Here is a 69,344-nt window from a genome sequence, read left to right as displayed (position 1 = left end):
GTGATGTGAGGCATTGCTTGAGAATGAGGAGTGCAGGACAAGTTAGTTTTTATTCCACCTTCTCCAGTGCTACTTCTTCAAGTGATCTTCCACTTGATAAAAATTGAAAGAGTGGTGTAAAAGATGATTGAGGGTGAATGGCAGAAGCACTGGTGCTTTTCCGCTTTCTGTGCCCTTTTCTGCATAAGGTTAGACATGGATGGGCAGTGCTGGATTTCAGAGCCTTTCTCCCTCTGTGGGTGGTTTGTGACTCAGTCGCCTTGGTTAAATCAGAAATGAGATCCTTGATGCTCCAAGACTCCAATAATGCCTCTTGTTTGCAGATCCCGTGGTGGTGGGCTGGTATAGACAGCTACCCTGTACCAAAACATATTCCAGGAATTTTCTCTACTGTTTTCAGACCTCACACTTTCCAAAAGTAATAGGAACATGCATCAGTGATGGGGACATATTTTACTCTAAATGAGCAAAACACCCACATTTCCACGTTTGCCCTTTATTAACTTTAACCACAAATCTTCAGCACAGACTGTAAATAAAATGTCAGCAATATTAACTTTGGAAGATCAAGATCTTTAAGTGTTACTTAACAACACCTGCTAATTAATTACAGCCAGAATCTTAGCAAGGCTCTAAATGAGAGGAGTTCTCACCTCCCAAGCAGTATTTCATCGGAGGCAGGTAGCGTGCCGAGCTCATGGATACTTCGCTCTGTTTGTTTGTCTTGTAGGTGTTGCAGTGGGATGTAAATTCTTGTTATTATTAAGAAAAAATCCCCTTTTCTGAAAATGATTCATCAAACATCTCATCCTCGTTGCATGTAACATCTTGTTGGGCCTGGAATTGCTCTCTGCCGAGCGCTTGCACCGCAGGGAAGGCGCTGGGCTCCGCAGGAGCCGGGGCGCTCGCGAGAGGAGCCTTTGCTCAGTCTGTGCTTGCCTCCCATGGCTGCATGGTGGAGAAGCCTCTGGACGGGTGGAGGCCAACAGGGGTTGGTTTCAACTTGTTCTAAAGAGGTGAAACCCCCTTTTCCTCTGAATCTCACCAATGATACTCGATTTTCCATTTTCCCTGCAAACATTGTCCCTGCTTGGGAAGTCCATTGAAACTGAGGAACCCAGGGTGGACTAGGAGGTCCTCTTTCCAAGAGGGAGGAAAATTATTTGGAATTAGTGGTGAGGCCACCTAATCCTATAAGAGCTTCTCCTGGAAGGCAAAATCTCAATGAATAAATCTGCAGAAATCTCAAATATTAATGATGAAGCTGAAGGGAGAAGGGAAGAGGGTGGCAGCAGCAATTAGGGCTGGATTGCGTGATTTGGTGGGATGCACTTTCCATCCCTTCTGGGGGAATTCCAAGCTTTCCTGTGCACTCTCTGTGCCTTCTACCACACTGTTGAAATTGTCTCTCTAGGTGGAAGGGCTGAAGGTGGTGAGAGTGCTGCAGATGCACAGCATCCAAAAATGCAAACCTATGGCACAGGGAAAATCTGTCTGAAACTCACCCAAGATTAGGATGGCCCTGAGCATTTGTGCAGGAGGTGTTGGTGTTGCTGCTCCTCCAGGCACAGGGACCCCACAAATTCCCAAACCTCATTGACAACGCAAGAGCTTTTGGAGCTGGAGTTGTTTCCAGTGCAGCACCTGGGGCTGCACTTGGTTGTTGTGTGGGGTAATCGCAGGCAGCAGAGGTGGTGCCATCTGCCTGCTCTGCATGGTGAATGCCTTATCCAGGGTGGGAAAATCCCCCAATCCCAAGAAGGTGGATTTAAGGCTGGGCTTGGTTTCACAGATTGATGGAGTGCCTCCCTTTGTAGTAGGATGAGGTTATCTGGGTCCCTTCTCCAGTGACAGCTGAGGGTCTGACCCACACTGAGGGCTGAGTGCTGGCTTTGCCATCATGTCATCAGGGAGGTTGAGAGACTTTCCTGGTGGTTTCATCTGCCCTTCCCAGAAGCAGTGCTGTTCTTGTCCTTCATGTTGGTAGTGCTGCGGGGCAGGGGCTGCTTTCTGCATCCCAAAATCCCTTTGCACCAATAGGGCTAGTGCAAAAGCTGCCTGGAGCAGCTCAGCAAAATACCTCACCTTTTCCTTCACTCCCTACCAAGACAGAGCTCAGTCTTGAGGTAGGAGCCAGGCTGCATCCTCACTCCCAAATCCCTGTGGATTAAATTCCATAACACCTGGACACACCTTTCTGCCAGCAACCCCAACAGCTCTTCCTGCAAGAGGGCTTTTTCCCCAGCCTTCCCCTTGGTTGCAGCCACTCTCCCTGCAGAAACCCTGGCTCTCCACTTCCAGGCTGAACTTTCGAACCTTCCTCCTCCAGCCTCAGCCAGGTCATTATTTTTGACACCCTTTCCCTGAGTTATTGCACAGCTGAAAAAGAGAGAGCCAGCCTGGCCATGGCTCCTGGCTTTTCCCAGCGTCTGATGCTCCCTGCTAGCCCCTGGCACCCGTTCAGGTGAGCTCGGGGCAGCCCAGGACATGTGACAGCACAGTGGACAAGTGCCACCAGGAGAAGAGCTGCCTGCCTGCTGGTCTTCCCACTTGTATGATTTAGGGAGCATATTTTTCTTGATCTGGATCCTGCATTAATTGTTTCCCAGAATATTTTGCTATATGAATGTTGCGCTTCTGTCTGCTTGGCTTGCCCTGGGTTGAGCAGAGGTATTTATGAGTGGTTTATTGCACATATTTTTCACCTTTTTGAAATGCTTGGCACTGTTTTGGATGCTGGAACAGATCCTTCCTGTTGAAAATATTGAAGTCAGTCTGGTTGGGGACTGAGGGGAAAAACAGTGGTTTAGCTGCTCAGCTCTGGCTCTGCTGATGCTGAGTGATGGTGAGCCTGCACTCCTGCAGAGCTGGAGATGGCCAGGGCAGGGGTCAGTCTCTTTGCCCATGCTGGTGTAATTCAGAAGTCAGAAAAAGCCTCTTCTTCCCCAAAAGAGCATCAAGGAAATCTGTCCTCCCCAGGGCTGGGTGCCAGGGCAGGGTGAGGCTCCTTTGGCTGCAGATCTTCCCTGCACACAGACTTACTGCAGTGTTTTGTTTGTTGTGTGGCAGTCCCTGAACCAGGTTCATGTCCATGATCAAGTTACCAGGGCTCAGCTGCTCTGCATTAACCAGCCAGGGGGGTATTCCCATCCTAGGACAAATAAAAGGTAAAACCTGTTCATTTAAACATCTTTCACAGAGGTTCAAACAAAAGGTCATTTGCTTTTTGTACCTGTGTGCAATTAATGAGGCAGTAACTTGATTTGAGCCCCTGGTTTTCCAACTCTGGTGGTCACTTTGGTTTGGACCAAAAGAGAAGCATCCCAAATGTATTTGTTTATTCACATGCTGTGGCACTGACAGACAAATGGAGGAATTAAAGCTTTGCTCATGGGAGTGGAGCTGGGCATTGCCACAGATATCTCACAACCATTCCTTGGAGGCCAGGGATTCATGTCCCCTTGGAAAGGAGGGGGTTTCAGACCCCACCAAACTCTCCCTTCAGCTCCAGCAGGAATTAGGAGGTTGATGGTGAGCACCAGACTGTAAACCTTATTGGGGAGATGAAAGCATCTTTAGGGATCCAATGCTTCCCCAAAAGATGTCCCCTCATTTTCACCTTGGAGTGAAAGGATGCTGTGCTGGAGGTAGGAACACAGTGTAGAGCTGGTGGAGGTGTGCATTTTAAGGCTCAAAAATGAGCCAAGAAATAAGAAAAGTGGTTCCCAAGAGGTGTGAGGTGTTTGTAATTTAACAGCCCTCCTTCAGGGAATGTTCCCAGCCCCAAATGCCCCAATCCTGGCACGCCAAGGGCACGGCTCTGCCCCGCTCTGGGACAACTGTCTTTAAGCCCTGTTGCAACTCTTCAGCTAAACAGGAGCTTAACTGTGTCCTCCTGCAGGCCAAGAGCTTTGGAGCTGGCATAGCAGAGCATGGTTTGAAGATGATGAAGCATCTGCCTACGCTGTCTATTATTGGAACTGCATGGGAGCTCAGGCTGGGGAACCATTTTCTGAGCAGCCTTCCCAGCTTCCTGAAATCGATGGTGAAAGCAAAACATGTTTACATTCCCCTGTGCTGACAGCTGAGCAGGTTTTCAGGTGCCAACTCATCATTTATCTTTCTTTTCTATTTTCCTGCATCCCCCACGTTCCTGAAGAAACCCCAAGGTGATTGTTCTCACTCTTGTTCAGGTGTTCCTTGAGCTTTGCAGAATTTCAGAGCTGGTGGCAGACAAACAAAGAAAACTGCCTCTCTTGCAAACATGTGTGTCATTTTTGACTTGGATCCTTGCTTATTCCTGTTACTTTGGTGAGTGGTGGCTTTGTTTCTTCTAGGTCTATTATTCTGCTTTTTTTGTTGTACAGAAAGACAAATTCCAATTGATAGTCAAGACAAAATTCTAGTTTGGTGTTTGGAAATGTAGTACCCAAGCTAAAATCCTGCATTTTCTGCCTATTTTAACTCTTGGGAATTGTCAGGCTTCATCTCTGGGCCATCTCTGAATTCAGAGACTGAATTCAGACCAGGAGCTATTTACTACTTCAGGGAAAGCAAAGTTAAATATAAGTACAGGGATAAAACTTCACAGGCTTTACAACTGTCAGACTTCCTTGCTCAGGAGCATTTCTGCAGTGGGTTCATGAGCACTTTGTCCTTTTATGCTTTTCTTGTTTGTATTTGCATCATCATATTTTTGAAGCCCTGCTGTTCATTCTCTCCATCCACTTGAATCCATGAGCTCATCTGATAGAAGGAGCTGCAGCAAAGCTCTGCTCAGCTCCATTATTTTTACTGGAGCACCAGTAAAGGAAGAAGTACAGCACAGCATCTCACGGACCAACCCTCAGCTCTCACTAGTGCCATAAATCAGAAATAAGAAGCTCACCTAAAGCCAAGGAAAAAAGCCATTTCTGTAAATGGAAACGGCTGCAAGTCCCATATGGATGTCGTGGCAGAGGTTCCCTGCCCCAGAAGGAGGTGGCCCCATCACCCCCACGCTGGGTTTTCCCCGTGGAAATGGAAATCATTATTTAGCTTTTTCTGAGCCATAACAGAATGTTTTGCAGAGCAGCTGAACAGGACTGCAACGCTCAGCCGACAGAAATGCCACGGCCTCTAGAGTAAATCAGAATTTCCTCTTGGATTTGAAGGGGGGAAAGCTGATTTTTACAAAGAAATTCAAAGGTGATCAAAAAGCTGCCCTCTTCTCCCTGTTCCCCAGTGATATTCCCCAGCAAGCAATACTGGAAATACAGATGTTGGGTTTGCCTTTCATGTTTTCTTGGTAAATATCTGAATAAATATTTATCAGTAAACAGAGCAGATTTATTTCTGAACTAGAGTTGGCTGGGTTTGTGCATAGTTTTCAGTGAGGGGTTTTTAGGAGTGCTGGAGGGATGCTCAGTCTCAGGGACTGAGCTCTGCAGAGAGAAGAAGTGAAGCAGAATTGGGATTTGAATCAGCAAATGCTGTTTAGTGGTTTCTCCCTCATAAAATATGCTGATGGAAAAATGTTATGTAATAAAAGAAAAACAACACCTCTTCCCCCCTCAAAAAAAAAAAAAAAAAAAAGAATAGGGAGTTTCCTTGCAAAATGTATTATTGGATGTTTTCAGACTGAACAAACTTTATTTCATTTCTGAACTGATTTCAGGGGAAAATCCATAGAGAAATAATTGAACAGAGACTCCAAACCCAGATAAAAGAACTTGCCCTGACTGAAACAAAACATTTTGTTGAGCTTGAAAGTATTTGTGTGCTTGGAAAGCAACTCACTGTGTGTGTAGGGGGGTTGTTTTGGTGATCCATGAAATATTTTTAAGATTTATGGGACTTGGTGGTGACTTTGAAGACAGAAAGTTCCTTTTTCAGCACAGCTGCAGCCGCTCATGTCCGTGTGCTGTGTGGGCACTGAGGAGATATGAAAGCAGTAAATATATTTTGTGAGATGTATTATTCACAAAGATAATAGACGTATTTTATATAAATATATGTGTATAAAATCTATATGCAGGTTTTGGTGGGAAGGGAGCATGTGTGGGTGCATCCCACAGCCAGGTGAAGAGGGATTTAACCACAGAGCAGTGGGGAAGTTGATGGTATTAACTCTTCCCATCACCTACATTACTCTGTTTGGAGGGAGATGTCCTGACTCCCTAATCCCATCTGAATCTCCCTAACTGGAATATCATCCTGACCAGTACAAAACCAGTTTGCTTCTGGTAGGCAGCAGGACTCTGCTGGGCTGCTGCCAGCATTCCCTGGGTTTGGAGGCTCCCCCTCTTCTAGAATAGCTGTGTTCTCCTGGGAATGCAGGGCAAGCAAGCAAAATTCAGGCTCCTCACTCCTTGCATCTTTACCTTTTGGGAAAAACTTCTTCAAATGAGATGCCAAGCGAAAGATTCATGTCCCCTGTCCCAGGAGCAGGTTTTAGAGCTGGGAGAGTCTTTGCTGGGCTCTCCAGAACGTGATAACCCTCAGCTCATGTTCTGGGGGAAGGGAGGGCACCAGGGAAGTGCAGGGCAGGGTGTTTCCAGCCTGATGTGTCCCAGGAGCACGGTAGGATTCAGCCCCAGTGGTTAAACCAGAGTGAGTGATGGATCTGGAAGGTGGAGGGAGCCTCCTGTGCCCTCCTGCTCTCCAGACCTCGGGGCCCTCACTGAGCCTGTAGCAGGCAGGGCTGGAAAAGGGGTGGCAGGATCGTGTGAGGGAGGAGTATGGAGGAAATACCTGCTTTTACAGGAGTGTTTCCATCACAGCACCCGTGTGTGGTGCTTGTTTAAAAGACACATTTCTCTCTGCACAGATTTCTCCCTTCAGACTAAAGAGGCTGAATGGATAAATCCTGAGATTCAGGGGCTGGCTTTCATTTGTGTGAGGCAAAGGGGTTTCCACCTCCTTAGAGCTGAAGTTCTTGAAGAAATCCAGTATTCCCACATCTTTTAGCACTTCAGAACATGGCAAAGAAAAAACTGTTTGGGGGAAAGGCAGAGCTTTGGACTGAACCTTGAATTAGACAGTGAAATAAGCTCAGGAATAGAAGGAAATGCATCCAAATGATTTTTGTGATGACAGGTACGAGGTTGTGTCCCTTCCCTCTCTCTGTGCCACAATCCTTAGGGAGCAGCAGGTCCCAGGGTGCCTGGAAGGAAAAGGAACTGGTGGAAAATGAGTGACCTGGGATTCACATCCCTTCTGTGCTGCTCAGAGGAACTCCCTGACCCTGGCAGACGGGGCTTTCGCTCAGGGCCCGTCCAACACAAACAGGAGAATTCAAAGCTACTGGATTAGGAGCTGGTGTGGCTTCCATTAACCCGGGGCTTTGCTGAGCTGACTGCTGGAAGAGCCGTGCAGCAAACGCCATGAATCAGAGGGAGCCCCCAGATCAGAGGAGCCCGCTGACCTCTGCAGTGAGACAGCATTCCCCAGGCAGCATCTTGGGAAGGGGGGCTGGCAAAAGCAGGCTGGCCTCCTATTTATTCATTTCTTTAATGTCTTGATAGGCTTTCAGGCCCAAACTCATTGATTTTGCCCATGTAAAGGCAAAAGGAAAGGTTTGGGGTTTTAGCATACAGATTTTCGTCAGCGGGGATGGCTGGGGGCTGAGCCTCTGCAGGTATTGAAGTAAAAAAGCAGCCAGGGGAGAAACACTGCCTTGTAAGCAGGGAAGGCTTTACTGCAAGACAGCCAAAAAAATGCTGAACCCTTCCAGGGAATTTGCCTGCTCTTTGTTTTCTCTTTGCATGCTGCAGATCTATGAAAATATTGATGCATTCCTCAAGCATCCATCTGAGGCTGGAAGTGCATTAGGGAGCCCAGAAGCAATGCACACCCACGTGCAAGTGTGTAAATAGATATTGTTACTCTGAGACCGTGGGGCTGCAGCTTTCCTCACTGGGACCAGATTCATTTCATGCACTGTTCATTCCCTGGCCAAGCAGCATTTCAACTACTGGAAGCAGTTCTTTTTTTAACCTTAAAAGTAAAAACAAAACAAAACAAAACAAAACAAAACAAAACAAAACAAAACAAAAAAAAAAAAAAAAGAAAATGCCTGAACTAACTCCAGTAATGGTTAGGTGAGCCCCTTGCCAGCTAAGATGTTCCTGCACATATGGACACACAATAACTTTGTCCATTGCTGTCATAAAACTAAAGGCACTTAGATGAGGGTGAGAGGTCAGGGGAGACCTTGATTTAATAACAGGGGAAACATTATTTTTCTGTTATTAATTACACATTATCCATAGTACATTTGCTGCACTTAGCTTCGATAAAGTTACATCTATATTTTTGTTAAGGAAACTTCTCAGGTCACTTAGGGGAATGTGGCTGGAAGGCAGGGAAAAGAAATCTACTTTGGAGAGATGGGGAAATGCTGCATTTCTCTGTGACCTCCCCCTTCTCAATCTGCTCTTCTGGGGACTGATCCTTGCACATTCCTGGAATAGCTCACTTGGTGAGTGCTAAATGAATTGAGGTGCAGAAGAAAGTTGGGGCAGCACCAGCTTGGAGTTCCCAGAAAGTCCAGAGGGATGGATACATCCTTACACCTGTGCTCTCCCTCCCTACCTCGTAGCTACTGGATCAGTCAAATTCAAAGTGAAAAGTTATGTTCAGTGAGAAGGAGAATTAAAAGTTCAAATCGAGGTCTGGTTCAGTGCATTCCTCTGCTCGTTTCCTCTCTTTCAGCTGCTCTGGAGGAGCACACTGGGAGGATTTATCCCAGTCCTGCTGGGGGGGACTCCCAGCCTGCAGAGATGATGGACAGTGGGGATCATTCCAGGGGAAATGTGGGGCTCAGCTCCAGGAATTGTCCCCAAGTGAGAAGCGCAGGTGCCTCTGTGCTCGCTCCCAGCACAGATCAGGAGATAACAGCACTGCTCTCAGGGATGGATCCATCTCCCCTTTCCCAGCTCAGACTTTGCCAAAGGAAGGGGCCAAGCAGCTGATGGGAAAACAGGAAAAATAAGTGAGTGCAAATAAACAACTCTAAGGAATCCACTCCATGCAGATGGATGGTTTGTGTTACAGGGAATGAAGAACCTCTTCGTGTGCTGTCAGCACTTGGGAAATTTCTCCTCTAGAAGTAAATTTTTGGGGGAGAAAAAAAAGAAATAGAAAGGTAGGGGTTTACACAGCTGAGACCTGCATCCCTGGGAGTACAAAGGGCTGAGGAAGGTGCTTGCCTGTTACGTGAGAGAGCAGATCATTCTCCAGGCACTTAATTCCATAGGAAAGGGCGGCTGCTGCTCCCTCATCATCACAGACTCATTAAGTTTGGCAGGTGAGGCAGTGCCAGTGCTGAACTGGGGATACAATCTTGTGTGGAGCTTCTCCTGCAGGTGAGGGACAATTTGGTGTCCCTAGAACGTGCCCCAGCTCTGTTTCTGTCAGTGCACATGGAAAATGGGAATCAGTAGCCATTCTATCCAAGCTGATCTCAAATTAAGCTGTTTCTTTTCTCAACCCCTTCAGGGTATGAGGGGATGCAACTCTAGCAAGAAAGCAAACACAGAAGTGTCTGCTGGTCTGGGTGATCTGTAGAAATGGCTGGGGGCTGGATGTTTTCAGCAGCAGTTCCTTTTTTCATCATCTTTTCCACACTCCAGCAGTGCTCACGTCAGTAGGAGCCACAGGCTGAGGGATCTCTGCTGGGTTTCCCCCTTGGGATGTCTGACAGGTCTGGTACAAATTCAGTGATGGAGACCCAGCTGAGCCTGCTCTGGCTGAGTTTGTTGCCTGCCCAAAGCTCAAAGCTCAGCACTTGTCCATCTTTGTGTACCCATCTAGTTATTCCACTGTTTTCAGATGGCTTCCAGTATCTGGGGAGTGTTTGCCTCCTGTGATTCATCCCTGGAAAGAAACAAGTGAAATTTTGGATGTGAACAGCAGAGACAGCAAAACTCTGGTTCTGCTTTAGTGGCTGAAAGGTAAAACACTTGAGGGCCTGATGAGTGTTGGGACACCAGTTTGTGTTACTTGACCAAATCAACTGGGAATCCTGGCTGAAGTCAGCACAGTGACTTGCTTAATTAATTAATTTGATTAATTTATGTGAACACAGTGACAGCTCCCTACTCCAGAATCCTGGTCTCAGAGCTGAGCATCCCTTGGATGTCCCTTTGGAATGTTTGCTGCTGTCTCCCACCACCAGTTTCCAGTAGTGAACTTGATGTTATTTCCTTGGGAATTGTTTTATTCTCCAGTTCCCTGTTTCTAGCAGTAAAATCAGAGCCAAAAATCATCTATACAGCTCAGGGTGATGATGTCCTTGGGTCAGTGGTGTGTCTGTCACATGCTCTGAAGGGTGATGTGGCCCCCAGTGCTCTGCCTCATCAGGATCTCCTGTTGCATGTGTTTTGTTCCAGGATATGTTCATTTATATGGAAAATTATACATCCATTTTCATTGCTGGCATACTTGTAGCAAGTCAGTTTGTGCAGATAAAGCTTTCAAGTCAAGTTATTTCAAAACTTTCCTAAAAGTCTGGCTGTGGAAATTCTCTCCTTGAAAACACTCGTGCCTTAAATTAGGGGATTGATTTAAACACAGTTCTTAAATCAACTTAATGTCCCTGCTACAAGGAGTATTCATGTAACAGTCAACTCAGTCCCTGTAGTCAGAGCCTCTGAGCTTTTCTTCATAAGCAAATAGAAAATAAAAAAAAAAAAAGAAACAAACCAAAGAAAGCAACCCCTGAGCTGAATCAGAGCCCTCTCGCTCCCACGCAAAGTGGAACGATTAAAAAAAAGGATGCTTTTGTTTTAAGTGTAGAACCAGTCATAATAGGCACAACAGGGAAGTGCTTAATAGGGTTTCAGCTTGCAAAACAGTAATTAGAGATGATATTCCTCTGATTGCTCAAGGCTGAGTTTGTGATAGGTCATCCCTCAGTCGGGGCTGAATATATGTGATGTGGAGGCCCATACTTGCAACATTACAAGGCAGGCATGCTTTTCTTTAATCATTATTATTTCAGTTACAACCCGGATGAGTGATCCCAGCTGGTAGATAAGAATCAAACACACACAAATAGGGCTCATCTTTCTTACCATATGGAAACCTGAATTGCAGAAGTCGTCTCCATCTCAAACCCTGCTCAGCCCCCATCCACCCAGGCAGAGTTTCTGCCCTGTTTTTGCTGTAGTTAATTGATGAGCAACTCTAACACAAGCACAGCCTCTCCCTGGGTGTAGGGGCAGGGATAACTTCATTTATTTATAGCCCTTCATTTATAAGGGCTTTGAGCCCTGCCTGGCTCTCCTTTCTTCTGAGCTCGAGGTACCATCTTCTCCTGGCCAGCTCAGAACACATTTTCCATCTGCTCCTTCTTCCTCTTTGTAACAGCATCACATCCCAGTCACCTGATATCCAAACAGTTTTCTTAAAAGTCCAAGTGGAAAAACAGGTCCTGCTTTTATGAAATATTTCCTTTACAAGTTTTGTCTTCTTTGAAGGGATACCTGCAGAGCCAGAGCAGTCAGGACAAACCCAAGGAATGCTCTCATCATCCATATGTGAGCATACTTTGTCCTGTGCATTAAAAAGTAGAGGGGGTAGAAAAATCCCTGATGAAGGGAAAGGGGCAACAATGTCTAATCACTGCAGAGCCATCTTGAGCTAATTGAGTTTGTCTAAAATTCGTCCAGCCTTTAAGGTTTAATAGAAGATGATGGTCTTAATGCATCACATGCCTTGGAGTAAATGGATACTCTGCTTTAAAGGCCCTGTTGATGTTATGTGAAGGGGAACAACAGTTGTTATGATTCTGAAACTCAGATTGAACCCAATTAATCAATGCTGAGATGATTTGAATCATGTGGCATGCATGGTCACCTCTCTGATATTCTATCCTTATCCCTCCCTGGACTGAGACATGATTGATGTCAACTGTACACTGAATTTTCAGGGGGAAGGCTGTGCCAAGTCATTTGGACAGAGAAACAAATTAGATCAAAAGTGTGATCCAGGGGAAGGGAGATCAGTTTCAGAGCAGAAGCTTAAATTTCTTTTTATACCTTGGGTGCTCTGTCTGAGTGCACAAGCCCTGGGGATTGCACTTGTGTGTGTGTGTGTGTGTGTGTGTGTGTGTGTGTGTGTGTTTTGTGGGGGTGTTTTGTGTGTGGGGTGCATGCACGAGCAGCAGCTCAGGACACTCAGCAGGGGATGGCCACACATGCCCTGCTCAAACCCCAGCGTGTAGAACTCATCCAAAGGCACGTTTGCATCTTCAGGCAGCCCTTAATGTAAAAATAATCTGCAGCCATCCTCAGATCTTAGGTTACAGCCAGCCGTGGTTACCTTGTGACTCTCCTTGGAGGAAAGGGAGCGGGAGGAGGCAGGAGGGGGCAGAGCTGGGGGAGCACCCCGGGCCCTGCCCGGTGCTTCACACCCCTGGCCACCTTTGGCTCGCAGCTTTTCCTCCCTCCCAGCCTGCCAAGCCTTGGCATGGGGTTCACAGGGAGGGGGGATTTTGCATCTCGCCCTTTATTTCCTTGGGCTTCTCCTCCTGGGTTACAGAGAGTAGTGGGAGGACTGGGTGGTGTGAGATGGGTGTTTCTAAGGATTGGGGGTTGGGTTTTGTTTATTTTGTTGTTGATTTTGTTTTCTGTTCCTTTTTCCCTCCTATCTTTTTCCTTTTCCTTCTTTTTTTTTCTCTTTTATGTTTTAAATTCCCCTTTCTTTTTTCTTTTGTCTCCTTTTATTATCTTTTCTTTTTACTTGTTTCCTTTTTTTTGTTCCTTTCTCTTTTTGTTTGTTTGGTTGGTTGTTGTTTGTTTGGGGCTTTTCCTTTCTTTTCCACAAAGGGGTTTTCGCTGCTGCTCTCCACTCCCCCCCAAAACCTTGTGCCACCAGTTTGCGGGTGGAAGGACTGTCCTTGCGGCACGTTTTTCCCCAGAGGAGGTGTCCGTGGGACCGGAGGTTCCCGGCACCGCACCGCTGCATCCCTGCTCACCGCTCTCCCCTGCCGCTGGCCCGCTCCCCGGACAGCTCCGCAGCCGCTCGGGATTTGGGGGAGATTTTCCCAAATTCCCGAGTGGGGAAGAGGAGGGGCAGAGCCGCTCCGCAGGGATTTGGGGGAGATTTTCCCAAATTCCCGAGCGGGGAAGCGAAGGGCAGAGCCGCTCCGCAGGGATTTGGGGGAGATTTTCCCAAATTCCCGAGCGGGGAAGAGGAGGGCAGAGCCGCTCCGCAGGGATTTGGGGGAGATTTTCCCAAATTCCCGAGCAGGGAAGCGGAGCGCAGGGAGCAGCGGCTCCGGGATGCTGCGGGCGGCCGCTCCCGGCTCTGCCCCAGCCCCGTGCCAGCGGCCCCGTGTCACATTTGTTTCCTACAAGGAGCCGAAATCGCCGTCCCTTCACCCCGGGGCGCCTGCGGGAAGGGGACCCTGGCCCGGACGCGGTGGCACCTCCCCGCGGGGCCGGACCGGCGGAGATGGCGAACCCCGAGGTCCCCAGCGAGCTCCTGTTAAAGGGCTTGAGAGCCTTTGTGTCCACAAATGTTCAGTGTCCCTCTCCAGCTCCTGGTGTTGGGAATGCTGGAGTTTGCTGGCGCTAGGAACTAAGGAAATTTTTAATTTTTTTTTTAATAGGAACTTTATTTAATTGTGATATTAAGCGATTCAGCCTAATTCTGATTAAAGCGAGCGTTGTAACAGCTCAATACAACCCCGTCTCATCTCTTTAATAGCTCTAAAAGCGTCTGCGGGGGGAAGATACCTTAAGGAAGTTAAATGATGTCAAGATTATTTTTCATTACTGCAGTTTTGTGTAGTTAGAAAAGCAACAAACACTGTTAATCTGGTTCAGTGAGGGGGCAAAGCCTTTAACTACACATTTTTTTAATTCATTAAGTTCATTTGTGCAAAAATCCTTGTCATATAATTGCGTGTTTATACTACCTTTGCTCGTTTTCCTCCTTTTTTTTAACCCTCAATCGAAAAAAATCACTGCTGCTGAAAATCGCTGATTATTCTGACACATTTTTTCCCCCAGTGGAAACGCTGATGATTTGAAGCACAAGGAATAGGAAATTCTGACGGGAGATCTATTGTTTTTCAGAAAGATCCGAACAATAAATGTCATGGAAGGCTCCGCGCTTGTATATGCGTTAATTAGAGGCTGCATAAATAGGTGCACAGAGGAATAGAAGTGGCTTCCTTAAGTTTCGAGAGCTGGGCTATAGTTTATGTTACAAACAAAAGAAAATTCGGGTTTGGGTTAGCGTTTTGTTAATGACGGCGCATAAAACCTTCTCACTTTTCTCAGTACCGTCCATCCAGCCCTTCCTGTCTCTCGCCTCGGGGAGGGGGGTGGAAATAAATAAAGGAAAAGTGGGGATGTAAGCGCCGCCTGAAGAGTTTGGATAGTTTTCCTTCATCCTCGCTTCCTTTCCTGCCCAAATTCTCGGGAATTCGCACACCGGCGGGGAGAAGGGATGGGGGCAAAACCGAGGCTTTCCCAGAACACCTGGCCCGGAGGGTTGGAGTGAAAACGCTGAATTTTGGGTGCCAGGGGGACACTTCCGTCTCTTCGCAGCGTTTCCACCGAGTTGGAGCGGCGGCGGTGGGGGCTGAGCTGGGTGCGGGGATTGTCCCCCGTGTCCCCAGCGCTGCCCTTACTGCCCCGAGCTTTCACCCCCTACGCCAGCATCACCCCCTCCCACCAAAAAAAAAAAAAAAAAAAAAAAAAAAAAGTGTTTTTGTCTTAAAATTCATATCACTTGCTTCAAAAATAAACCCCAAATAACCTCCAAATATTGGGGTGAGGGTGCTGTAGCACCCACATCCCCCTTCTCAGAAGCCGCCCTGGCTTCCTATTGATTTTATTCCTTGCCCACAGCCTCCTAGAAAATGGCATTTGCCGGGATGTTTTTCCCTGCGCAGCCTGCGTATCGTCACTCAGCGGCAGAGCTCTCTCCATCCTCCCTCCTTTTGTGTCCTTCCAGCCCTCTGCTTAATTGTATTCCCAATTGCATTTCCTTTGATGGATTTACTTCCTTTTATAATTTCCCAGTTATGGACTCTGGTTTTGCCTTCCCGACACTTAATGTGGAAAAAAATGCCCTTTATGTGTTCAAGTTGAGGAGGAATCGCTTGCTTTGAAGATCTCTGTCGGGATGTGAGAGGGGTTCTCCCCTTTTTAATCGGGCCTTGATATGCCCCCCGTTTTCCAGCGGTTCTGTCGAGTCTCCCCATTTCCCCGCTGATGTTTTTACAGCGTTGAGCCCCCCGAGCTCCCCGAAAAGACAGGGAGAGCACAGCGAGGGAAGCCTGAAGGAGAGGAGCGAAGGGCTGTGAGGAGAGAGCGGGGGTCAGTGCAGGACAGAGCGGGGGTGCGCTGGCACTCGCGGGGGGCTGGCTGCGGCTCCCAAGGGCTCAGCGCAGGGATGTATGGCAGAGCAACGCAGATGGGCGGCGGTGCTGATAACGCTCCTGGGCATGGGAAAGGTTCAGGGGCAAACCCCGGGACGGGCGGGGGCCGGCCAGGGGCGCTCCCCGCCGCGGGCTGGGGCAGCTCCGTGCGGAGCCGCTCCCGGGCCCGGCCCGGAGCATCCCGCGGCCGCTGTCCCTGCGCTGCCCGTGGGACGGTCCCGGCGCTGCCCGGCCCAGGCTCCGGGAGGGCAGGACACGCAGCTCCGCCATGGGCAAGGGGAGTTCGACCCCCGCTGTAAAGGAGCCGCGCTCCAAGGGGCAGCAAATCCCGGCTTTTCGGAGAGGCAGGAGCGGGGCGGGAGGAATCCCGGGAGAAGGAGCTGAGGGAGGGAGGTGGGAGCGGGGGGCGCGGAAGGCAGAGCCCCCCACGGGAGACACGAGCCACGGGCGGCCCCGGGCGGGAGGAGCGCTCCTGTCCCCCCCTCGGAGGGGGCGATTTCGTTTACGGAAGAAAAGGATGCTTCTTAATCCGGCACAGCGGTTCTTCTGCTGATCCCCCATAGCGGAGAGGTCCCCGCGGACCCTTCACGGTTTTGGGGAGGGATGATGTGTTCGTCCCTCTGCAGAGCTGCTACCTTTTCTCTGCTGGTGGGAAATGCTGTTTTCCCCCTCTCCCGAGTCCGGTGCCGTCCCGGTTTAAGACATCTGCAACGTTCTAAGTCCGAGATCTTTTTTCTTTGGTAACAGTCGTGGGTTAGGCGGAGGTCGGGGGGAGGGGGTGCCCGGCTGGCAGAACCCGGGGGCCGAGCCCGGAGCCCTCCCCGCTCGCACGGCTCCGGCAGCGGCCCCGGCCCCGCCGAGGATGCTCGGGTGGAAGGGATGCGGGAGATGGGGAGGTGGATGCGGATTGGGTTGGGACTCAAAACGCATAGAAAACAACAAAAAAAAGTGGAGATGGGGAGTAAGGAAAGAAATGAAGGAGCAGCTCGGGCAGGGGGACACCTCTGCTGTCCCCACGGGTGGCTCCCCGCGGGGTGTGTGGGGGAACCGGCAGCTTTGGGAGTAAAAGACACAAATTATTCCCTTTTCTTTTTCCTTCACTCCTTCCATGTCCCTGTGCTGAGCAGGTATGATGTGGGGTTTGGGGTAGGGCATAGCTTTCCACAGGGGGCTGAGCCCTTTTTACCCCTCTGTGTGTGTCCCGTTGCAGCCCCGGTGAAGGTGGATGCCTGATCCCTTAGAGATGGAAAAAATATTTCCATACCCTTCCAGCACCCTTTTCCCAGCCTCACTCCCTCCCCTCCTGGGTGAGCAGTTCCAGCAGTGGCCAACCCACCCTCGGAGAGCTCATATGGGAGAAGAGGGGTCTGGCGAAGAGGGGGCAAAAGGTTCTTGAGGCAGCAAATAAATCCCAACACCCTGTTCCCCCCACGTCCTTTCTCCTGCTCCACGTATCAACAACAACAATAACAGCCAGGCTGACACTCCAGCCGTTTGGGGAACAATCCTTTTAATCGGGGAATAATCCACAGGACACTTTAAAGAAAAGCTGGAGCATTAACCCTGTGCCCCAGTATAATTCTTCCAAGAAGCATCTGGTCCTTACATCACAACATGGGATTAGCTTTCTCCTTGCAAGTACTGCAAGATCAAAGGGGCTCTCCCATGCCCTGCAAGGACCTCGGTGAGGTGTCCCTGGCAGGAGGGACACGCGTGGGATCCTGTGGTGTTTCTGACAGAACAAACTTAGCTGAGCTCAGCTGAGCCTCCTGCCAGGGCACAAGGAATGATCAGGACTTGGCTGGGTGGGGAAGGGTTGGGGGATATTTTAGGGCTTTTCCCACCCTCTTCTCTGCTGCCAAGAGCTACTTTTGGGCATCGTGGCCCCACCTCACCTGCAGCTTTCAGGGGAGGAGACCAGAGCAAGAGCTGCTCTTCAAGGAATAGGACAAGAGGACACAGCCTTAAGTTGTGCCAGGAGCGGTTTAGATTGGATAAAAGGAAAAAATTCCTCACTGAAAGGGTGGCCAAGTATCGGAACTGCCTGGGGAAGGGGTGGAATTACTGTCCCTGGAAATGTTCAGAAAACATGTGAATGTGGCAGCTGGGGACACAGCTTAGTGGTGCACCTGGGAGTGCTGAGTTAGTGGTTGGACTTGATGATCTTAGAGGGCTTTTCCAACCTTAACAATTCTAACAGGGGACTCTGTGATTCCCCTGTCCCTGCTCTCTTACTCATCCTGCTCCAGCTCCAGTTTAGGCCTCACTGGTGTTCCTGGGCTGGGTCATAAAAAGATTTACAAGACACTGTTAAACGAGCAATAAAAACAATTAACTTTAATGGCACCTTGGTTGGGTTTTCCTCTCTTCTCTTTTCCCCTCCAGAGCGTGCAGCAGGCCAGGAGCAGTGCAGGACGTGGTGGGGAGAGACCCCAGGGAGGGAGGGGACAGCCAGCTCCCAGCACCCTGCCTTGGGGGTCAGGGAAGTGGGGTCAGCTCAGACAACCTGAGTTTTGGGATGTTTGGGGCATGACCCCCTCCCCACAGCCCCAGAGGAGCTGCTGAGCTCCCCCTGCTCCAGTGGTGGGACCTTCCACCACTCCCTGGGGATCCCCACAGGGCATTCCCGGCCCTTCCCAGAGCAGGGATGGAGGAGCAGAAACTGCTCCCATGCCTGGGGCTCTGCCCTGCCCAGCCCTGGCCAAGCCCCATCAAAAACCCCACAGTCTTGGGCTCAGTCAAGGTATTTTTCTTCCTTTAAAGTACAGGAATTAATTTCTAAGAAACTGGAAATGGCAACTGTAGCTATAAATCAGAAATTGCCAGAGGATGAACATTATCCAAAGTGAAGCAATTTAGTAAAATCATCTCTTTCCTTCCATCTTCCTCTCCCCCCTGCTGCTCCCCAATGAAAATTAAATTATTAGCTCAGCAGTATAAATGATAGTGCAGCACCAGTTGGAGATGCTGTTTGGGGTGAGTTCATTAAATAAATGGCATGGAGAAAGATTTGCAAAAATACAAATAAAAATTGATGTTTACTTCTGCTGATCACCAATGGGAGGGTTTCTGTTAATATTGTGACAGCAAACATATTTCTTGTAAGGACAGAAGAGAGGACCTTCTTCTTTGAGTACTTCTGTATTGGCATTTGAACATCTGGACAGATTGTACAAAACATTTGCCTAAAATAGCATTGCTTCGTTGATCTTAGAAGTTATTAAAAATAAAAGAGCTGGCAACAGAAAGGAATCATAAAGTACATTTGGATTTCATATGAAATTTCCACCCTGAGATAAAACTGTAGTGTTTTACAGAAGATGAGAGATCACAACCAAGTTAGGCTATGTAAAAAAAAATCTTTTAAAAATCATCAACCCAAATATTTCAAATGTTCCAAAGTTATTATTAGTGGTTTTTTTTCCAGAAGCTTTGCTAATGGAGAGAGAGTCTGTGAAGGTAAATCCCGCTGAGCAGAAGCCTGGCTGAAGCAGCACTGCTGCAGTTGACATTCTCAAACCAGAACTCTGGATTTATGTCTGAGACCCCCAGGAACTGGTGCTGGGAGGTTTCAGCCCTCAGTCCACCTGTGGGACGTGGGTCTGGAGTGAGGATGGGTTAACCCAGATGGAAATTTCCCTTCACAGGGTCACCCACATCCCCCTGGGATGAACGAGGATGTTTGTCATCCCTCCATCCTCCTGCTTTTTAAAGCGCAGCCGGCTGATTTCTCACGCTCCCAAACGCAGAGACACCTTATTAGCACACAGATGCCACCATGCAATTTGCTTTAGGTTTGTGCCTCCAGCTTTGCCTCTGTGGAAATGTCCAGAGAGAGAGAGAGAGAGAAGTATAATTATCTGGTTACGGCTCTGCTGACACAGGGCAGGGCCACGCCGACAAGCCACAGCCTGTCAGTGCTCCTCACTAACTGTCCGTGGGGCTGCTCCTACCTATCCCAACTGGGAAGTCACCCAGAGCAGCACTTCCTCCTTCCCTTTTCACCCCACATAATTTTTTTCTGGTATTTTCCTTCTTAAAAAAATATTTGCTGTGCTTCAAAAAAAAAATGCTTTGAAATCATCACTACTTGCAGCACTTGAAAGAAGGAGATAAAAAATAACCGGGGCTGAGTTTTACTGCAGAGCCACAAACCCTCTGTCTCTGGGGTTCCAGCTTTGTAGAAATTTTGCTGTGGGATGGGTATATTAATTGCTGGATTATTCCTTTGCTTCCCCTGTGTGCTTGGTGTAGGAGAGAGCGGCTGCTGCAGTCTCACTGTCACACCTGGGCAAGAACAGCACGGACAGGCAGTTGCGTGTCATTAAATCCTATCATGAGTTACCACCGTGCTGCCCAGCCGAGTCCCTGCTCTGGGCATGCCCTGGGCTCAGCCATTCCTCCCTCTGCCAGCCCTTGAACAATTTTTTTCCCCCACCGGGTGTGGATGCCTGAGTTAGTGGTTGAACTCAGTGACAAGTCGTTTGTTTTCCAGCCACCTCTGCAAACCTCTCAGAAATCAGCCTTCGACTGTGAGGCTGGAAAACGCTGTCGCAGCCCGCTGGCAGCACAGAGAGCTCGTCCCAGCTCTCCGGAGGGAGCAGGCAGGCAGTTAATGCTCAGCTAACGAGCAGGAACTCGTTAAGTTTCAGTGACTTAGTCCTTTATGTTGGCCTGTCTATAAGGGAGAGACCACACACAAGCAGAAAGAGCAGCCAGCTCTGCGGCCCCGCTCGCCAGAGTCAAGGGGGAGGTGATAATTATTTGTTTGGACTCTCCTGTTTTAGGGGAGCTGCCGATTGTTTGTTTTTAAGCCGATCAGGAGTTGAACGTGTTTGCCTTGTGGCTCTTAAGCCGGACTAGCGAGGGAGCAGAGGCAGCGCTGGCACAGGCTGAGGGCAGCCTTGGAGCCGGGGCAGGGACGAGGAGCGCAGGGGATGCTCGGGATGAGGGGATGGGGCTGCCCTGGGGTCATTTGGGAATCTCAGCTAATGATGATTGTGGCTCGGAGGTGTCACACGCGGGCTCCAGCAAGTTTGGGAAGACAAGCACCCCTGACAGCTCTCTTTGTGGTGGGAGGGGGATTAGGGGATGGTTTTATGGCATTTAAGTGCCCTCCTCCCCCAGCTTCATGACAAATAGCCAAAGGGGAAAAAAAGGATTCTGTTTCCTCACCCTGCTCTTGCTGGAGATCTGAGTGAAAGGGAGGCAAAGCCCGGGCTTATCTCCTAAGTGCTTCCCACTGCCTTGCTTAGCTCTTGGTCCTCTCTGATTCCAGTTGCAGGCTCCCTAATTCTCCTCTGGTGTTGTAGATGGAGCTGGAGACAAGGCTGGGCACTCTGCAGGACCCACACGCCAGGAAACCCCACAGCTTGACCCACGTCCCCAGCTCCTGCTCCCATTTTGGATGGCAGATCAGGAGAGAGCAGAGCATTGGAGCTGTGGCTTCATGGATCAGCCAGACTCAATCTCCTCACTAACAGGACACTAAAGGTTCACTGTCACCAATGTTCCTGCTGGTAACTTGAGCCCAAACTTTCTTATCACGTCCCATGGGAAGGCAATAGCAGCGTCACACATAACTCCTTGGGGCAGGAGAACAGCAACATGGAATTGCTACTTTAAAAAGCTGGCTGCAGATAAGCTTTTCTGCCTTTGCTGGTTATACAAGCACTACTTAGGGAGAAAATACAAAAACAACACTGGAGACAGACTTGAAACAACTGCTCTGTGCTGGAAGAGCGTGCGTGTGAGATATGGAGTAGATTAGAGCTTGACATGGCACGTAAAAACACTCTTTCCTTTTAACACCTTTATTGCAAGTTTTAAAGGGCAATCAAAATATGTTCTTAGCTGTTTGCCTCCATGCTATAAAAGGGCACTCATACCTGTGAAATCTTATGACCTACAAATAGAGAAAATGGGGAATTTTTTTGCGTCAATGACCTCTTGCGTGAGGCTACGTAAATAAAACCTAAGTGAAGGGTTGGGGATGAGTTGTGTAACAGGAGGATGGTAGGGACAGTGCTGGTTTCCACCAAAGAGAGGGAAAAAATTGTTATGAGCACTTGCTTGAAGAAAATGAATCCAGTCCTGAGGGAGCATGGTTATTCTGAAGTCAGTGTAACGATGCCAGCGTGTGTTGGGCTTTGGAGAAATGCTCAATCCTGCTTGGAGGAAGGCACCTGTGTGTGCTCTTGGATCCTTCCCTGCCTCTCAAATCTTCATTCCAAAGTTTCCTTTACTGCTTTTTCTCCAGAAGGCCCAGATAGGTGGGTTTATGCATGATGGACTTAGAAAGGAGTAAAAGAATGGATGGATATTTCAAAAAAAATGCCCCCAGCAGCCAAAGCTGGGGGCAGGAGTGCAGAGCAGTGAGATTTCCCTCCCTGCAAACTCTGCTCCCTTTGGCTTTATTTTTATTTCTTTTGCTTTGTGTTTTGTTATTGGATGTTTTCTTGGCTTTTTTCCTTTCCCCAAGTCAAACTCAACGAAAGTCTGAGAATGAAGTCAAACAAGTGAATTTTGTAGCTTTGCCTCCACAAGGTCATGAGGTTTTGCAAGAGAGCAGGGGCTGGAATGCCTTGAGCTCTGATTGCTGAGTCGCACAGCGGCTCGGGAAGGTGGTTTCCAGCAAACAGGGCTCGCACAGGTACCTGGCCCTGCTCTGTGGTGTTTGGAAAGGTGCAGGAGCAGTGGAAGCACTGGTTCAGCCGGATGGAGCCTGACTCCATCCCTCTGTCTGGAAACGAAGCAAATGCCTCTGCCCCCACTATCAGCTCTGTGCATCATATGATTCATGCTCGAGGAGTCCCAGAATTACAGCTGTAAGGCACATTGTGTTTAGGCTCACTGAAATCATTCTGTCATAAAAGGGCTGCCATTGTGGGCGCACTGGGGAGGGAAAAAGAAGAGGAAGAGTCACAAAGGCAAGGCAGGCACCCAGCCATCTTGTGCAATCAATATTCCTGCAACCGTTCCCTTACGGAAAGACTTGGGTTCTTTTGAAATGCCAAGCACCTTCTCCCCTCTGCACCAGGCAGCTGCCTTGCTCTTCCCCCTGGGGAGGGCATGGACCCACTGTGGGCATCCTTCCATGCCCATGCAGCTGCTGCATCCAGCCTTTCCCTGCTCTCAGCTTGCCTCAAATGTATCAATTTTCATTTGTTTCCAAATTATCCTGGCATGACTTGATTAAAGGCTGGTTGAAATGTACAGTGCAATCTGGTTCATCTCCACACTGTCCTTTGTTTTTTTTTTCCTGTGGATAATAAGAGGCTGGGCTTGGTGGGAAGGGTCTTTTCCAAGCCTGGCTCAGAGCAGAGCTGCTGAGATGGGGGGCAGTGAGCACGTGGAAAACATCCCAGGAATTTGTTGCTGTCCTGTGTTTAGGAAGTGGGAAAAGGAAGAGGCACTTCCCATCACGTTTCCTACACCTGTTTTGGGAAGAGGTGCCACAGCAATCTTTGTGTTTGTGCCTGTGCCTTACATGACACCTGCCAGGACACAGCATCTCCTCAGAGCACGCAGCAGAATCCTTCAGTGCCAAGGAAATCCCCCTCCTCATTCCTTGCACGGCACCTTTCAGCTCTGGAGGGCTCCTTGCCCAGGTCTGGGGTGGTGGGAGCAGGTTCTGAGTGGCAGAACCACTTCTCTCTCACCCCTTTCCAACTCAGGGCACTGACTCAGGGCAGTCCAGTTTAGACTGATATCCAGCTGCTGCTCAGCTGCATTTCCAGGTGTCCCACCCTCTGTGTGATCCTCCTGGATCCCCCTGCTCCTTGCAATCCTCACCTAGGCCCGACTTAGCTACAAGTTCTTAGTTGCCAGCAGAGCACAAAGCCGCCTTTCTGCCGTGGGTGTTTCTCACTCAGCCCGTGGGTCACAGCTCAGGGAAGGCAGCCGCTGAAGGGAGGGAGAAGTGAGGGGGAGGGAATCGCTGAAAACTTTATTGCAACCCAACGCCAGAAAAATCCTGCTCCTCCGCTTTGCCGGTGCCAGGGATTCTTTGTCAGAGCTCTGGAAACCTCTGCCCGTGCAGGGAGTGTGGGGACGGGGAGGTGTCGCTGAAATGTTCCTGGGTTTGCTTTCAGGGAGAAGGAATGGCAAGAACAATGTGGCTTTGGTGTTGCTTTGTGCTGGATTTTTTTCACTGAAATAATCACAAAAAGCCCAATGAGTTGTTCTAGATCAGCCTCTTTGCAGCACACGAGTACAGGATCAACGTTGTTACCATGCTTCTGTTTATTATTCTACCAGCTCTAATTGCTATTAGTCATAAAGTCATACTACAGTTAACCACTTTCCAAATTCATCCTGGGGACACCTCTACTAAATTATTTCCATGCTGGTCATTTGCCATTTATTTCCTTCTCCTCTGTTTTCTGTCTCAACAAGTTTTTAATCTATGACAGCACTTTATCTCCCAACCCCATGATTATAAAATTTCCTTCAGAGACTCTACTGAAGGGCTTTATCAAAAGCCCTTTGAACCTCTCCATAAATTAGAATCTCTGTTCTACTTTTTCTACTATTTTGTTAACTCTTTCAGGGGTTCAGAGGCATAAGAAAGGTTTAATTCACCTTTGGCAGGACTGGATTCCCATTTCTTTTCCCATTATCAAGGTGGTTAATTTACGTCCCTATTTTGGCATTATTCTCTCTATTTATCACTCCCCTCTCTCTTTGGCCAGCACATCCAGATCCCTGGCTTGTGTCTACAGGTTGGTGCTCTCCTAACTGAGGAATGGCTTTCACTGAGCTCCCATCTCCCCTCTACTCTTCCTGGCACTGGTGATGGATAAGGTGGAGCAGACCCTGCTGATGTTAATGAGCAGAGCCCTGGCTGCTGGGGAGCTGTGCTGATTTACCCCAGCCCACAAGTGACACCATTATGTTTTTGCTGGTGACAGACACTTTATTCTCAGATAATCTCCTCTTGATATTTCTCCATTTCCTGCTCTTTGGCTGTGGCCTGGCTTCTCATTTTGATAGGAGGTGCCTCTTGCTCCCTGCTGTTATGAGCACATCAAAGGGGTAGGTAGAGCAACCTTGTCTGAAGGACAGTGTTGGACTGGCACTCTGAAGCCTTGGATTATTCCTCCCTGCCTCTATTCTTGACCAGATAAGTAACCCAGGGTGAGTCAGTTCAATTCTCCTCAACCCTCCCATTTTCCCTCCCACACTCTTTCTGTCTCTGCAGCTTATATTTTAATATATCTAGTGCAGGAAATTGTCTCTCGCTGTTTGCACAGTGCCTGTTGCAATGAGATCCTGGAGGAAAAATAATAAGTCAACTTGGAAATCTTTTCCTTGAATATCTGAATCTTCTTTCCCCCTTGATGGATTCTTTCCTGTAACTTATTCTCTGGCTGCATGTGGGTAATACACAATTATTCCTTTTTCTTCAGAGAGTTGTCAGGAAAAGGAGGCTGAAGCGGCTTTGCCCTTCCCATCCATCCCCTTCCCCTTGTACCTTTTGAATGGTGGTTTCAAAGCTGAAAACAGGGTGAAAGTTTCCTAAAACTTCTGTGGGAAAGGACAGCAGTGGGATAGAGGAGGAGACCATTACTGATCCCCATTAAAGCAGTGGTTATTGGAGCAAGCTCTCATTTCTGGGCAGATCCACACCGGGAGCAGCTGCTCGGTGCCCACAGCAGGTACAAACCAATCCCTGGTGTCCCTGAGGCCGCTGGGGACACTGCTGGACAGAGTCCATCCCTCGTGCACAGCCCCTGGGGACAGAGGAGGGATGAATTCCTGCCTGAGCCTCCGTGGGATTTCGTTCAAATGGGAAATGAGCTGTGGCTGCTGGGAGCCAGGCCGTGCTCGTGGGGTTCTGGTGCTCGTGGCCCTACGTGCTGCGTGTGACCGAGGTGTCTGCTGGCAGGCAGCAGCACTGAGCCTCCCGTGGGGCTGCTTGGAAATTCCTCCTTCCTCCCACCTTCTGCCTGCACACTGAGCTCTGGGGCAGAACAGGGGGAAGCTATTACCTGCTTTCCTATTTTCCCCCCTAGATATCTCTTCAATGGAAGTGCAGAGAGGTTGAGATTTGGGTCTCATTAATAACATACCCTATTATCAGCTGAGTGTCACAAACCACCAGTTTTGGATGCCCTGATTTTTTCTGAGTGGGTGGTTTGGAAGAAGGATGGAGTTGGCTTTCTGGAGCGCTGCAGAATCCTTCCACCAAATATCTGGCTGCTCAGCAACCCTGAATACTGAAGCCTTTAGGGCATTTTGTAGTTAGGAGTGTGGAAAATGAGGAATCCTCAATGAACAGACTCGTGAAAATTACAGGTTTCCCTCTGCCGTGCCTCAGTTTACTCATAAGTAAATTGGGCTAAGTAATCCTTGGGCTTTCGCCCCGGGGGCCCCAAGTCAAAATTCTTTAAGTCCTTGAAGGCACTTGAATGAAAGACTCTGGACCTGGTAATTACAGAGTGTTGTGCTTGCATGAGGCTATGAGATAGGGAAACCTCTGCCAGGCAAGGTTTGGAGAAGGAAATCAGCCTGGCTCTGCCAATCCCCTCAAGGGGAAAATGGAAGATTTACTGTTGCCAGCATCAAAATCAGCTGTTGTCATTCAAGGCCATTGCAAATGGATTTGTGACAAGGCTGTATTTGCACAAACCAGGAGGGAAGAGCAGCCTTTGCCAGGGTGAGGCTGCTGCTGGTGGTGGTGGGACTTGCATAGGAGCAGGTTAGGAGGCAGCGCTGCCTGGCCAAAGTCAGCTCAGCCCCATCAACCCAGCCAAGCTCTGTTCATTTCCCTAAGCTCAATTTTTGGCTTCTTTCCTTGAAAAACATCTTCTCGAGGAGAGAGAGAGCGAGAGAAAGGAGGTCAGCTGTGTCAGAGGATGTTTTGCCTGTCTCCCTTAGGACTTGGTTATGGATTTAACACGAGATTTCCTTGAAGCCCTGGGAAAAAAAGCAGGCTTCAAATTGTAGGTCAAAGCTGTGACTCACCCTTTGGTTTCTGTTTTGCTTTGGGAAGGAGGAGAAATTGTTTGGGCCAGTTCTGCCCTGTGCTGGGGTATCTCCAAGCTGTGCGGGTTCCAATGTGATCATTGGATTTGGGAAGACAGTGGGAGCAGGGCTCTCCTGCCTGCACTGCTGTGCCCCATCCCTCTTGCCTCTTGTGGCCTTCAGAGGTTGGTTTTCCTCCCCTGTGCTCTGCCTGGCACTGGGCTAGAGAGGAGAGCACAGTGAGTCTGATATTTTCACTGATATTCCAGTTCAAAGGTATAAACACGCCTCAGGTCTTCCTTTGCTTGACTACAGGAAAAGCTACAAGACCCCTCACGGCTCATTCTGCTGACACCTCTTTTAGAGGTGCCATTCAGGAGCTTTGTGCATCAAGGAAGTTGTCAGCACAAGATGATAAATGATGAGGTGCCGGCGCTATTGCTAAGGGCCCATTAAAAACGAGACACCTTCGAATTCACAGGGTAATAACAGGCACGGGGTATGGGTTATTGGTCTCTTTTTCAGCAGAGAAATGATAAATGTTCCTGTGGAAAGAAGTGCCACACCCCTTCAAACAAGCCACCCTTCCCTCTGCCATCAAAATTCCTGGGTCAGAGGAAAGGATTCGATTTTACTGCTAACGCTCAGCCAGCACAAATATGTGCTAGGTGTGAAAGCCACCTGTTCTCAGCACAAACCTGGCAGGGAGATGTGCAAAGAGGCAATTTGGCTGTCACTCATCTTCTCAGGAACTTTGGAGGGATGTGTGAGTGTGTAGAGGAAAACTCTCACTTGTGGTAAAAAATGCAAACAATTTCTTTTACCATTTCCTTTCTTAAATAAAAAATAAAATCCAAAGTTGCCTCACTGCACAAAAAAAAAAAAAAAAAAAAAAAAAAAAGAACTAAAAAATCTTGGGTCTCTGTGTTTTTACTCATCTACTGGCAAGGGGCTGAGCGTGGCCTTTGGAAATCCCACTGCTGATGACTTGGCTCAATGCTAATCTCGAGGTCTTTTGATCTTTATACATTTAGGGCTTGACCTGAAGTCTGGGGAAATTAATGGGAGCCTTTCTTTCTCTCAGTGGGTATTTGCTCAGGGACGGATGAATTGATTTTTTACATTTGTTGACTGTGCCTATATCATGGACTCAGAGTACCCCATGAAAGTTTAATGAAATATTAAAATGGGATATTTGTTGACAAGAGTGACCCTGTGTGTCATGCAAGAAAAACTGCACGTTTGGAAGTGTCTTCTGAACATCCTTAACTCCCTCCAAATCTGATGTTTCCCAGCCATGTGCTCCATCTTCAGGACTTCTTTGGCTGGAGGAACCATCTGATCATGGCAGGTCTTGAGCAGGCTTAGAAAATGTCTGGGGTTTCTGAGCACACCCTTTTCCATGCCTGGAAATTATGCCTGGGTTTAACACATGCAGCCTTCCCAGACGTGGGTATTGAATATATGCAGATCAGCTATGTCTGGGCGAGAAGCAGCAAACCCTGGGGTGCCCTGGATGTGTTGTGAGTGCCCTGGCAAGTGGGATGGAAATCCAGCGTGTTTAGGACTTGGGAACACATTCCCATCTGGGAAATCCCTGATGGACAAGGAGTGGATCTCCAGCAGGAGGGTGCCACAGCCAGGCTTTGGTAAAGGGAGGTGAGAAGTGGTTGTGCTGCCAGGGCCTCTCACCGAGCAAAGCCAGCTGTCAGCACAACCTCCCCTGCTACAAACTCCAGCCATCCCAGCACACAGGAGGGGGAAGTGGTTTTTTTCTGAGAGGAAGGGTCCACAGCGTTTAAGGGAATGAGGAGGAGACCATGACTTTGAGTGTGTGGTTGATGGCAGATCCCCAAATGTAGGTAATGCACCCTGGGTGTGAAATTGTGGATGGCAGTGGCTGAGGAACTATGTCCACTGAGGGATTAACTCTTCATGGCCATGCACCTGGATCGATGCCTCCCTGGGAATATCACCCCATCAGCTCCAGAGTTGCAGGAAAAAGGTCATTCAAAACAGTCTTGTATTCCATCCTCTTTCCCCTGCCAATGCCAAAGAGCACCTTCCTATCTTCCCTGGAAGGCATTTACTCCACAGAGTAGTCATATGCAAATTCATCTGCACAGGAGAAAACATAAACCTTTCTTCTTAATTTTCCTAAGGGTATTCCTGGCCTCATCAGTTCCTGCAATGTCTTCCTGGGCAGAATCATCCCAGAAAGCCTCAGCTGTGGAAGGGAATGCAGCAGGGAGAGGCATCCCAGCTCTTTCCAGGCTGTAAAAGGTTGAACTCCTCTCTCTGTCCCCGTTACCCTTTTGTGCCATCCTCGCTGGGATGAGTGTTACCACAAACGATCTTATCTCATGATTACTGCGTAGCAATGGTGTGTATCACAGGTGAAATGGTGAGGTTTTAATCCTAATTATTTTAGGGAAGTCACACTGAAGTTGCACAGCCTATTTTTCTGGACAGAGGCTAAAAACTCAGCTATTAAGAAACAAGCTGTGAAATCTCTCTCCAGGCATCTGAAGAAACCTCAAGAGATTTTTAGAAGTGCCGAACCCTTAGATGTTCCCAAAGATTTTAGAGGAATCTCGAGTGCTTGCCTCTGGCTATAACCCCATTCCAGGGCTTAGGGTTGTCCCATGAGCAGAGGTACCTGTTGGCAAATCCCCACGCTTGCTTCATTTGGGGCTGGTTCTCTACTCTTTCCTAGCCTGGGGCAGTCAAGAGTCCTCCTGTGAGACATTCCCAGTCCTTTCTGTTGAAACTGCCTCTGTAATTGGGAAATCATTGCTGCAATGAGCCTAATAGAGACATGACAAACCTCTGGCTTTTACTTTTTTGTTAGAACTGATGGCTTCGGCTCCCTTGCCTGTTGCAGGAGGAGGAATCCAGCTGGAGATCTCCAGCAGAACGTGGCACTTAAAGTGAAAATGCTGAGAGCAGTTTAGGACCTGTTGTTTCTTCTCTGCCTGATGTCCCACACCTGAGCACTTTGCTGCTGGGAGCTCTGTCCTGGGGACCCGCTGGGCATGTGGGCTCCATCAGGAGACCTCTGTTATGTGCTGCCATGTCGTGGGGCTTTCCCATTTGGCTCTTTGACTGTAACTTCAGGCACCCATGCTGGAGCAGAGCCTCCCAAGGTCCTGCTCAGTGCTGCTTGATGATGCTGAGTGATGAGATGTTGGGCTGGGCTGTTTGCTCACAAGATGCTTTTGGCTAGGGGGTACCGAAACGTATTCCAGTCCTCTCCAGAGGGCCCTCAGCGACACCCCCGTGCCCTGAGCAGGAATGGCTGCAACCTGCCAGGCTCAACGGGGCTGAGTGGTCCTGGCTCCGGCAGGCGCCCCACTCGAGAGCTGCCTTTGAGGAGGGCTTTCAGCAGGCACTAGGAGGTGGCAACAGGCCCTTGGGTGGGAGATGGAGAATGCAGCCTTTGTCCTCTCCACGGATGAAGATGGCAGCTGGGTCCAGGCAGATTCCAGAGGCATCTGGACAGCCTCTGTCATCGAGGTGGGATGTTTGGGGGGAGACAGGGCATAAGGGGGGTTATCTCCTCTATGCCTTCTTGTCTGGGAGGGGACAGCTGAGAGTTGGAGAAGGTTATAGCAGGAGGCTGGAGTGTGGTAAACAGACCCTGAGCACCCTGTGCGACAGAGGAGGTGCTGAGAAGGGGCTCCTCGGGTCAGCTGTGATATTCCTGGGGCACGGGGTGGCCGGGGGAGCCTGTCGGTCGGGTCCATCCCTCTGTGCTTCATGTGGTGCCATAAGAAGGGAGAAGGAAACAGAGGGGCAGCGGTGGGGGAGGACAGAGTGAAAAAGCATCAAAAAAGCCGAGTGAACCTGCTGACTGCCCCAGACTCCGCGGCACCACTGGTCATTTCTGTAGGCTATAGGGGTTGTCAGAGTAGGCTGTAAGGACAGGTGTAAATCTGTCCTGTCATTCCACCCTTCCAACATTTTCTCACCTGAAGGGCTCCCATTTGTTGCAGAGAGCAAGCAAATAAACCCAGCCATTGCTTTGACTCGCAGAGGGCATGAAAAGACACCCCGTGCCGCCGGTTAACCTCCGTCCCCTGCCTTTCCCCTCCCGTGTGGAGCTTTTACAGCCAGCCTGAAAGTAAATCCCCCCCTCCAGCTGTTTGTTAAAGCAAAGCAAATAAGGGCTATTACAGCTCCGACCAAAATCCACTTGTTTGCAGTCTGATTTTTAACTGTCATTCCAGCAGAGAGGGCAGGGGGAGGGCTGCAGGATGGCCCCAGCCCAGGGCAAGAGGGGCCATTTGTCTGCCAGGAGGAGAGGGGTTTCGGCAGCTTCCAGGGCGCTCTGGGGCAGGCAGGGCGATGCTTCGGGGCTCTCTGAAGCGGGGGAACATCTGCGAAACGACCTCGAAGTGTGTGTCGGGCGGAGACGTGACCTCTGGCTGCGGCTTCACTGCTCAGCCAGGCGAGGCGGCTCCCTTCTCCCAACTCCTTCCTCTCTTCTTCCTCTTGCAAATTGTGCCGCCGATTTTTGTCCTCAGACCTGGAGCGAGGATTCCTCTCCCTCTTCAAGGAGCCATCCGCAGCATCGGTCTCCCCATGGTTTTCATTAAGGAGTGGATGGTGTGTTTCCCATCAAGAACAACTTTAATCTTGACCGAGTTCTGAAAGCTAAAGGTTTGCAGTTTTCTTCAGCCACCTTTGATTATTACTTCTTCTTGTTTTCCAACTCGATATTATAGATTCTACCTCCTGGCTGAAGTCCTTAATGGCCCGGTCCATCCCCACTCCCCCAAGTACCCATTCTGTGGATGTAGCAAACTCTAATTAATTATAACTTATCTCATGACTTGTCAGCATCACATGTTTGATCCTGTTTAGAAACCATATTCCCAGGGGACGGAAAGACTCGGGAGTAGGTTGATGCTACTCAACAGTGATTTAATGGACGCATTAATGCCGAGACAGATAACTGTGTAGCCATGTTAAGTAATACATCAAGAATCTTTCCAGAGAGGCAACTTTACAGGTCACTGCAGAACTGCTAACTGATATTAACCCGCTTTGCATTGTGCTGTGCATACGGGCGCTGGGAGTTCACACACTTTCTTTTGTCTGTGGCTTTTTTCGAGCAGCCTCTTCCCATTCCCCCCTGGAAGCGATGGAGATATTAGACGCCTAATGACAATGTTTCACACGCGGGGGTGGGGTGAGGAGGACAACAGGCTCGTTAGCCGGGTTGAATTTAAGCACACCCAATTACTGGCCCGGAGGAGGCCGGGGCAGAGGCTGCAGCCCGGGGATGCTCCGGGCTCTGCCCGGCTGTCACCGAGCGCCGCCGGCTCCGCGCCGCCCCGCGCGGGGGATGAAGGCGCCTCCCGGGCACGGACCGGGATGCGCTCCCTTTCCAAACCCTTCTCTCCCCAAAACCCAGCGCTTTTTGCCTTCCTCCTCCCCGGGAGAGGTTCCTGCGCTGGGAGGGATGCCCTCGCAGCTCTCGGGGAGCTGCGACCTCCCTTCTATCACACTCCCTCCTGGGATGGGGGCACGCCGGGGACTTGCAGCGGTGGCCCCGGAGCCCGGGAGGCGGCCGGGAGCTGCTGCTCCATCCCGGTGGGGCAGTTCGTGTCCCCGGGGCCCGTTCTTCGCTCAGCCCCGAGGAGGGGTTAGGGTTAGGATTAGGGTACTCGCAGGACAGGGATCGCCCTAACTTGAGTGCAGCGGATTTTACCGTTCGGCAAGGTCCGTCTGTCCGTCCCTCGGGCTGTCCCAGCCCCACGCGAGGTGCTGGGGGATCTGGACAGGGGCTCCTCCCGGTGCGCCACAGCCTCATCCTCCCGGGCCTCGTCCCGCTCGGGTACAACCCCCGAGAGATCTCCGCAGGGACCCGGCACCCCCTCACAGGGGTCCCGTCCGCACCTGCGAGCCCGCAAAGCGGCTCAGGGGGGACACCCGGACGCAGCTGGGAGTTCCCGTGGGCTGAGGGCTCCCCCTCTCTGCTCCCCTCGCTCCATCCCGGCTCTGCGCTGGTCCCGGGCAGAACCGGGGCCACCTCGGCGTGCGGCTCCCCCCGCCCCGGAGCCCCCGTGCTCGGGACACCGACACGGCGGGGAGCGACCTTCTCCTTCAGCGCGGAAGGTTTTCCTCCCGTGAGGACTCCTGCCCTGAGGCTGGAGGGAAGGCGCTGCCGGATCCCTCCTCGCTCGTTCCCATCTCTTTCCCCGCGTCCCCTCTGGACCGTTGAGGGCAGGCGGAGGGAGGAGTGGGAGGAGAGGGAATTCACCTCGCTGGGAACCAGGGGGAACTCCGCAGCTCACCCGGGGACAGCCCGGCGGGGCGGCCCGGAGAGGCGGCGGGTGAGGAGCCGGGAGTGCCTCGAGGACAGCAGGCCGGGCAGAGGGAGAAGCAGGCGGCGGGGCCGGGCTGGCGGCAGGGAAGCGGCCGGGAAGCGGCGGTCCCGCGGGTGGGCAGCGGGCACCGCCCCGTCCAGCGCCGCGTTAAACTCCCTCCGACCACGGGCCCGGCTCTTCCCGGCTCTGGGGGGAAGGCAGAACCCGAGGCACCGCGGAGACCCAGCCCTTGGAGCGCAGGGACGGCCGAAGCCCCACGTGCCCGGCCGGGGGCTCGCCGCGGGCAGCCGCGGCTGCGGGAGCTCCGCCACCGCCTCCCAGCCCGTGGGACGCTTTCACCCACTCGGGGAAGGGGGGGATCTTTTTTTTCTTTTTTTTTTTTTTTTTCTCTCTCGGGCGGTTTGCAGGGCGGAGGGAAGGGAAGGTGGTGAGGTTTGCCCAGGTTGCGAGGGGAGGATAGTGTGCCACTGTTGATTAAACGCTCTCCCCGAAAGATGGTATCCGACATGAGATAATGAGGCTCTGTGACCGGCCCCAGGTTCCCTTTAAGTTTTCCCATGGACTCGAGCTGTCGCCAGTTCACAAAACGACAGTGTAAGACAGCACCACGCTACTCAGATCCAATTTACGGCACACAAAAGCTGATCCCCAAATCCCCACTAACAAACCGGGACCCGCAGACAATTCCGATAATGTTTAGTTTTTATTCATTTCTCGACTAATTAACTGGAATCCCACCTCCTCTTCCCCCCTCTTGACAGTGCCCAATTAATCCGCAATGTATGTCAAAGGTCTGGAACCCACTGTAAACTGCTAAACCTTTGCAAAGATTTGTGTGTGTCTATATTGATCTGATTAGGACCGCGATACTTTTTCCTCGCTATTACTGAGTGAAAAACAAAACTGTCGCGGGTTTGGGTTGGGTTTTTTTTTGTTTCTTTGGGTTTTTTTTGTTTTTTTTTTTTAATTGTACCAAAAGCTTTACTTTCTCCAAGTCTAATAGGATTTCCCCAAGGCACCCTCAGACCTTGCGTGTCCATGACTAACAGTGGTTCCAAAGGGAATCAAGCGAAATAAAGTTATCTGTGAGACAGGAGTGGGGCGTGCGTGTGCGCGATGGAGGGTGCTCGAGGAGGGTTAGACTCAATTTGGATATGTTGTAAATTGGCTTGACTTGAAAAATAAACAGGAATGGAGAGGGATAGGAGTAGAGGATTTTTAAAAAATTATATAGATACTTTATTTTTGTGCCAGCGGCTGGACTGGTGGCGGGCTGGGAGCGCGGCTCCCCGGCGGAACGGAGCGATCCCCGCCGGCCGGGGCTGCCGCCCTCCCCGCTCTGCTGTCGCTGGGGCTGGGGCAGCTCGTTTCTAATCTTCGGAGGGAGCGAATATAAAAGAGGAATTTATTAGCTTTCAGGCCATCAGAGGAATAAACATTGATTTTATTGACCTAATTATGGGCCAAATGACTCCTTCCATCGATCACGTAAAATACTTCATTTGGAGAAAACCAGGCGCAGGCGCCCGGAGGCGGGGAGGAGAGCGGGTGGATGTGCTGCAAGAGGGGGAAAAAAGCAAAAGCTCGAAAATGTATGGAGAGGTTTTAATGCAGTTAACGTGCCTGTCGCGCTGGAGCTCAAGCCCTGTCTCCTAGACGTTATAGTGCGGATGTTTTGCAAACTAAAGCTTTTATGTCGAATTCCAATCCGGCCAGTCAATTTGGCTAAAATAGCATTAAAGAAATGGACAGCAGTTTATTTATATTCCCCACACACACGCTGCATTTTATAGACAGAAAAGAATTACTTGAAATGTATTTTACAAGCACAGGACAACACGTCGTTTCAGCCCGAGAGCAGCGATTTCTCGTAATTAGAGTAGGCTCACACTAATAAAGAAGCAAACAGGCTCTTTTTTATGCTTAAACCCAGCTACTGTCCCCGGCGCTTTGCGGCGCGGTGGGATCGTGGCTGGGTGATGGGAGCGGGCGGTGGGAGCACCTGCCCTGGGAAGGAGGCAGCGAGGGGCGACCGGCTCCTCTCCTGGTCTGATCCGGAGGAGCAGGACTCATAAAACGCGAATTTTATTTATTTAATTTTTTTTTTCTTGGCTGGTGGGTGACACTGAGACGTGACTTTGGATTTATTTGCTCGAGGGGTTTTTTTTTTTTTTTTGGCGGGGGCTGGTCACTGTATTCCGGGGGAGGAGGTGGTGCGGGATGAGAGATGCTTTTGGCAGGGTGTTTGCTCCCTTCTTATGTCACCTGAAATATTAGATCTCGTACACCTTCACCCAGCCTTCAGTCTGGAGGGGGAGGGTGGGTATTTTTAGTCCAGCTGTTTTGAAGAACGGATCTTTCCCTTCCCGGTCCCTAAGTTTAGCTCAGCGCTTCTCTTGCCCCGCCGCGTTATTCCTCCCTCTTGGCGAGCTCGGGAGCTGCTAATGCTGGCGGCCAAGCTCTGACCGCCAGGAACTGAACTTTCTCCCATCCCCTTCTCCCTCCTTCCTCTCCACCCTCCCCCGGGACAAGTTATCCTGCGTCACCCGCGGGTCCCCGGCGCGGCAGCGGGGATGCTGCGGCCGTGGCTCGCGTTGTCTCTCAGCCCATAAATGCCCGGCTGTCACTTCTAAAAGCTCTTTTATTGCGATCCCTTGGGGTGAGCGGTGCCACCGCTCCAGCCGCTGCCCTGCTCCCGGCCCGCCGGTGCCTGGGGGTGCCCCGGGCCGGGCCGGGGGAGCCGGGCCGCCCAGGTGAGCTCCGCTCCGGCAGGTGAGAGGCGGCGGCCGCGGCGCCATCCCGTGGCCGGAGCCCACGGAGCCTCCGCGGGGCGAGCCCGGCCCTCGGCGGGACCCCCGCGCCCCCTCCCCGCCCGCGCTCACCCCTCCCTCCTTCCCTCGCTCCGTCTCATTAAGATAGGGCTTTATGCAGAACATCTGTAAGGGAAGGCAAAATAAATGACAACACTTTTACACCACTTCCTACTTAACTTCTCTTTTTATGTGGCTGCTCTGGATTTTCCGACGCTTTGTACTGCTCGAATCTTGTTTGGATGTTTGTACATGTAATACTCTGCCCACTCCAGCTCTTGAGACGGGCTTGTCTTGTATGTTCTTTTTCTTTTCCCCCCTCTCCCACCCCCGTCCCACTGTGCAGAGGCTTCACAATCTGCTCTGCTTCCTTCGCGGTCGGGGGACGAGCAGCAGGATTTGTGAGCCAGGGCAGGGACAAACGGCTCCACAAGTGTCGGACATTAATCACACCTTGTCTTTGCAGAAGGTGAGCTCCAGGCACTATGCACCCACTTATTCCTCTTCAAATCCCCCCTTCTCCTTCCAAGCCGTCGCCTTCCTGTCTCCACTGAACAGCATTTTTCCCTGACCCGGGGTCCGGACAATTGTCCTAATGGTATTTAAAGAAAACAAGGATTAAACATTCATTAATGCTTTTCCCCCTTATTTATACTGTAACATCAGAAAGTTGAGTGCCCCGCTCCCGGAGTGTGTGTCAAGCCTCAATCTAAGGAGAAAAAAAGCTTTTTAAGGGGGATGGCTCTCATGTCCCACGACATCTGAATACTCCTGATGAACAAGAGTGTTCCTGATGAACAAGGAACCAATTTTCGGGGGGAATTAACACTCCCAACACCCCCGAGAAGCGGTACAAAATGAGCAGAAAGTGGCCGTGCCCTGTGAAAGGGCATTTCCTTCCTTATCCCGAGGATCAGGAGCGATGCCCCGTCTGTTTTATCCTCTCCCATCTCCCATCTACCTGGAATCATTCCTTCCCGCCGCCGCTTTTCCGAGATCGCTTGTGAGCATTTTAGCTTCCCCTTAAGCCCATGCCATTAAAGAAGCGGCTGGAGCAACAGGTGAGCAGGGGATTTTCAGGGCTAGGAGGTGGCGGCCCGTGGCCCCGCGGGGGCTGCCGGCACCGAGCCGCCCAGGCGCGCATCGACCGCGGGGAAAGATGCTCCGCGCCGCGGAGCCCGGCGCCGGGCCGAGCCCGATGGCTCCCTGGCAAAAATCTCCTGCGGGAAAAAAAAAATAATAAACCCAAACCTTTCCCCTCTAACCCCAGTTAGAGCAAGGGAAAGGAGCCGCTCCGGGAAGCGCAGCAAGAGCTGCGCAAATGCAGTTTACACCTGCGACACGGAGCTGGTTGTATTCTGCTCCGCTCGGCTTTAATTGGAAATCTTTTCCGTCTGCCCCAACTCCCGAATCATCTGGGTTTAATAAATTTTCGCAATACTCCTGCTGCTCCAGAGAAACGCCGTGGCAGAAGCCGGCTCTGCCCGCGTTTCTGAATCCCAGCAGAACAGTAATTACCGTAGGAGCAAGAGTGGCCTGGGACTTGTTTTTGGTCCAGGGGAAAGGGTGGGGAGACGGAGAGAAACCTGGCCGTGAAACGGGGGCTGTAAAGCTTCGAGATGTATATACACACACATGCATATATGTACAGAAAAGCAAGGAGCAAGTGCAAGATCGAAAGCAGAGCCCGGCTTTGCTGCAGCCACGTGTGCCATTAAAAGCAAATAATTCAAAGTACTTTTAAACTATAAAAACATGGGATCTTTCCCCTTCTATTACTGGTTTTTTTTTTGTTTTTTTTTGTTTTTTTGGTTTTTTTTGCGGGGGGCAGGGGGGGAAGAAGGCCACAGATCCCGTCTCCCCTTCTCAGATGACCTCGAAGGACCGGTTTTTTCACTTTCCCATGTGTGCGCGTTTGCGCTTTCCGGAAATCAATCTGAAGTTTGTTCAAAATACTAAACTAAAATAAAACTGCGCTACAAAACCTCCCACGCCCCAGAGACAGAGAGGAGCCCCTGATTTATTTTTCTGCTTTTTTTTTTTCTTTTTAAAATTATTATTATTTATTTCCATCTTGCCGTGCTCCCCACGGAAATGATCTCCGGGGGGTTTTGCTGGGTCGTGCGTGGATGTGTGAGCGTGTAGAGGAGATTTTGGTGAAGCGCAGTGGGAGCTCCGACGGGCCGGGGGCTGGTGGCGGGGCTGTCAGCACCCCCAAAACTGGGCCGAGGGGCTGAACTACCGGCTCAGCGCCCTCGGGAAGGTGTCCCCTGGCAGTGGGGACAGTTGGGAAGCAGTGGGGAAGAAGGACAGGAGCTCCTCGGTCCACCACACCCTGTGGAGTGGCGCTCCGAGGGACCCCGCAGCTCCCTGCCCTGCACGTCGGGTGACACTTTCAGGCTGACCAAAGCGGTCAAGTTCTTTCTTTAGAGAAATTTGCCGCTACCCAAAAGTTTCCCAGGGCTGAGCTGGCACATTTCGGCCGCCTTTTGCAGCTCCCGTTTGAAGGGAGGGCGGGTGAAGCCCTTCCCTCGCCCTTCTCAGGCAGATGCCAAGGGTCAAACGCACAGAGGGGCTCCACGAGAGGAAAAAAAAAAAAACCGTTCCCAGCCTTCCCCTCCCGCCCCGAACCTCCTAACTGGGACATTGAAAAAAAAAAATAAATAAAGCTTTTCCGTCTTTCACTAAAAAAAAAAATTGGTGGAGTTTGTTAATTTTTTTTAAGCTGGGGATAATTTAGGATTTATTTCACGCTAGAAGGGAAGAGCGAAATGAAGTTGTTGGGAACACGGTCACGCTGTGGGTGCCCACGGCCGTGCCCCGAACTCCTCTGCTGCCCAGATGCGCGGGGAACATCCAGGAACATCCACCTTTAGCAGTTTTTAAGTCCTGCAGCCCACGGCGGGAGAGAGCGGTGCCGGTGCGGGGTCCCGCTGCCCGCAGGGACGCGGCTCTGCCCGGCCCGGCCGCTCGGGGCCGGGGGAATTCGCTTGGGCACGTCAGAGGCTCGGGGCTGGCAGGAATTGTCCGCTGCCTCCTCGTCCCTTTCATGTATGCCCTGCCTTGGGGTGTGCGTGTGGGGGTTACAGCTCTTTAATTGAAACCTAGTAAGGAAAATAGTAATGGATACCAGGCTTCGATGGAGAGTACGTGTCCGCGGCTGCATGATGAGTGTTAGTTCAGCAGACTTTAAGAAGCCGATTCTTCTTCCCTGTCATTTCTTTATTGACAGCAGCCCCTATTAGATTTACCATGTCCTTTTGCAACAGCTGGTCCTCCCCCCGCCCGAGGTATCAATCGATGACCGGGTGACTCGGTGGCATCTTGAAGCAAACGGGAGCAAAGTGTGTGTCAGTGGCGGTGCCAGGGGCTCCCACTCCCCTCCTTGACCCGCAGCCCAGCGTCTGCGTGTGCCCGGTGCTGCCGGCCCCGCCCGGGCTCCGGCCCCGCTCCGAGCCCCGCGGGAAGCTGCGCCCGCCCCGCCGGCCCGGGGGCGCGGAGGAGACGCCCGGGGGCCGTGTGGAGAAGGGAAAGGCTCCGGTTCTGGGTTGTTAAAGAACACGGCTGATGGTCAAAGCAGATAAAATCGGTTTCTTTGCCGGGTGCTCTCGAGTGCCTTGTTCTACTGGGTCTGCGGGGAGGTGGGGGGGCAATGCCGCGGCTGGAGAGCTGGAGGGCTTCTGCGGGAGGAACCGGCGCTCCTTGGCCCTCTTGTTGTGTTGTGTGTGTGTTTAAATAATTGAATAAACCTATCCACTCATTCTCTCTTTCTCCCTCGCACGCAGAGACACAAAGACAGCATTGAAAAGATAGATCTGTTTGACTATAGGAAAGGACAATTAGCGTGACTTCCTGAGCGGCAAACTGGATGTATGGCTTGGGTATTAAAAAAAAAAGCCTTATCCAAATAGTGAGCTCTATTTACAATTTCTGCTCGGCCAGCGATGGTGGAAGCAGAAGGATGGGTGTAGAGAGGGCAAGGGAGCAAACAGGACTTCCATTTTGTTTCTGCCAGCAGCACATTGGTGAGAAGAACAAGACTGGGGGTGGAAAGGGTCGCCAGATCTGTGAGTGCAGAGGGTGTTGGTTTGTGGCAAGCAGAAGCTGAATGGTGCAAAAAGGACTCAGAAAAGGTAAAAAGGGATGTGAGCTTGGGAGGGAAAAGGTCCAGCCCCAAACCTTGCTGTGCCCTGACATGCCTTGGTCGGTGAGGCTGGGCCTGGCCCGAGGCAGAGGGGAGAGCTGCAGCAGGCAGCTCTGGGTGCTCCTTTATTTTCTTTTCCAGTCTGGGACACAGTGGAGGCAACTGGAGAATGTCAGAGCAGCTGGGATGGGGATGAGATGAACGCAGGTCTTGTGAGGAGGGGAGGAACTGGGGCAGGGCTGGTGATGTGAGCACCTGGAGCCCCGATGCTTTGGCAGGATCCTGACCAGGCTCCGGGTGCCAGGAGGAGCAGGGGGGTTGGGAGCTGTGAAGGGCTGCTCAGTGCCAGCATGGTGGTGACCCTGTGCTGGGGGACAGCACTGCCCGACCCCACGCTGCCTCACCACACTCAGCGCTGCACTGCTCCCACCAGGCTGGGCCACAAGCAGCCTTCCCCTGAGGATTGCATCCCAGTGAGAGGTGCTGGAGGGGAAACCTCTCCAAGTGGTGCTTTCCTCTCTTTTTCCCCCAGTATTACAAGCAATGCTGTCTCTGGGCTTCCCCCAAGTCTGCAAAGCCCTCGGTTGTGTTGGGAAGGGGGCCTGATCCCCCTGGTGGGGGATCTTCTGTTCAGAGAGATGGGAACGGCCCCTTTGATTGCAGTGGGACACGATGGGGCTGAGCCTGCTCAGAGGGAGATATGGGAGACTTAATTCTCAATATTTTTAATGACTCGCAATGCTTTTTTAAACTCTGGCAGATTATTTTTTTAAGTTTTTGGGCCAGACTTTCCATGAAATCCAATTTGCAATTGGAGGAAGTGTTCTGCCAAAGGGGAAGGCAAAGAACTGCTACAGCGATTCCCCGCTCTCCCCATAGCAGCTTGTATGATCCAAGTGTATAGACGAGCTCCCTAAGGGAGCTGCTCCATTACACTTGTGGCCTGCAGTGCCACTCTGGGATGGATCTGTGTCAACACGGCCCCCATCTCCTGACACCTTTTGTGGCGCTGGGGAAGGGCCTGCCCGGGGCTGGGCACACTTTCCCTCGGAAGAAGCGTGTAATCACCACTCCCCAGATGCCCCCTGTGCTCCAGCCAGTATTTACTGCAAACCTGCCAAAGTAAACCAGCCCGCTGCGTTTTATTTCGGATAAACACAGCGTGGCCACGCTGGGGTGTTGCCTTCTGAAGGGCTGGAGACGGAGCAGAGGTTGCATTGCCGTGGGAAAGGGAGGGAGGAGAGGGATAAATCCTGCAGGGTGCAGAGCTGCTGGCAGGCAGGATGGGTCTGGGCCCCTGGGGATGCTTGGAACAGGCAGCACGATAAGGAAATGCATAGATAGGATGCAAAACCCCACTTAGGCTGTGCACGTTGGCCCTGCTCACCATGCACCGAGGCTTGTTCTTTCCTGCAGAGCATCCAGCGCATGGAGGGGGTGTCAGGGACACCTCAGGGGCTGCTGTGGAGCGGGGATTGGCGGTGTGCCCCAGGGCACGAATCCCTCCCGGTGCCACACACCCACAGCATCTCCGCAGAGGCCGTGGAGCACACACAGCCCCTCCACGCACGCACACACGCCTCGGAGCTGCTCCCGCAGGCCTGGGAGAGGACGTGTGGGCCTGAAAGCTGGGCTGCCTTTATTTTCCTCTTGCCTCCTTCCTCCAGCTGGCTCTTCAGGCCACCGGGAGAGAGCCAAAGCCTCTCTCCTCCCACACCTCTAACACATACGCTCGGGGAATGCTCGCTGCAGCGCCGAGCTCTCGTGCAAACGCTAAAAGTTGCTTAGGAGGGTGAAATCCGAGGAAGCGGAGCTCTCCCAGCCGCTCAGCCACCACAGACCCGGGGTCTGGATCCAACCGGGGAAAACCCATCGAGGTGCTGGCGATGGTGGAGGGAAGAAGAGCTCGGGAGGGTGGGAGCCGCTCCCCCCGCCCTGGCCTTTAGCTCTTGTGCTACGAGATTAGAGAGCCCCGGCCTGGCCGCTCTCCGGGGAGACAGCAGAGACCTTTCATGCCTCTTTGAAGAGCCAAGATAGTGTCGGCCTTGGTGCAAGCCCAGGCTGTAGACAGGCCGGGAGGCGCGGGGGCAGCCGGCTATCTCAGCGTGCTATCACCCTGGCTCCCCCCGCCACCAGCCCCATTCCCACCTCCACCCGCTCCCGCTTCACCGTCAGCCACCCTGATCTCTTTTTTTTTTTTTTTCCCCTTACTCCCGTGCCATCCCTTCGCTTTGCCATTCATTTTTGCGGGTCTCCTTATTTATTTACTTCTGCGTCTCGCTTATTTATTTCAGGCAAAGAGGAGGCTAACAAGTAGCTGGAAGCACTGGCCAATATTTAACTAAGATGGCTGGCCATCAGGTCCCTTTTGTTTGCTTGCAAATTAATCATCCAGCGCGCAGTCGGCGCCAGGGTAGATTTATCACACACAGAAGGGGGAATGAGGCGGCCGAAGGGAGACAAAGACTGTTCGCACCTTCCCGCTTTTGATCTTAGATTAGTGCAGCCTCCCTTCATAATACGAGTCTCCGGGGGGCTTCGTCGGGGAGGTCACTCGGAACTGGCGGAAGTTTGCACGCCATTAGACAGACGCTGGAATTGGAAATCATAAGCGGCAAACATTTTATTTTCCTGCGCGGGTGGGTGCGGAGAGCGGCGCAAGGTGCGGAGGGCGGCAGCGGCTCCGGTTCGTGCCGCGGCGCCGGGGGCGCGCTCCGGCGGGGCGGGCGCGGGGCCGGGGCGCGGCGGGGCCGGGGGCGGCAGCGCTTGTCCCGCGGGCACCTCCCGGTCGCCGTGAGAGAGCGGCGGCCCGCTTGGGGTAAATTGCAGCAAACTTCTTGAGGCCGCCGGGCGTTTGCTGGGGACGCTGATAAAGGGAAGGCAAAGTCTTTGGGGTTCCCACCGCGGCAGGAGCCCGAGAACCGGTTCTCAGCAGAGGTTGGGAAGACTCGCTCTCTTGGTCGATAAGCAGCCGCACAGCGCAGCCGAGCGCTGCGCTGGTAACCAGGCTCCTGGCTTCGTGAAACACATCAGACTTCCCCCCTCATCCTCTTTGAACGCATTACTCCCGCTTCTTTTCCTCCCTCCTCCTCTTTTCACCCCCACCCCCGACTAAAGGGGAGATATTTTGGTGAATGCAAAGCGATCCTAGACGCTGGTTACTACAGGGACTTCACCAAGCTGGCGCCAAGCGCTCTTAACCATGTGCGTCAAAAATGCAATGTTAGAAGAGCTAATCACTTTAGAGGTTCCGCTCCCATCTGCGCGCAGCCAGCGCCGAGCCCCCGCGCTCCCCCGCTCCGCTCCCGGCGGATTATCCTCCCCTGTTTAAAGCAGGGTGGGGGGCGTCAGGAGATTCCCCCCTCCCTCCCCAGGGCAGGGTAGCGATTCGGCACCTCCCAGCGCTGGGATACCCTGCCTGACACCCGTGGGCGCTCCGTGCCCTGCATGCCCACGACACGCACAGTCACAAGCCCCTTCTCGCTGCCCTGCACTGTCACACACCCCTTCCCAGCAGCACCCACCCCCGAAATTAATATATCTCCTCAGAAACTTCCCAGGAGGATCCTGCCCGGCTCTTCCCTCTCCGTGGGGTCGGATCAGACCCACGCGTGACGCCTTCCCCGGGGGGTGGCTGGCTCCATGCGAGCCCGGGTTAGCCGGCGCTGGGCCCCCCCGCCCGGCGCTGCCCCGGCCCGGGCGCAGGGAAAGCCGCACTTCCCGTCTCCTCCCCGCGCACCTCGTGGAAGAGGAGGGGTGTGGGAGCGTAACCCTGTCGGCGCCGGTGCCAGCCGAGTGGCCTTAATCGGCAACGCCAAAGAAAGAAAGAAAAAAAGGAATAATAAATACATTAAAACCCCATTTTCCAGCGGCCCCCCGCTTCCCTGCGCGCACCCGCCGCGATCAGCGGCCGCCGGGGCCGGGGCCGAGCCGGCGGCGGCCGCCGCCCGCCCGCCGCAGCCTCCAGCGCCCACCACAACAATGATAGCGGCGGCAGGGGCGGCCGGAGCCGAGCTCCGAGCGGGGGGAAGAGCCGCAGAGCCACCCCGAGCTCACCCCCAGATCCGCGGGGGGAAGGAAAGCGCCCGGCTGCCGGCCTGGAGGTGTCGTTGAAAGAAAGCAACTTTGCCGGGGAGGGGAGCAGGGCGCGGGGGCAGCGGCAGCGGGGAGACACCCGGGGACCGGCGGCAGCCGCGGCGCGGCGGGGATGGGCGTGCGGCGCGGCGGCCTCCCGAGGCGTTCCGGGCCGGGGGGACACAGGGGGACCCGCTACGGTACCGGCGGCGTTCGGGGAAGGGGGGCACGCAGCTTCGGACCCCCCCACCGCCGCGCGTGGAGCCCCCCCCGCTGCCGGCGCTCGGGAAGCTCCTACCGGGGAGAGCGGCCGGGCAGCGCCCGGGCTGCCGGGGCGGCGGGAGGCCGGGGCCGGGGGGCGAGGCGGCCCCCAGCACCCCCCTAGAGGCGGGCGCTTCCCTCCTCCCTCCCTGCTCCCTCCCCTCTGATCATGTTGACATATTCACACGGCCCGAAGTACTAGTGATGCTTTGCTGCAGCGTTACAGTTTCCGACACCTTCTTTTTATAACTCGGCGCTGTCCCCCTCCACCCGAGCTGTCAGAACCCCGCCTATGGAGCCTCACAATTGGTCCGAAAGCGTCAAAGAGCCAATCAAGGCGGCTCCAGCTCCCCTGTAACCCACAACACATCCCTACGATCGGGTGCGCGCAGAGCACAGACTCACAGGGAATTCTCAGAGCCGAGAGGCTCCTTCTCCCTCTCTCTTCTCTCTCTTTCTCTTTTCCTCTCTTTCTCCCTCCCCCCTTTTTCTCTTCCTTTCTCTTTCCCTCTCACTTTCTCTCTCTTTTATGGAGACAACAGTATAATTCTGCCAGATTTTTTTTTTTTTTGAGGCACAGCGAAAGAGAAAGAGAGGGGAAAAAATAAATTAAAAAAAAAAAAAAAAAGGAGGAGGGTGAAAGAAAGAAGAGATCCTGATGGAAATCAGGGCACCCTGACCAGCTCCTGCTTGGGGAGTGAGGAAGGCGAGGCGGAAACGAGATTTCCCTACAAGTTTTTGCTGCTGAAGGTTGCTCAGGAGCCTTCCTCGGCGAGGGGGGTGGGTTTGTTTGCTTCTTTCTGCTTTCCCTCCTTCCCCAGCCTCTGCTCTGCAGCCTGAGCGTACGGAGGAAAGGTGGAGGGGTGGGGGGGAGGGGGAAGAGAGCCAGCCACCCAAAAAGAAAACCCAGCTTCGAGCCGTCACTCTCCGCCACGGAAGAAGAGAAAGGGGTTTGGGACTAAGAGAAAAAAAGAAGACGGAAAAAAAAAAAAAAAAAGGATTTCGGCTTGTCCAGCTCTTCTGCGGCAACAGGAGCAGACAGCGAACCCGGTGGATATTTTTTCTTCTCTTCTTCTGCGTTTCTTTTCCAGCACAAGGACTTCCACTCAGGAAAAAAAACGCAAACAGCTAAAAAGCAAAACAAAGCCTCAGAGACCGAACACGAGAAAAAGCAAGACTAATAATGAACAATCCTGTTAATCCGCTGTCCCGAGGGCTGGGGATGTGCCCCGGCTCGGGAAGTTGTAGGCTGTAGAAGTTCTGCCTCTCCCTCATGTACTGTGCTGTTTAGGGCTTGTTTTCCCCAACCCTTTTTTTTTTTTTTTAATTTTTTTTTTTTGGTGCTTTATTGCTGTTATTGTTATTATCTTAATTTTTGTTCTTCGTGATGTGCTGTTAGAAACCACTCCGGGACTACTCCAGCAGTAGGAAGACCGAGGAGTGGAGTGGATGAATTTACCGATGAGAGATCCAGTAATCCCTGGGACAAGCATGGCTTATCATCCCTTTTTACCGCACCGGGCACCGGACTTTGCCATGAGCGCTGTGCTGGGACATCAGCCTCCCTTCTTCCCGGCTCTGGCTTTGCCTCCCAACGGAGCAGCCGCCCTCTCCCTTCCCGGGGCTCTGGCTAAACCCATCATGGATCAGTTAGTGGGGGCTGCAGAGACTGGCATTCCCTTTTCTTCCCTGGGTCACCAGGCAGCAGCCCATCTGAGGCCTTTAAAAACTCTGGAGCCAGAAGAAGAGGTAGAAGACGATCCGAAAGTGCATCTGGAAGCTAAAGAGCTTTGGGAGCAATTCCATAAAAGAGGCACAGAGATGGTGATTACCAAATCGGGAAGGTAGGTCTGGGTCTGGGGTTCGTGCCTTTGTCCCCCCCCCCACCGTTCCCCACCCCTCAGTCTCTGCACCCCACCAGGGCAAGGCTCTCTCCCCGGCAGTTTCCTCCGTAAATCTCCTTTCACCTGCAGTTCTGGAAAGCTTTAGGCAGCTGAAGATCCCAGCCCGTCTGGGGCACCAGGCTGCCGGGAAAAGCCCAGGCGCGACCCGGCCCTGCTGAGCATGTGCGTGTGCAGGGGCTGAGAGGGTCCCTTCATGGTTCAGTAGCTTAATGCTTGCTGGAGAAGACTGGGAGCAGGAAGAAAAATAATTTGGGGTTGGCAAAGGGGCTGGCCTGGTTTTCAGCCTCGCTACACGCAGCTTTTCTTCCTTAAGAAAGGGGAATGAAGGAAAAATCCTTTGGAGAGGCGTCTGGGGCAGGAGGGCAGATAGGCTCGGTGTGTCTGTGCTGGGATCTCGGCTGGGTTTGTGCTGGCTGGTTATGTCTGGAAATGGAGAGAAAAGCTGACAAAACTCCCCAGCCGTCCTGCAGGCGCTGCTGGAGTGGCAGGGAAGGGTTTGCAGCTCCGCGCTGCCTGTCCCTATATTTATGTAACCTTCACGTGGGAATGAATGAACACACACGGCGCGTCCACGCTCGGCATTTCTGCTTTTTATAGGTTTACCCGTCTGAAATCTCTCTCTATATTCGCTACTCATTGACATCTGGGCTCTTTTACAACTCTGTCTATTTCTGTGATGATACGTAGGGTGAAAACCTCCTTTGCACCCGGGTGTTTTTCTAAGGGGCTCTCTGAGAAACCTCCCAAACTCTCCACATGTGATTTGCCAGGAGAATTACTCGAGGAAGCCACTCCTGAAAAGTCTTCTTAGATGGCCTTCAGCTGCCTTGCTGGAGCTTCGCCTATTTGCAAAGCACCAGTTGCAGGCTACAGGCTCAGGGGGAAAAAAAATAAATAGAAGCCTTAAAAGCACCAAGGAGAAAAAAAAAAAAATTCTCCTCGCCCGTTTTACTGCTTTCCCGAAGTTTTTTCTGTTAATTGTGGTCAAAAGTTTTTGCGTGAAAGCCTCGGCCAGTATTAAAAGCTCTTACATGTTGCAAAGTCATGTGTTTCCTTTTAAGTTGAGATTTGCTGAATGCCAACCACTCGATATAATAAACAGCAAATTTGTGGTATCCTGTTGCAGTTTGGAGCCGGACCTGGAGCGGGGTTTGCAGAGAACCCTCGGCACACGGGGGGATCCCCAGGTGGCCGCAGCACGGGGAGAGCCCCGGCAGCTCTCGCTGGGGTTTTTTATTCTCGTCTGCGAAGTGTAAAACTCCTCACTTTATCGGGAGGTTGGGTTGTAATAGTTCAGACGTTTTATTTTATCGGGGTGCGATCAGCTCCCATTTCTTTGTTTAGCAGGCAAAAAGGAAACTAATGAGAGATCAGAGAGCCCCAAATGGGCCTTTGCTGTTTAGGAATGGCAGAGAGAGGTAGGCGTCTGCTGATTTCTAGGGAATGCGTACATTTCCCATCCAGGGACCATTTTCTCCTGCAACTTTTAAGCATTTGAGAAACCTTTTCACTGGGGGCAGGAGTGGGGGGAGGAGAGGAAACCTTTTTGCTGGACACACACTTACTCTGCTGCTTTTGAGAACTGAAGAAGTTGCTTGGTAGACACGCTACCAAAATACAGAAGCTTGTTTAAACGCTGTAATTAATTACATTTTATTTTTCTCTTGTCTTTTCTTCCCCCCACTTCCTCCCTCCCCCCTCTGCCCATAGGAGAATGTTTCCTCCATTTAAAGTGAGATGCACTGGACTGGATAAAAAGGCCAAGTACATTTTATTGATGGATATTGTGGCGGCTGATGATTGTAGGTACAAATTCCATAATTCCCGGTGGATGGTAGCCGGCAAGGCTGACCCTGAAATGCCAAAGAGAATGTACATCCACCCGGACAGCCCGGCCACCGGCGAACAATGGATGTCCAAAGTCGTCACCTTTCACAAGCTGAAGCTCACTAATAACATCTCTGACAAGCACGGATTTGTGAGTGCCTTTTACACCTTCCTTTGCCCCCCTTTTCCCCTCCCTCGCCACCCGGCCGGAGCGGGGGTCCCGGGGGGGTGTGCCCGGAGCACGGCGGCTGCTCGGCCGGGCTGGTCCCGCTGGCAGCTCCGGCAGGCGGCCAAAATGCGAGGAAAACGGGGAAAAACATCTCCCCACGCAGCCGGGGACGGGCATCTGCCCGGTTTATAACAGTCCTTGATTTTTCCTCCTGCTGGGGTCAGGATTAAAGCCTGGAGTTTGCTCTGTAACCTCCCCGTGCCATGCAGCGTTAACTTTAGGGATTCATTTCCAGCGCAGAGCAACTCGATATTTCTCAGAGTTGCGGTGACTTTATATATCTATATATATTTTTAATAAAGTCGATCACACTTTCTAAGCGTAGGAAAACGATATGCATATGTGTATAAAGGGCTTAAAGGCCTAAGTACGCAAACGTTTAAATCTATATTAATCTGGATAATGTAAAGCAAGCCGGAGTGAAAATAAACAGGGACTAAAAGCAGAGGTCAAGTTGCCCATTCATGTCTATCCACTCCTTTACATTTACCGGGTGTGCAGAGATAAAAACTTACCCTGAGAGTGAAATCAAACAAACCTGCTGATAAGTGCTCTGTCGATCCTGGCCATTTCTTTCTATTCCTGGGAAAGCCTCCGCCTCGGAGCCGGGGCTTGCTGCTGGTGGCCGCGGCCGGGGGATCTCTAATGTGCCGAAGATTGCATTTGCTGCTGTGATTTGATTAGACGATACATTTTTGCCGTTCTCAGAAGGCCTTAAGTGAATTGGGGCGCGCAATTAGACCGAGCCGAGGCTCTCGTGGTGGTGTTGCAACTGTAGCTGCTGCTCCTGCCTGACTCGATTTTATTTTTGTTTTACACTTTGAAATCAAAAGGCATTGCTGCCGGAGCCCAAACAGCTGCTCCCCCTCTCCGAGCGGAGCTCTGAGGGGATTTCCCCCTCTCTCCTCTCCTTTGAGAGGTCCAGCCTGAGCCGAGCCCCGGCGAGCTGGAGCTGTCAGGACTTTTAGTTGGATGCTGCGAGGCATGTGCGTGTGTTTGGAGTGTGCTTGGCGGGGAGGAGGAGTGAGGGGAGGAAGGAGAGGGAAGGCAAATTAGGAGGAGAAAGTGCCGATGGCTGGGGGAAATGCTGCTCCTGCTGACCGTCTTCTTTCCCCCCTCCTGCCCTCTCTGCTGCCGGCCGCTGTCCCCCCCCCCAGACCATTTTAAACTCCATGCACAAGTACCAGCCCCGGTTCCACATCGTCCGAGCCAACGATATCCTCAAGCTTCCTTACAGCACGTTCAGGACCTACGTTTTCCCGGAGACTGAATTCATCGCAGTGACCGCATACCAGAATGATAAGGTAAGGAGATTAAGAGAGGATTTGTTTTACGTGTTTTGGCTTTTAAGAGAACTTTTACCCTGCATTGTTCCCTTAAAACTCACGAAGCCCATCTTGCTCTTCTCTCTCTGCCCTCCTTTATCTTTCCCCCCAAAACCTCCTTGATCCAACTTCGGGAAGGCGCTGGAGGAGGGGGTCGAGCACTCTCCTAATACCGACCTCGGGGAAGGCAATTAAAAGGAGGGAGGACTGAGGGTGAGGGGGAGAATGTTTAGGGGTTTTCTACCGGGTTTTTTTTCCCCAGTATATCTTCCCAGTATGAGGAAAGGGATGGGGTGGAGTTTGCTGCTCTTAGTGTGGATTTAATCTAAGATGCATCAGGGAAAAAAAAGTAATAAAAAAGACTCGGCTCCGTGTGTCGAAAGACAGAGTGGGGAGAGCAGCGGGGCTGAGATTTTGTAATTCTTCCTGGCCTTTGTGCTGTTTTAGCTCCTTTAACAGCAATTGGCAATAAGGCTGGAGCGCACGTCTGGTTCCTATTATTATAATATTATGATATTTTTTTTTGTATCCTGCAGTGTTTTATTATTTTTTGTGGTGCAGAAATATGCTCTGGTCAGAGAGGGGTATCTCACTTGAATTTAGCTGGAAGGGCTGGAAAAGCCCATGTAAGAAAGTTGTGCAGCACTGCAAACGCTGCCTTTCCACTGCTGCTGGTTTATTGTCGCTTGCGATGAAGGTGGTATATTTGGGAGAGTGGCAAACGGCGAATTTACGATTACTAAGTCAAGTGGAAGGAAGCGAAGGAGCCAAAAAGGGGGCTTTGATTTTTTTGTTGTCTGTGAATTGCAGCTTTGCGTTCGCGTGGGTTGAGCGCAGAGGCTCTGGATGCGCAGCGCCCGCTCGCTGCAGCTGCCCTGTGCCCCTCTCTGCCCCTCACATCCTTCACCGTAAAAAATTCGGGGGTGAAAAGGGGGGCTCTGTACCCTTCTGCCCTCCGTTCCCAAAAAACCGCTTCCCTCTCGGGGCTCGGGCTATTTTCCTCTCTCTCTGCAGCCGGGCACTTGGGAGGAAACTGAAAGAAAATGAGTGTACAGAGAGTAGACTTTGCTTTGGGACTTATCAGCAGGGCTGGCCGCCCGGGTCTATCAGCTGGGGGCGGCTCGGCTGAAGGACACAAATGAGCATATTTGTGTGATTGCCATGAAATCGGCTGCGAAGCGGCGTGCGGAAGCGGCGGGGAGCCCTCGGCTGGGCGCGGGGGGAGCAGAAGGCACGGCCGGGAGCACCTGGATTGAAAGTCCCGCTGCTTTTAGCAGTGGGGTTTTCCTGCTCCCGTCTGTGCGGCGGGGGGGTCACTCCGGAGCCGGGGCCGGTCCTGCCTGCATTCGGGCGCAGGCGGGGTTTGCTTTTCGGGGTCATCCTCTGCTCCTAAACTGGGGGGTGGCTGTGCTTCCAGCGGGAATGGAGCGGCGGGGAGGCGGCGTTCCCGTTGCCACGGCTCGCATCCCGTCCCAGCGGGGTGAGCCCCGGCCGGGCTGTGAATTCGGCTCCGTGCATCGTACGCGCCGGCACCCGGCACTTGCGGGATGCCCCGCACCCCTCATCCCTCCCAACAGTCATTCCCTGAACCCCGAGGATACCCAAACCGAAAAACTTCCACACACACCCCCCAAAAAAATATGAACTGGCTCCTGGTACCCCTGGCGCCCCAACACACATGGAGCATAATGCGATTATATAAAGTATTTTATTATAGCAAGGGGGTGGGTATGATTCCTTTGCGGTTTAATTATGGTATTTAAAGAGTTTTAAGCACAGGCATAACTTGCATGGATCTCATTGCACAGCTCAATTAATTCCGATGTGGTGGCAGCAACACGGGGCTCTTTCATTGCCACCACGGTCCAGGTCACCGGCCAGCCCGGCGGGGGACTGGGGGCAAGCTGCCTCCAAACAGCTCAGGAGAAACACATGGATTCACCCAAAAACCAGGGACCTTTGCCCCCTGCCCAGTCCTACTCCTGCCAGCACTAGGGGAACTGGGACGAGTAGGGTTTGCTGTTATTTTATAATATAAAAATCTCCTTATTCTGCCCCAACCCCCTAGCTATTTCTTTTTTCTCTCTATCCTATAGATCACGCAATTAAAAATTGACAACAATCCCTTTGCCAAAGGTTTTCGGGACACCGGGAATGGAAGAAGGGAAAAGAGGTGAGTCTGGCTTGATTCTTTACAGGCTCCTCGTTTGGTTTTCATGTGTTAAGCTCAGAACATGAGCAGAGGTCAAAATCACCTTGCCTTGCCTCCAAACCACACTTCCCCCCGCCAAAATCCATAAGGATCTTGGCGTTAATAGCGTCAAACGGATTGCATGGGAATTCTTTCCTGCTTTCCACGTTTAGTTTTCACGTCACAGGGGATGACTGGCCAAAGGGAGTGCGGTACATGAACCGAATATTGCTAGAAAAAAAAACTTTCCCTTACTAATTTGAGAGGGAATATTACAGTGTAGTTTGGATCTGGGGCTGGAGAAGAGGGACAAGTGAGGACTGAGCACTGCGTGAATCTCCTCTGGCATTTTTCTGGGGATTGTCTGGAAAAGAGTAAAATGGAGGAGAAACATAGAAATAAACACAGAAATGGAGGTGAAACACAGATATGGAGGAGAAGCACAGAAATAAACTGTTTGGACAGAGGTATCTCATGAATATGGAAATAATTAATGATAGAAGATTCTTTATTTTTTCCAAAAGCAGCAGGACAGAGTTTGTGCCCCAGGTAGGCAGACAGAACTCGTTATAATGGGACTCAAGACTTTTATTTTTAATATAAGAAGAAAATATCTGCAGAAAAAAGGGTCAATTTTTATTCCTCTAATGGGGGATATGTCTCTTCTGTTGAGATACAGGAGACAGGATATTTTAGCCATTTGCACAGGGGTTTAGATAATGAATAAATAGATCTGTTTCTCCTTTTTCAAACAAACAACAAAATAAAAAAGTGGGGAGAACGTGGTGTAAACCAAGAAGCCTCTCTCCCTGCCCAGCACACACACAAACATGCACACGCCAGCTCCTCTTGTCCATCAGTGTGAAAATAAAGCCAGTACTGGAGCCACAGGATGGAAATGATTTCTAATTTCTCTAAATATAAATAGATTTTTTACTCCGGGTTAATTGTTGGTGAAAAGATTACATAAAGTGCCTAACAAAATAACCACTTCCTAGCAATCTTAGCAACCATTAAGATGGCTCATATCTCTGGAACATCCTTGCCTTTTAAAAGCTAATCTCCAGGGAATGCTTCCCTCTCCCCTCCGCCCCTTGTCTTTAATATCAGCCCTCGCTGAGGAGCTGCTCACGCTTCCAAGAAATCTCCTCTCATTAGCAGCCAAGCCCTGCCTGCCAAAACGCTCTCCTCCTCCTCGAGGGGACCGTGGCTCTGCATTCCCCTGTGCTCCTCGGGCCCCGGTGGGAGCTGCAGGAGGGGCTGGGCGCAGGGGGGTCCGGGGGCACCGGGGCCCTCGCCCAGCGGGGTCTGTGCCCGCAGGAAGCAGCTGACCCTGCAGTCCATGCGGGTGTACGACGAGAGGCAGAAGAAGGAGAACCCCACCTCGGACGAGTCGTCCAATGAGCAGACGGCCTTCAAGTGCTTTGCCCAGTCCTCCTGTCCCGCCGTGCCTGCCGTGGGCACCTCCAGCCTCAAAGGTGAGAGCTGTGGCCCCTGGTCTCCTCTGGGAGAGCCTGGGTGCCCACTCTGTGGTGGCAGATTCTGGCCTGTACCACTGCCCTCTGGCACTGGCCTGTTTTCCTCCCTTCTTTCTTTCCCTCTTGCCTTCCTTCCTACCTCTACCCTTCTTTTCTCTTTTTGTCTCTTTGCTCTCTTCTCTCTATTCTCTCTTCAGTTTTTCTGCCCTCTCTTTCCTTCGTTCCCTCACTCTTCTTCTTCTTTCCTTTCTGTCTTTTCCTCTCCTCCCTTCTCCCCTCTCACTCTCCTCTCTCTGCCTTCCTCACTCTTCCTCTCCTTCTCCCTTTCCCCCCCGGCCTCCCTCTCCCCTTGCTGCACATTCATCCCTCCCCTCCTTGGTTCAGAAAGGAGCCAGCTCCGAGTCAAGGGAGCAAAGACAGACCACGGGGCAAAAGTTCAAAACTGGAGTCACTCCATTAATATCCCTCACTGCCTCTGTTACCAGAGGAAGGATCTTTCCCCTGGATACAGTCGCGAACTTTGTTATAGAAAAGTCACCCTGGGTTTCTCCGTGCGGGGCTGGGAGCTGTCTGCAGCTCTCTCCTATGTATTAATCCATCCCGGGGCGGGGGGGGCAGGGGGAGGAGGAAACAGCCTCTTTTTTGTAGTTGCTTTACTCGTTTTTTTTAAAGGCCTGCCGAGCTGAGGGGAGGGGAGCTGGGAGGGGACCCGAAAAGCAAAGCAGAGCTTCGCACCTGGGGCGCTGAAATTAGGAGATGAAGTGCAGAGGAATCCAGCAAAGCCGTGCATGTGTTTGGGGAGAAGGGGGGCCCAGGGGGTGATGAAGATGGCTGCGAGGTGTCTCTGTGTGCGTTTGCAAAGTTCACCCGTTGAAAGGGATGAAAACTTCGGAAAACTTCGTAGGAGACACGTCCCCAAGGACCTTCAGCCCTGCCCTGAGGTTGCTGCCGTCCCGTTCCAGGGCAGGGGGGTCCCTGGGGGCTCCGGCAGCCCCGGGGAGCGGAGCCGCTGGCCCCGGGCCCGCCCGGCTGGGGGGTCGCTGCTCTGGGCCGCTGCTTTGTTTCGCAGCCAATTTTGCTGCGTTGTGTAAAACTCGGGCTGGCTTGGACGGGGCGGTGGGAGCCGGGGGCTGTATTTATTTATGTAATAATAAAAAACGGGAAGTATTTCCATACAAACCTCTGGCCGATCAGGAAGCGTCTCTGCCCCCTCTCCCAGCCCGGTGGGGATTTCGGGATGTGCAATGCCGGATCCCAGCCCCGGGCCCCCTTTGTCTTGCAGATCTCTGCCCCAGCGAGGGAGACAGCGATGCAGACAGCAAAGACGATCCCTTGCTAGAAGGAAACGAGTCGGGCAAAATCAGCACGACCACCGCCGCCACCCCAGCGCCGGCCAGCTCTGCTGCCACCGCGGGGGACGACCCCCGGGACAAGGGCGGCAGCCCCTCCAAAAGCCACTTCTTCCCCGGGGACTCGGCAGGGAGCCGGAGCCGAGAGAGGACTGAGAAAGCCCCTCCGGACTCCCGGCACAGCCCGGCTACCATCTCTTCCAGCACCCGGGGGGGAAGCCTGAGCGGCGAGGAACTGAAAAGTCCCCTCAGGGATGGCCCCAAAGTAGATGAGAACCGACTGCTGGGGAAAGAGCCCTTCACCCCCCTGACGGTCCAAACCGACAGCACGGCCCACCTGAGCCAGGGACACTTGCAGAACCTCGGCTTTCCCCCTGCCCTGGCCGGCCAGCAGTTCTTCAACCCGCTGGGGAACGGGCACCCGCTGCTGCTGCACCCCGGCCAGTTCGCCATGGGGGGAGCCTTCTCCGGCATGGCCGCGGGCATGGGGCCCCTCCTCGCCACCGTCTCCGGGGCGTCCGCCGGGGTGTCGGGACTGGACAACACGGTCATGGCCACGGCGGCGGCCCAGGGACTCTCGGGAGCATCGGCGGCTGCTTTGCCTTTCCATCTGCAGCAGCACGTCCTGGCTTCACAGGTACCGCGTTCCCCCCGCGCCGCCCCGCCGGGCCGGGGGCTCCGCGCCTGGGGACGGGGGAGGGCAGCGGGCAGCTCCTTTAAACTCCCCGCTTCCATGTCCCCCCACTGCCCCTCTCCGGGGCCGGTCACAGGGCTTGCCGGCAAGTCGGAGGGAAAGCTGTGGGCGGGGAGGGTGGCCCAGCGCGATGTCCCCGAGCTCTCCGTGCCTCCCCGCTGTCCTGCAGAGCCCCGCAGCGCCGATCGCCACCGGGACAGGGCCAGGCGCGTCCCGGCCTGCGGAGCGGAGCCGCTGGCGGGGGGATGTGCCCGGGGCTGCCCTGCGGAGCGGGAGGGGGGCTGGACCTGCGGGTAAAGGGCGCTTGTCGCAGCGCAAGAGAATCCCCGGTGACGGGGGAGAGCGGGGGAGAGACCCCCACGGCCATTCGGCCCCCGATGGGCCCGGCGGGAGCGGGGCCGTGCGGGGCAAAGCCCGGGCAGGGATTTTGGCCGGGGCAGCGGGAGGACGGCTCTCCCCTCTCCATCCCGCTGGCGGCCGCGTGCGCGGGGCAGCGCCTGGCGCGGGGCAGCCGTGCGGGCCGGTAACCCTTTCCTCTCTCTCCTCCTCTCCCGCAGGGCCTGGCCATGTCTCCTTTCGGCAGCCTTTTCCCCTACCCCTACACCTACATGGCGGCGGCCGCCGCCGCCTCCAGCGCCGCTTCCAGCTCGGTGCACCGGCACCCGTTCCTGAGCGCCGTGCGGCCGCGGCTCCGCTACAGCCCCTACCCGCTGCCCGTGCCCCTGTCGGACGGCAGCAGCCTCCTCACCACCGCCCTGCCCGGCCTGGCCGCCGGCTCCGCAGAGGGCAAGGCGGGCGGGCTGAGCGGCAGCCCCGGCTCCGTGCCCCTGGACTCCGCCTCGGACCTCACCAGCCGCTCCTCCACGCTCTCGTCCGGCTCCGTGTCGCTGTCCCCCAAGCTGGGCGCGGACAAGGAGGCGGCCACCAGCGAACTGCAGAACATCCAGCGCCTGGTCAGTGGGCTCGACCCCAAGCAGGACAGATCCCGCAGCGGCTCCCCGTAACCCCGGCCTCCGGGAGCTCATTTCAAATCAGTCTCGCAGTGCACTTTGTTTGAAAGAAACCACATCCTCCACCCCGCGAGTGTTTTTTTTAATCCCCTTCTTTATTTTGTTTTTATTTTTTTCTCCCCCCCCCCCCAATATTTTTTTTTTAACATATAAAATCCCGCGGCGTTGTGTGCGTGCTTAGCAACAAAAAGGTATCTGGAGGAGCAGGGAAAAAGGGTCGGGGATGGGGGAGCGCTGGGTCAGAGCCTCCTCACAGGGATCGAGTGGGGTTTGTGGCATCCTCCTTTTATTTTCTTTTTTACCAGTGTAAAAAAAAAATAAAGTCCAAAACCAAAACACACCAGGAAAAAAAAAAGAAAAAAAAGAAAAAATAAACAAAAAAAAAAAATCAAACAAACTTACGAATAAAAATTAAGTAAGAGAAGTGATTTTTTTTTTCTCTTTGAAAGAAAGGCGTGTAAGTAACTCACGTATTGGTTCTTCAACAGTTGTTTCCTGGGCGGGTTGTTAACCACAACCCCCTCAGTCGATATTAAGGGAAGCTGTGTGTTTAAAATATTATTGTGATGTCTGAGAGCCAGTTGGTGGCTTTTTTTTTTTTTTTTTTTTTTTGCATGTTCCAGAGTAGTCTGCTTTTTTTTTTTTTTTTGAGGGGGGGTGGTGGTATTTTTTTATTTCAGTGGGGTTTTGATGTTTATTTTCAATGCTCGTTTCAAATCCCAGGGAAAAATTATTATTAATAATAATAAAAACGAAAATAAGACCTTTGTCCCTCTACCTTAAACATCCTCCCTTGTAGCAACAAAAATAAGACATGTAGTTGGAAAGAAAAAAAAGTGAATTTATTTTATCTAAAAACCTCTGTAGCTCGACTGTAGATTTATCACAGCTTTCCCTCTTTAATTGTATATGCAATAACAAGGTTTAACATACTGAGAAGAAGAAAAGAGTGGACACTATTATTAAAACAAAGTATTTATGTAATTATTTGATAACTCTTGTAAATACGTGGAATATGAATACTCAAAATTAAACTTTAATTTATTGACATTGTACATATCTCTGTAAATACGACTGCAGCGGTCTTCTTTTTTTTTCCTTCTGTTTTTATTTTTAGTCGTTTTCATTTCAAGTTGGTAATTCCTTTAAACATAGATCCCGACCCAGAGGAGAAATTCCCCCATTTGTGAGGGCTCAGTTTTTAAATCAGAGCTCAGCCCAGGAAAACCTCGTCCTTTGGTCAAGGAGCCAATGCAAAAGGCAAAGCAGAAAGAAACCAAATTATTCAAAGACCTTAAAAAAATTCAAAGAGAGAAAAAGACGAAGCAGTGTGCCATGGTAGCTTTTAATCCTCGATTTCTTCAACGTTCAGAATGTCAACAACCACAAAATTATATATGTTTATACACGACAACAGGCTTCTCCAGTGGCTTGAGAGAGAAAAAAAACCATAACAGGTGAAGATTCTAGGATTTTCTGTACTTTCTATCATTTTTTTGCCTGTTTCCCCAGTGCATCAGAAAACAACCCCGCAATGGAGTTTCACTACTGTGCTTATTGTTGTCTTTGTTTGAGTGAGTGCATATTTTCTTGGGTTGAAAGTCAGGTGCTCAGAGCTGGTTCAAAGAAAAAAAAAATGAAGGTATATTTTGTGTTATATAAATGTTGAGAAGTTCTTGCTATTTTTTTTTCTGTAACCCCCCCCCCCCCCTTTTAAAAGTCACTGAAGTTTCAATAAATTTTTATTGAAATGTCTTGGGCGTACTGTGAAATGCCTTCACCCCAACCCTCCCCGAAGTGCCTGGGAGGATGGAGGGGTTGAAAGATATATATCCCTCTTCTGCCTTTCTCCTCCACCCCCTTTCCCGTTCCCAATATTAAGATATTTCTCCTGCGAGGAGCTAGTACGAACCAGTCGAGGTGGTGTCATTTGAATTGTTGGGGGGGAAGGACGAGTTTTAAGCAAGCTGTTTAATGTACCTTTCCCGTCTTTATCCCTCTCGCTTTTAAAGTCGATCCAGAGGCTACTAAAGTCACCTCTTTTAATGGAACAATATTAAGTGGCGTTTGAAAAGTTAATGAGAAAGGCTCAGCTATGCTTTTATCTGTCATAAATTAATAACGCAAAAGTGAAGAATTAGAGAATAGATCGGTTAAATTTTAATGCAGAGCCCTCCTTCAAAGTTTCCAGGTAAAGTGCTCAGGAGTTGATGCTGCTGCTGGGCTCGTTTTCCTCTCCTGTCCGGGCAGAGGATTTGGCTTTCCCAGTTAGTTATCACATGGAAATACATGTTTTTTTAAAATCTATTTTTCACCCTTTTATTGGAATCGCCCCTTCTCGCCCTTAGGCTCGTGATATATCGAGATTAAGCTGGAAAACGGCCGGAACGGGGACAGACATCCAGGCTGGACCAGTGGCCTGGGAGGTCACTTGAGAGGAGAGCTGAGGAGAGCTGGCAGCCCCTGCTGTACCACTGCCAGCCTATGAGCACATCCTTTAGCAGAACATATATATTTCTTGTTAATGAGATTTTTTCCCCCCCATCCCTTCAACAGTTAGTGGCCCGTATATTGAAAAGCGATTCATCGTCCGCCAGTAATAAATATTCGAAGGATGTACTTCCAGCCTGTATCCTGTTTTATGCTCTGCCTGCCCCTCGGCCCGCGGTTCCTGCGCCGGCGAGATAAAGGGAGATCCGGGGGGTAAAAGTGGCCATGAAGTTGTGTTTTTTTTTTTTTTTTTTTTTTTCCCTCGAATTTTAAATTTAAAAATCCCCCCCACGAACATGAAAGTGTTCCCCTTCGTGGGGAAACGGGACCCTTCCCATTTCAACCTGGGGATGGGGGTTGTGTTTAAATCCACGCTGTTTGAGCGGGAGGAAGGTTTGGGCTGAGCAGGAGTTTTTGTCTCACTCTTCTTTTCCCCACCATCGGACGGCTCAAGGTGATGGCTGCTGGAAATGTCACTTGAGCTGATGCTCCCCTGAGCTGGCCTGGGCGAGGAGGGCTTTTAGGGATAGAGGTGGCAGCGGGTCTGACAAAAGAAATGAAAAAAAAAAAAAGAATCCACGCGAAGAAGGAGGCAGCGGCTGCGCAGCCGGCCCGAAGGCTGCAGCTCCACAAACCGCTTTCCACACGGATCCTCCACACGGGTGGGAGCTGGAGCCGCTCCGGGAGAGGGGACCCGGTGCCGAGGGGATCCGGTCGGCAGGACAGAGCCCCGGGACAGCCACCCCTGCCCCGGGAGCGGCTTTCCCCTCTGCGCCGAGCTCCGGCCCCAGCGGCAGCGCCAAGGCACGGGGCCATGACAGAGCCCCGGCCCCTCGCTCCCATCGCTCTGGCTTCAGGAATCACGCGGGGATTTCAGTTTTTTCCCTTTCTCAGCTGCTGGTCCCCCAAATGGCTCTTAGAGGAGGAGAGCCGCTCTGACCTGTGTACGAGTGGGGAAAATTTCCTCGTTGCCGAGGAATTCACTGCTGATGGTCAAGAGGAAAGCAACAGACACCCACCTCCAGACCCCCTTCCCATTTCGTTCTCCTGCCATCCCCGGAGCCCGGTAGCCGCCCCTCAAGCCAGGCAGGCAGCGGCAGCCCCGGGGCGCCGCAGCCCCCGAGCTCACGCTTTATTCTTTTTAAGGCAGATGGTGCAGCCTGATTGCTTCAAACCCCACTTTTCCACGGGCCTAATGCTGACCTCCCCCTCGCCATGCCCTTGCAAGAAATCCGTGTACCGCAGGTGTAACTCTGACTTGCAAATGGCTTTATCTCTTGTGTATCTTATTTGTATATAGTAACGTTAATGAGTAACTCTTGTGGCGCTTGTGGAAGGAGGTAAACAGCGAGCAATCTCTGTGGATTATCCTGTCTATTACTCACCTGGCGCCTGTCTTGATATCCTCAATGGTTTTATGGCTGATGCAGGCGACCCGGCGCTGGGTGGGGGTGGCCGGCGGCGGGGGGGCTCCGGCGAGGCGCCGGCGCCACCTCTCGGGCAGCCTGAGCAGCCTGAGCAGCGCCCGAGACCCCCGAAGGGACCCACGGCCCGTGGGAGGGGGCAGCGACCGCAGCGAGGCGGACCTCGGGGCGCGCCGGGGGGAGCCAGCATCCCGCACCCCGCAGCCCGCACCCCGCACCCCGGCCGGGCGGCGCGGCGCAGCTCCCGCAGGCTCTGCTCGGAGCCGAGCTGCGTTTTACCCACGGGAGATTTAGCCCCGAGTCCAAAGTCTCTGGGAAAGCGGGGCCGCGGCCGCCCCGCCGGGACGGAGGGGAAGGAGCGGGGATCGCTCCCGCAGCGGCGGCGCCCCGGGGGCAGCGCGACACCGACACCGCGGCGGGCCGGCACCCGCCGCCGCCGGCGCGCTCGGCCCACGCTCCGCTATTAGTTAATTATTGATTGATTACAAGTGAAAATTTATGACCCTCTCTACCCCCCGCCCCCCCGCAGCCTCCCGGTCCCTCGCACGCACACACGCTCCTGCCCTCTGCAAACACTCCGGGGAAGGCGGGAGGCGTGTTGTTGTTTTTGGCCTTGACAGCTTCCAGGAATATGAAATATTTAAGCCCTTCGGTCGATCTCCCGTACCCTGGACGTCCTTTTTTTTTTTTTTTTTTTTTTTTTTTTTCTGGTTTTCTTTTTGTTGTTTTGGTTTTTTTTTTTTCCCGTCCCCCCTTTCATGTCCCGGCTCGGAGGCTCCCGCGGCCGAGCCCCCTCCCCGCAAACAGCCGGCGTGCGGGCTCGGAGCACGCCAGGCCTCGCAGATCAAAGGGACTTCTCCGGCCTCTGTACAGGGGAAGATTAAAAAAAAAAAAAAAAAAAAAAAAGACAAGAAAAAAAAAAAGTTTGGTTTCTTTAACGATTGTTCGTAAAAATCTTGGAAGCAGGGACCATCCCGCCTCCTCCCTCGCCTCGGGCTGCAGGATTGCACCGGGAAACGATTTTGGGAAGGCAGAAAAAGAGTTTGGGAGAAGGGAAGAGAAAAGAAAAGGGGGAAAAAAAATTAAAAACACAGAGGAGTTGCTTGAAATTTATCAGCCTTGTGTCCGCAGGAGTGCACACTGGAGTGCACACTGCAGGAGTGCCGTGCCGGGTGGGAGCCCAAGCCGCAGTCCCCGGTGGGCAGCGGGGTCGGGGCCACTCTCGGACGAGCTCTTCCCAAAATGGGGGAACTCCAAGCCCCTGGGAGCGGCCCTGGCTGTGCGGGGGGCACTGCCCAGCTCCTGCCCGGGGCGAGGGGCGCTGCCAGAGGGCGACCGGAGCGGGACGCGCGCGGGCCCGGCCAGGGCTGAGAGACGGACGGACGGACGGACGGAGGGATGGCTGACGGACGGAGCGTTGTTTGCAGTCTCGGGAGGGTAAATAGGCCGATGAGGCGATTGCCTCGAGGCGCTGGCGCTTGGCAGCGTGCGGGGACCGCCCTGCTGCCCCCCCGGTCCCTGTCACCCGGGCCGGGAGCGACAGGCGGCCGGGCGGATCCGCGCTGCAGGCGCCGGGACGGCGGGGTCGGAATCATCTGATGGGGGAAACGGGGCGGGAGAAACCTCCCGTCGCTCCTTCGGCACCTCCAGCCGCGCCTCGCACAGAAACCCCCGTCCACCCCGAGCCCTCATCCCGTCCCCCACGGTACAGACAGTCCCGGGGGAGTGAAGAGACCCCCAGCAGCACATCCCAGCCTGGGCATCTGGGGGCTCGCACCGCGGTGTCGCCCTGACCCGCCGCGCAACCCTGTCCCTTTGCACCTGAAGTTTTCTGGTTACGGGTGGGGAAAAAAAAGCCAGCGGTTCCCAGGGAGGCAGCCCCGGAGGGTGATGCCTCGGGGTTTTTCTTGTTGGCATTTTTGTTTTGGTGTTTTGATTTTTTTTTTTTCTCCAGCCAACCTCAAACTTCCCACGTGCTTCTCCCCAAACCCCGCATTATTAGGGAACAATTAAGGCGTGTAAAAACACGGCGAGGCGAAGCCCTTGAGCTGGAAGTGGCCGTCCAAGGCGCTCTTTGAGCTCCTGGCCCCATCCTCTCGCCCCGACGCGGGGGCTGCTGCGGGCAGGGCGAGCCCCGAGGCCGGGCCGGGGCCCCGGAGCTTCTGCGGGGCTCCGGAGCTGCGCTATCCTTACCTGCCACCCTCCTTCGTGGAAGCTCAACCCGCAGCCGCCTCGCAGACACCACCTTTGGGCTTTCCCTTTTCTAATCCATCTTTTCTTTCTTTCTTTGGTTTCTTGCTTTTTATTACCTGATTATTCTAGAATAAATGCTTAATAATTATTATGTTTCTAAAGGCTCTCAGCCGAAACAGAGTTCGACCTTTAGCTCAGGTAACCGCGGCCATAATTCCTGCTGAATTTCACCTTGGTCTCACCAAACGAAGCTTTCCCTCACTCTCCCACCACATAAAAACCTTCCCAGAGAAGGCATTGAAATAAAAACCAAACCAGCACCGAGCGGGCTGGGTTGTGCGGAGCCGACCCGACCCCACGGACACCCCGACCCCCTCCCCTCCCGGGGCAGCTCCCCTCTGCCTCCGGCTTCTCTTCTTTCCGAGGTCCTTTCAAGCTTTATTTCCTTTCAAGCCGCCCGAGAGCCACCCACAAAAAATAAAGTTATCAAGGAAATAAACTCAAGAGAAAAAGCCAGTGGTGCTTTTCCCCCCTGGACCTGCTCCTTCCAGTGAAGGTACGAGCAGCTCCGGGGAAAGGGGGAGCCGGCCGGGCATGGGGCCGCGGGGTCCGGCTTGGAGCATCCCCTGGGCTGGGCTGACGGCTCGGTAAAACAAGGAGGTGTTCTCGGGGCAGGGAGGGAGCTGGAGGGATTTCTCCAAGCTTTCGTGGAGTCCCGTTTTAGGTGCCTCTGCCGGACAGGGGTCCCCGCCACCGCGCTGCCCCACCGCGCTCCCTCGGGGATGTCGCCGCGATCTTCGGCAGGGTTCTGTCCCTTCTGCCCGGAGACTGCTCCTAGGCGCTCTCGCGTTTATTTCCCACAGGCTTCTTGAAAATGCATTTCCCCAGCTTTCCCTCGCTGTCCATTCCTGGCCTTCCCCGTGGATTTTCGAGGGGCGCTTTTTTATTCCTCCGTTCTCCCGTGTCTTTTTTCAGCCAGTTTTCATTTCTCCCGTCTCCGATCTAAACAGCAAGCAGAAAAAAACCTCTCAAACATAAATACAATTATAAAGCAGCTCAGGAGGCTCCCCCGCTTCCCTTGCTGGAGCGGGTGGGGGTAGGGGCTACCTCTAGGAAAAGTGAAAAGCTCGTTTTAATGGGCGGTCATTGCTAAATCTCACCTTAGGGCCAAAACGACTCGCGACCCATTGCCCTCCTTACGATGTATTTATTTGTCTCAGTGGCACCAGCCGTCAGTCATTAGTGGGGGGGTGAACCCGAGAGCCGCCCCACGCTGGTGGCGGTGGTCCTGTGGCTTTTTTGGTTTATTTTAAATACGCTTTTTCAGCAGGAAGCCTTCCAGAAGAGGAGGAATAACCTGTCCAGAGAGGGCTCCTTGGCGAAACACGGGGGGAACACGCGTGGGAGCGCAGCGAGCGACGACCTGTCCGAAAATGGTTTCGGTCCGAGCAAGCGGGGTTTGGTTCGCACCCCGAGGGCTTCGCTCCCAGGAAAAGCGGCGCTTGGGCCAGCAGGGACGTTAATTAATGGATGACAACGTTTTCCAATAATAACAATAACGGAGGGGCAAAGCAGTCCAGAAGCCCGAGTTCAGCAGCAGCCGCCCGAGCCCTCGGGCAGCGGGGCGAGCGCCGCCGACCCCGGGACCGGGAGCGCAGCCGGGCGGCAGCTCCGGACACAGCCCGGCCGTGCTCGCCTGCACTCAGGGCTGTGGTTACGGCCACTCCAGGAGCTCCAGAGCCGCTCTGTAGCTGGATGACACTTTATGCACAGCTTTCTCTGCGCGTGATTTTCAGAAAGCAGTTTTATGTGCATTTCTTGTATTTATATAGCTCAAACACATGCGCGTATGTGTGTGTCATTATGTAAAGTTAATGTAAAGAAATGTGGCTGTGAGTGCATTTTTTTTCGTTCCACACAAGACGGGTGCGGTGTGGGACGCCGGGCACGGTGCGACCTGTCCCCATCCCGTCCGGCCCCGGCTTTCCCAGGTTTAGTCCCGCCAGGCGGAGCACAGCCCGAATGGGGCTCGGAGGCTCGAACCGGTGGATTTGGGATCTACGGCTCGATTCGTTTAGCGATACTTTCGCTATTGCGTGTTTTGGGTAAACTCACCTCTGCCAACAGTTGGCAGAGCAGTCCCAGGTTCCCTCGCCACCCCCGGGACAGCTTTGGGGTCCCGTTCAAGGAGAGGGAAATGGGCGTGAGTCTCCCCGGTACTTGTGTTCACACCCCTTCCACAGGCGGCTCTGCTTTGTTCCCTCTGCCAAATATTTACCCAGGGGTAGGGACGAGAGAGAAACGATAATTTCATCCTCCCTTTACCCCCAGCTCGCCATCCCGCGGCTCCAAACTTCTGCTGTCAGGAGGCTGCACCGGCCGGGCGGGAGCGCTTGGCCTGGCCGGCTCCGGGCACGGAGGGAGCAAGAGCGGGATGGAGAAAGGGATGGATGGATTGGGGACGAGGTCGGCATGGGGAGGGGGACGCTCCATCTTCGTGCCACGGCTCATTTCGCCCTGAAATGGGGAGATCACGCAATGAGGGACTCATGAAGCCAGCAGGGCCGGGGTGGCCGCAGGAGGAGAGCGGGGCGCTCCCGCTGCCGGGGCCGCCTCCGCCGCTCCTGCAGCGCCACCTGGCGGGCGCAGCCGGCAGCGCCGCCGCGCTCCGGGCCCCCCGAGGCGGGCAGGGCAGCGGCGGGGTCCCGGGCGTGAGCAGCGAAGAGGAGCAAGCTGCAGTAGCCGAAAGGAAAAGATCCGAATTGAAAGTGTTCCTTCTTCAGAGGCAGAGAGAAGAGGCGCCGCTGGAAATGCTGGGAGCCCCTCCCTCCCTCTGTTCACCTGCGATCGGGAGGGTGAGAGCAGGAGCGCAGCGCTGCCTCCAGCACGGACAGGATGGGCTCTGGGGAGTTCCACGCACTCCAAAGGAGAACCTTTGTGCTGGGCATTCGGAGGGAAGCAGCTTCGGGCCTGGCATTTTTGCAGGAAACCTCCCAGAGTTTTCCAGGTGTGTGTGTGTGAGTGTAGCTGCGCTCTGAGAGCAGTGCAGGGGCTTCACAAGGGGAACTGTCACCCCCCTGGCTGTGCCATGGGCTGGTTTGGGTGGCAGAGGCCTCCTGGCTTTGTCTCCTTGGGTTCCTGATGCCCTCCCTCACACATCCACAGCTACTGAACCGTTCTGCTCTGTGGTTTTGTCTTTGCTCGCTGCCAGCTCACTCACAGACAGGTCCCAGTGCCAGCAAGCACAAAACCTATGTGCTTATGTTTTGTTTCATAGCTTTATTTATACTCCTCCAGCTTGCCTTACACTTTTACTATTTCTTACACACAACCATCTTTCATAAGCACTTTGTCTTATTTCATCCTTGTTTTAGCTCTTATTTCTTCCTCCTGCCTCATTACAAAACCATTCTGCACCAGAAACTGGCATTTCACATGAAACACTTCACTCTGGGCCAGAGATTAACTGGCTTTGCTGACACCGAGGGGCACAAAAATATGACAAGGATGCAAAAGCAAGGAAGACATGTATCAAACTTCAGAGTAAACAATGGGGATGATATTGATTGCCTTTTAATGTGCAGTGGGTGCACAATGGGGAAGAAAACCTTCCCAGAGGGAAAAAAAACCCAAAAACAAAAACAAAATACACTCGCCCTGCCTGAGAATCTTGGAGCAGACAGTAAAAGTTTGGGATTACCTCAGAGGAGACCTTATCCCAGGGCTTCTGTGGGGAAGTGGTTTTCCAGGTCTGGCAGAGCTTTCAAATAAAGTGCTGTCCTACTTTCTGGCTGTGTCTAAAGAGTGATGAGAAATGCCCATTGTCTCTGCCCAGGCTGCTGCGTGCTCTCATTAAGGCTCTGAATTGTGTGTGTGCATGTCGGCGTCAGGGCTGTTTGGAAGGCAGGGATGGGCAGGGATTTTGTGGGAGGTAATTCCCGGGTTCCAGTAGGCTGAGACATTTCTGAAGGAGCTTTAAACTCTTGGAGGCTCGGTGCTTGCAGGAGTGGTGAGATGGGAAGATGGTGGTGGGTAGGATGGTGGTCCTGCATCACAAATGTTTAATGGAGCTGTGCGAGCAGAGCTCTGGGGGAAACCTCCCCTGCAAGGGCAGAGCCTTCCCTGGGAGCAGCAGGATTCATTGGAGGGGTATCCAAGTAACCCCATTTTGCTCCTTGGGTGTCGGGTTCTGATCCGAACTGACAGGGGTTAGGAGACCTGGGAAATGGCCTTCCCTGCCTTCCCTTAATGAGTTACCTCGAGTCCAAATCACTTCATACTCAGCGAGGACGGTGTAACAAGGAAAAGTGTCAGGAAACATGAAGGCACAGCTGTTCTTTCCACTTGGGTAGCTGCGATTGGTTTGAATAATGGATATTCTGTTCAGTTCCTTCGAGGGGAACTGGGAGTCTCCAGCTCCTTGCTAAGAGGAGACACGCTGATTTATCATTTATTTATTGGATTATAACCCTGTTTTACGGGTAATCAATCGCTGCTTTTTCGGCTTCCTCTTAAATCACATCACGCTGGTGCAATCGGGGGTGAGGCCACTCCAAGGCACTGAGGTTTCTGTTGGAAAAAGTGTTTCCATCAGAAAAATCATTTCCATCACATTTGGAGATGCCAATGTGGGCAATTGATGGGGGAAATAACAGGCAGGGGCTGATTTGGCCATGTCCCTGGTGGCCCTGAGGACACACTTGTGGAGGGTGCTGTTCTCTAAGCTGCTTTGCAGTTTGGAGACCCTGATGTTTGCATTGAGATGAGCTGTCACAGAAACATCACCAATTTTGGGGCTAAATCCTATTTCTCACAGAAAAAAATGGAGGGGAGGGCACAGCCTATAAACTCAGATGAAAATCATCGTGTATTCTTTGCACATCACTTGGACATCCCCCCAGATGCTTCCCCACCACTGAGCAGGACCTGTCATGTCTCTGGTGACAGCTTCACACAAATTTTAGTGCCAGGACCCCTCAGAGCAGTGTGGGCACCTCTGTAAGGGCACTCACTGCCTGCCTGGACTGCTGCTTGCCCTCCTCCTGTGCCCAGGTGCAAGTGATGGCCATCACACTCAACAAGAACCAGCTGTGCCCAATAAAGAGATAATTAAAGTGTGAATTTGCTGCATGGGAGAAGAGGGCCTTGAGTTTTTATGGACCTGATTCAGCCCAGGGAAGGATTGTTCCTCAAAGCTCTGCTGTTGGAGGAGCTGTGAGAGGTTTTTGGGACAGTACCTATGATGGGGAGCTCTGGAATCCTTCTGAAGGTAGGAAACTGTGAGAAGTGAGGGGGACGTGGTGTAGGCATGGATGGAAATGGTTCCTGTGTGATTTCCTGGCTCCCCTCAAGAGCTGTGGGGGGGTTGTTTCCCTGGAGGGAGTTTTAGATGTGTTAGATGTGCCTTCCCTGTGACTCAAAAGGGCTCCAGGGTCTTGGAACTTCTGGTTTCTGCTTTTCTGGGGACTGGTGGGATGAGCAGAGATAGAAGCACTGTGATTTACATGGAGCTGAAGGGTGGGGGAGAAAGCAGCTGCTCTGTGCAAATCTGAAATCTGAGTGTGTGAAAATGTGGGAAGGGCTCACAGAGGTTCCCTGTGGTGCTGCCTCTCCTCCCTGCTCCTGCAGCTGATGCTGGGCCTGCTGCCCTCCATCCATGGCTGAACTTCCAGCCAGGAAAAGCATTAAATCTCAGGGGTCTGAGCTTTTCCGTGGAGCTTGTGCAGGTATTGAGCTGGTTTTGCTCTTTGCCAAGACTCTTCCAGACTCACCCTTGCTTGCCTGTGGGATTCAAGCTAGACCTAAGCAAGCCCAACCTGGTTTTGAGTCCCCAGGTGCCAAAGTGTCCCCAGAGAGAGCTCGCAGCCAATCTGCACCTGAAGGCAGATGGGAAACGGTTTGGGCTGTGCACGGGGTCCTGTCGTATCAGTCTCCACGCTCTTTGATTTTTGGAGTTCCTTGGCTGCAGAACAAAGGAGGAGTCCTGGGTTTGGGGAGGATGTTGAAACCCAGGGCTGAGCGTGGCAAAGATTCTGCTCCGGAATCAGGAGCGTAGCTGCGAGGGAAGGAACTCGACAAACGAGTGGAATGTGCCTCTGGCTGGCCTGGCAGCCTTTTATCATCCTGCCTTCATCTGCCAGCCTGGCTGGGCCACTGACACCTGCTTTCTTATGTGAGAAGTCCCCAGCCTCCCCACAGTGGTTTTTCTTTTTAAGGACCTCAGTCGGGTACAGCATCCAAGTGTAATTTTCCACCCTTGGCAAGGCACACCCCAGTAAATTTGGGGCAGCCATCTGCAGGGAATGACTGTCCCTTGGAGCTCTGGGTGCTGCAGGGGGACTCGGGCAGGAGCCAGCACCCAGGAATAGGGTGGGAGCTGTGATGGGAGCTCATGGTCCTGCTCAGGCTGAAACAGAGTAGAAATAAATGCTGGTTTTTAGAAACTCTCCCCAGGAAGTGTAATCTTTGCCTTTAAAACAACCTGTTACCCCCTCTAAAGGTTTAATGTAGAAAAAGAAAAACGGAGGGGTGGGATGCACTACAACCTTCAGAGCTGCAGATACTTCTTGTGCCTGTTGTGTTCATGTTTGCCACAAGATAATACCAGATAATGGATCATTGAGGAAATACTGATTTTCCAGGAAAATTACTGCACTGGATGAATTTTTCATTTGCTAGTGAGATGTTATACATAGGAGTGAACACCATAATATTTTAGGCTGGGTTCTGTTCCCAATAATCTGCAACTTCCTAAATTGCATGAAGTCTAGAAGCTTAATAATACCTGTATAGAAATATATAATACTTATATAGAAATATAATATCTAGGAGCTGTTTTTCCTTGCAGGAGCTGCATGGCTGCTGCCAATGCACAGTGTAAATGCTGCCCTCCCTATCCGCTGGTGGCCCATCAGTCCTGGGTGGTGAGGAGGGTGCTCTTTATGGTCATGTCGTACAGCTGGGGCTGAGGAACCAGTCACAGGCTTCCAACGGGCAAACACACACAAAAAAGAGACTCAGAAAGTGCCTCTGCTTGGCACTGAGGGAGCAGAGCATGGGCAGGGGAGTCAGGGCACAGCCCTGGCTGGTTTTGGTCTCTTCTGCTCTGGTTGTGCCCAGAAAAAATGATGTTTCCCTGGTGAGCTCTGCAAAGAACTGTTTCCTATTGCCTGCTGCCATTTATTCCTGCAGGTGGTGGGCAGGCCTGGCTGGAGTCCCTTGTGCCATCTCTGTAGGGCTTCCCTCCTCCTCCTGAGCCC

At 52.4% G+C, this 69,344-nt stretch overlaps 1 protein-coding gene and 1 long non-coding RNA gene across 3 annotated transcripts; one reads left to right on the top strand and one right to left on the bottom strand.

Moving 5' to 3' along the window:
• Nucleotides 1-35,660: 35,660 nt before the first annotated feature.
• On the bottom strand, nucleotides 35,661-44,097 carry LOC146766000 (uncharacterized). Of its 2 annotated transcripts, XR_014958657.1 has the most exons (3): nucleotides 44,009-44,097; nucleotides 36,454-36,712; nucleotides 35,661-36,084 (listed from the first exon to the last, which is right to left on the bottom strand). It is a non-coding gene; the product is annotated as an uncharacterized LOC146766000 (long non-coding RNA). The 2 variants fall into 2 exon arrangements; XR_014958656.1 differs by lacking the exon at nucleotides 44,009-44,097 and having other exon boundaries at nucleotides 36,454-36,991.
• Nucleotides 44,098-44,345: 248 nt separating this feature from the next.
• Nucleotides 44,346-57,033, top strand: TBX3 (T-box transcription factor 3). Its single transcript, XM_077787158.2, has 8 exons — nucleotides 44,346-44,751; nucleotides 45,371-45,815; nucleotides 47,586-47,853; nucleotides 49,089-49,235; nucleotides 51,353-51,429; nucleotides 52,768-52,925; nucleotides 54,208-54,911; nucleotides 55,526-57,033. The coding sequence occupies exons 2-8, from the start codon at nucleotides 45,421-45,423 to the stop codon at nucleotides 55,970-55,972; spliced, it is 2,196 nt and encodes a 731-aa protein (XP_077643284.1). The 5' UTR covers nucleotides 44,346-44,751; nucleotides 45,371-45,420; the 3' UTR covers nucleotides 55,973-57,033.
• Nucleotides 57,034-69,344: the final 12,311 nt, after the last annotated feature.

The sequence above is a fragment of the Lonchura striata genome, chromosome 15, assembly GCF_050655825.1.
Source record: "Lonchura striata isolate lonStrDom1 chromosome 15, ASM5065582v1, whole genome shotgun sequence".
Classification (NCBI taxonomy): Eukaryota; Metazoa; Chordata; class Aves; order Passeriformes; family Estrildidae; genus Lonchura; species Lonchura striata.
Note: the sequence above shows the minus strand (reverse complement) of the source record. Positions and strands in the feature narration are given on the sequence as shown.

Coding starts and splice junctions, on each gene's coding strand:
- TBX3 (XM_077787158.2), top strand. CDS start 45,421: ATGAATTTACCGATGAGAGATCCAGTAATCCCTGGGACAAGCATGGCT. Junction 47,854..49,088: donor TCTCTGACAAGCACGGATTT/GTGAGTGCCTTT, acceptor CCCCCCCCCCAG/ACCATTTTAAACTCCATGCA. Junction 49,236..51,352: donor CCGCATACCAGAATGATAAG/GTAAGGAGATTA, acceptor TCTATCCTATAG/ATCACGCAATTAAAAATTGA.